Genomic DNA, 72,089 nt, shown 5'->3' with positions numbered 1-72,089 from the left:
CAGCTGTGGACGGAGTCACCTTTCATCCACACTTCCTGGAATGAAACCGGAGCTGAAGCTGAAGAAGTCTCCAGCTCTGTTTTTGAGAATGAAACTTGCTCATAATTTATGACTTAAAGCCGATACGAGACCCTCGATGCCACCGCAAGCACCCGAACACACCGCCTGCTGCTCTCTGTAGCATACAGTATCCATAAAGTATTCACAGCTGGGTGTCAGAGTGCACTAAGCCTGTTACCCTTATGGATATTTAATCATTAATGGTCTAAAACGAGTTGAGACCAGACAGCAGCAGTAATGTATGAACTTTTAGAGACTTAAATAACAATTTAACTGACTTTTTTATTATTTTTTCCTCACTAATTAACTGTTTTTACTTGCTGAACCATTATTTAGAGCAGGGGTCTTAAACTCAGAAATACTTAATTGATCCCTGAGGGGGAAATTAGGATGTTACAGTTGCTCTTATATAAAAGCACAGAGAAATATAAGAAAATAGATATAAGTGAGTATGTAACATGTAAATTATGTACATAATGCTACAATATATAATACAATATATGTAGAGACATATCAATAAATAATACATGTTAAGAATTTATTGTTAAATTCAGCCCACAAATATATTCTTTAGATTTTTTTTTATCCAGTCTATTATTTTGAAGGAATCTATTTGTCCAGGATGTATGGAGCCTAATCAACATAAGAAACAAATTTTTGGTCATAAAAAACATAATTCTTGGTCTTAAGTTAATACCTGTAACAAGAATTAATTGTTAAATCCAGCCCACAAATATATTCTTTAAGTTATTCCCAGTTTAGATTTTTATCCAGTCTTTTATTTTGAAGGGATCCATTCATTTTTCAGGGAGCCTAATCAGTGTCAAAAACACAAATTTAGCCTTTTAAACAACTTAATTCTTGCTCTTAAATTATTACTTTGTGTGCACGAATCAACAGAATACGATGTTAAACCATATTGTTAACATTTTAACAGATGTTTAAGGGCAAAATCTCTCCTTCAAAGTAAAAAACACAGGTGTCTGACAGCAAACACCGAGCCAAAGTAGGGAAAAATGTTCTTAAATGACTGAATAAAGTTAGAAATTTACCACTAATTTAGAGGTTTTATAGTAAATGTTTACACTGTCTTTTTTAAAGGAGTAGGAGACTGAAATAAAGTGAAAGCCACGTTCTGTTTTACTGCTCAACCTGTCAAATATCTCATCTTTGCAGTGTCATATTTTCACCACATGAGGGCAGCAACATGCATGTTTTGATGAGCACGACATCACCTGAGCTACAGGAAATAATCTGATACCATGAAGTTTGGAAGAAAAATAAATAGGTCACGGCTCTGCGGCTGAATCGGCACCGCACCTGAGTCCCCCTCATCTCTTGTTAGTTATGTTTTAAATGTTGTTTCTGATGTTCTGTGTCTTAAAGCTGCAGTGTTATATGCTGCTGGTGTAGTCAAAGACACATTTCCACCGCAGTGAATAATAAAGTTGCATGTATTGTAATGGCACATAGCAGGAGATGAGAGAGGAATGAAAGAGAACTCACTGTGAGAGTCGTAGTTTCACATCAGCAACGCTGTACTGGCCCTGGAACGGGTGTCTACAACAGAGAAGAAAAGTACAAGTTTCTATTTCATTGTATTTATTTTTCTATATTCATGATCATCTTTGACAAATCCATACTGGATCAGACCAGTTTAGTTAATGGTTGGGGAAACATGCCTGTCAACAAGGCCACTGCACTCCAAACTTTAAAGATCATTCTTAACAGTGACGAATGTTTTTGATTTGAACACCAGTACTTTCCCCACTTTTCAGCACATTTATATAGTTTTTAAAGGAATACTTTCCCCCCAAAATGACCATTTGTATATCAATTACTCATTCTTATCACTCATTATATCAATTTCTTCACTCTTCCCAAACACATGCATCTTCCCTAAAGCCTGACTGTTTAAAACCCTTCTGCATAAACAGTCTCACGCTTGTGCAGACGGGCTACTCGTCTGGACGTCTAGTTTTGATATAGTTTTGCTGTTCTTAAACGCGGCCCCCATTTACTTCCATTCATCGAACCCGTTTTTTCAAGAATTCAAGGTAACACGGGGCGAGTAATTGATATACAAATGATCATTTTGGGGGTTGAGTATTACTTTAAAGACCTGAAATAAATGACATTTGTTTCCTCGACTCTTTGTTGTTGCCGAGTAGTGAACGTAAATACTTTTTAGATGCCAGCTAAAATTACGTCATTTAAGAGATTCTACTCATGATTTGTCCCCCCTGTCCACCTACCCCGGGGTGATGGCGGCCATGGCGGGGTGCTTGTTGCTGTACCACACCCGGTAGTTGTGGGTGATCTTCCAGGTTGCGACGAAAGGCGCGCCGTAATCAGCCAGCAGCCTCTCGTTGTCTGAAAAAACAGAGATTGTTTGGAGTCAGTGAACACGATTAATCAGCGTAACTGGATTTACTGACATTTTCTCTACAAAGCTGATTACGTGCGACGATCACTGTGTGTGTGTGTGTGTATGTGTGTGTGTGTGTGTGTGTGTGTGTGTGTGTGCACGACGCAATGATTACAGCGCCCATCATGATTAGTAATGTCTCTGGAGATGAGTATTAATATACAATCAACTCATCATAACTTGAAGGAGGACGTGAGTGAGCGGAATATTTAGTGTATGTACTATATACTATGTATGGTGTTTTAAATTACATGAAGCCAAGCCATTAGGATTTATTAATAATGAACATCATTATAAGGTAAAAACAAATGAGACTGCACTTAAAACTATTTAATACTTCAATTTAGATCAAATGTATTTAAAGACTTTTTCTATAGCCTGCAGATACTCAGGATTAAACTAACCCATTAATGAGCAATTAAGTAAAACAGCGTCGTAATGAAGAAGTGAGAGGGAACGGAAAGAAGCTGAACCTTCAAATTTATCAAGAATGGCTTAATACTCCAGCGGAAACAGCGTCCCACGAATAACTCATTTATAAGATAAACAACAAATAAACTGCTTAGAAATCTGGGAACCGTTTCTGTCAAATTCCAGGGAAACTGAAACTAACTTGTATTTTATTTAATTATATTCATATCATTTCATTATTTTTATAGTCCGTTTTATTCTCTCCTTTGTAAACATGCTTTAAACACACACTATGTATCTGTATCCATCCTGTGCAGGTGGCGGGATGACAGGGATATAAGTAGGTGCTGGGAATCTGGTGTGTGAATTAATTTTATTCATTTATTTCTTTTTATTTATTTATTTATATTTCTTTTTTATTACTATTATCTGTTTTTTTATTTATTTATCTTTATTTTTTTATTTCATTATTTTCATTTATTTATTTCATAATTTTTATTTTATATTTATTTCATTATTTTTATTTATTTTTATTTTTCTATTTTTTATAATATTATTCTTATTATTCTTATCATTATTATCACTACCATTTTCTGACCTTTGTTTTTGAATACTTTATTTTTTAATTTACAGTTACTATCTGTTATTATATGTATATATTATTTTATTTGTTGTGGTTTAGGTAGTTGTAGTGTTTTTTTCTTAAGGAAACAATAAAAAGCATGATCTAAAAAACAAAATGAAGAAAGGGGGAAGGGAAGAGTGACAATGAAAGAACGAACGAATGAATGAATGAATGAATGAATGGAGAGGGAAAGAGCAGTTCCCACCTTCCTGTAATGCGGAGGACAGTAATGAGTGGAGGTAGAGGGTGAACTGGGCTCTGATCCACTCGTCTCCTCCCTCCCAGCCCGTCCCGTCCAGGAAGACATCGTCGCGGTTCTCCGTCACGTGTTTGACCAGGTAGTCGGCGAAACGCAGGTCGGCCGTCGTCAAGCTCAGGATCTTACGCAGCTCGGGGTCCTGGATGTGGACCAAAGCGTCTTCCACCTACAACAACAGCAACAACAACATACAGTATTTACTGTCAATATTTAACTTTTTCTCTTAAAATAAAATGCTTTATATACGTGCAGGACTTACCTCGACGACGGCATCACTGAGGTGCCTCTGCTGGCGGAAGAGGATGTTGGTTGCCCCAGCAACGAAGCCGCGCACCGTCACGTCTGACAGGAGGTGATGCTGCTGCAGAGCCATGTAGGGCATACACAGGTAACCCTGGCAACAAAAAAGGCAAAGGTCACTGTGTATACGAGTGTCGGGCAGACACACACACACCGAGAGGACAAAAGAGAAGCTGTTAAATCTGAGCTAATATCCTGCTGGAACTCAAAACACACACACACACAGGTGAGTATTTGATGAGAGGGTGGCTGAGCTGTGAGCATTTATAGGTTATGTATAAACTAATATTGATCTGTGTGAGGAAACACGATGATGAACAGAGAAAGTTCACACATTAAGAGTTGATGTCCAAAACGAGCTCTCTACCGTTTGAAATATGAGTTAAAGTTATAGACTAATATAAAATTAAACCAAAGTCTGGTACCTTTCTGGTGACAGCATGTTGTTCTTTAACTGAATATCCCAAAATAAGACATCCCAAAAAGACAGAACTTGATGGTTTCAGGTGTAATGAGTGTGAGTGTTACCTTAGTGAAGATGGGTAGCGGCAGGCCGAACTGATCCTCCTCCAGACCAGACACGAGTCCCTGGGTGACCCCTCCCTGACCGCTGGCGGACTGCGGCTGCACAGTGATGGGCGTCCCCGGCTTGGAGTCGAAGGCGTCCAGGAGCTCCGTCGTCTCCTTCCCCTCGGCTGCCTCTTTGGGACTTTCCTCCAACACGCTGGGGTCCAGAGTCTCCCAGTCGCTCTCCGAGGACTCCGGGGAGGTGCGTGACGGCGGTTTGAGGAGGTGGTTGTTGTCCCCCTCCGTGCTGTTCCCGAAGGACAGAGACTCCGCGGCGGGCTGGCCGGTCTCCTCCAGCTCGGTGCTGGCGATGTCGGTGACGGACACAGAGACGAACTCCTCGGCTCCGGAGACGCTCTCCACCAGAGTCAGGTCCTCCGACACGCTGCTCTTTGGCCTGTAGTGGGACGAGTCCACCAGGCCGTGCTCGATCATACCTGCACAAATCAGATCAAATGTCACAGCCATTTCATTTCATTTCAATCCACTTAATCACGACTAATCCATTTAGTCTTTTAGCTGTCTACTGGCTTTCTGTTTGGCTCGTTGGAAGGTTTTTATAATCCTGCATTTCCTGATTTTTCCAGCAAGACTTGAAGATGTTTAAGAAGAAATAACACATTCTTCCTTTTATGAATGGAAAGTTTAATTCATAAGCAATAAAAGACATTAGTGATATTAGTGTCCATTTTCTTTTATGAGTTTTGTGCTTGTTTTTCCTAAATGTTATGTCAAGACTTTGGTTTGTGTTTACACTGATACACATCTTAAACACCTGCTGATGAAGCCACACTACTCAATGGTTATATTTTCTAACAATATAGTTCCATACTTTTAAACTTGGACCTGGATTTAACCAGGTTTATTATCAACACATTCTGACCTGATAATGATTTGCCAATTTCTATGTTAACATATTTTTTGTTTGAAGTATGGCTGGGCGATATGGCCAAAAAGTTCTATCCCGATATAGATCATTTCTCACGATACAGCATGTTTTTTCTAATAATTCAATAAATAAATACTTGACGAATGAAAAGCACTCAGTATTTTCTCATTTAATTATGAACTTTAGTGCCAAATGGTCAGATTTTTTCTGAGGAATTCGAGTCAGTATGTGCTTGTTATTATCAATTAAGATGACATAATTGTGTGCTGGAAGAGTCGATAGCAATACCATTCAGTGTTGATTTTCTCATCCATCCAAAAATGTACTTTATATGTTTTTCCTCTATAGATCAGCATTGAATAAATATCTTGTAAACAAGCTTAGAAATAGTGTGTGATTTCAATTCAAACCTGATTTCTTTTTAGTTTTAGAGGGTATGATTTAAATGTAGTTTTATATTTATTCTCATTATTATCTACACTAGATCGTCCTCGTTGTCAGTGTTTTGGTTATTTTTTTAAAAATGAAAAAAAAAAAAAAAGTAATGAAATCTTAAGTAAGGAGATAAAAATGAAACACCAAAGTATGGTTTACATTTTCAACTACCTTGTCATCATTTCAAGTGTTAATTGTAAAAAAATAAATGTTATTTGTTGGCTGTTTTTATGTGTTTAAGTATTCAGTTTATCTTTGTAAGGTGTCCTGAAAAGTGCCGCCAAATAAAATGTTCTATTATTATTATTTTATTATCACAATATTTTGATATATGATTTCATCATCAGAATTATCGCCCAGCCTGTACAGATGCATAAAATAAGACTTGTGCATCATCTTTACAAAGGCTGAATTTAATGTGCAAGAGGAGAGAAGATCGTTTGAAGTTTGCTGACCTGGAAACAGTGATAAAACTGTCATCAGAGCTCCTACTAGTCTGTTGACAGGAGACACATAGAACAGGACCTGCACACACAAACAACAACAAAGACATTCAGTGTCAGTTTTCACAAGTTCTTCATTGCTAGAAACTGGAGAAAAAGAGTTGTTTCTAAACGTACCTTCTTCTCCAGCAGAATAAGCTTGAAGAGGATGAGAACCTACGAAGGTAAAAATTAAAATAGTTATTGGTATTTCAAAACAACTATCACACTACCAGTGTACACGTTGTTGTGTAATTCTCTACCTTGTGTCGAAAGTGCAGTATTAAATCTCTTGGTGATAAGCCTGAGGGGAAGAAAAACAAACAGAGCATCAACAAATGAGGACTGTAGCCTCAGAGAACAACAATCACACGGCCAATAACCACAAACATGCTCTTTTTATAGAATATCTGCATCGCTGGAACAACAAAACCATTCTGAATCACTGTTTTACTCCTTTAGTGAGTATGTATGTGATAGAAGAAGTTATACTCATAAAGGCAAAAGATATACTAATATTTCATTTTTATAAAACTACATATGTTTGCAACCCTTTGTCTTTTTCCTATTAATACTTTAATACTTTATTGAGTTAACCCTTTGAACTCTACAACGGAAACGGTTCGCCAGTGCCTACATTGGTATTTTTGCTTATTGTGATGTCATTTCTTGGAGTATCTTCAAATGCTTCATATCCCTAAAATCTGTACAACCTAAGCTAAAAGGTTATATAAGTCAATAAACTATAATAATTGACAAAAGTATTGAAATTGTGTCATAAATTTAAAAAGAAAATACAAAAATAGGACGTTTTCTTTCAAAAAAATTTACTAAATATACAAACAAAACATGGACTATTGATCCAAAATATTTCTTAACACTCTAAAACTCAACAATATGCATATTTTTTAGTTTTTGAAATATGCTCATTTTTATGAACAGATCGAGTGCAAAGGCGTTTTGATAGTTTTGTCAGGTCACGTCAGGTCACGTCACGTACTACGTGAGGACGAGAAAGACAAAAGCTTTAGTTTCTGCTATTATGGTTTTATTTTAGATGGATTTAAACAGGATCATGCAAACAACAATCTTCCTCGGCGCCCATGGGAGGTACGTTTTTAGAGGGTTAAAATACATGAAAATCAAATAAATAAAAACCACACAACTTGTCCTTCCAGCTGCGACATGCAAAATGTCTGAAAAGTGTTAACCGACGCATGAAACGAGAGTTGGACCCACCTAGATAAACCTGTGATCCCTCCAGAGCCGAGCCCCTCAGAGAGCCGTTCATGTGGTCGTACAGCTCCTGCAGGGTGGGAGGAAGAGGAGGAGGAGGAAGAGGAGGAGGAAACAGGAAGTTGAGTGGAGGCGATTAAACAGAACGGTAAACAGATGGTTTTATTTCTCACCTTTAAGATAGAGATCTGTGAAAAGTCTTTCTCCTCGAAGTAGGCGTGCGTGATGAGCTGTAGTTTAGCTTGAAGCAGACCGAAGAGAGGCTGGAAATCAAAAGAAACATCTTGTGAGTCATTCACAGTAAAAAAAAACATTTGCAAGACAATTTCTGCTCACAGGGACGAGCAACACTCTATCAAATCTTTATCTTTATCCTCTTTTTGTTAGGAAATGGCCAGACATGCTGAGATCTATTGTTTCTAGTTTTGTCCTCATTTATCCTCTCCTAGGAGAAAAAAATCTCTGTGGGGACGCATGAAAAAAAGAAATTTACTTCTGGATTCTCCCATCTTTTCCTACGTGATCGTGGCGAGTGACTCTTGAATTCATTACTTCCAGCATGAAAAGCTGCTGAAGACTGAAATCTTATTGTTTTGTTATAAACAACAACATCATGTTCTGACTGACTCACCACTCGACTGAGGACGCAGACGCTCTTCTGAACCGTCTCCCTGGTGACGTCAGCCAGTCGGACCTTCAGGGCCTGAAGAGGGATTCAAAACATTAAAATATATATATAAAAATATAAATATATAAACATAAGACCACCGTGTGACTACTGGCTCTGCAGCCAACCTCATGAAAACTGATGTCATGAGAGACAAAAATAGAAACAGGGGATGTTGTCATTTTATTTCCTTCTGATTAAATCAAGAACACAGAGGAAGAAGAAGATGTGGTAAATACACTACATGGCCTAAAGTAGGTGGACCCCTGGACCCATTACACCCATCTGTGACTGTCATATAACAGCTCAGTATTAATCTAACCAGACATATATAATACAAAATATTTAATATAACTATACCCATATCTACTTTTGCATTTATGGATTTAAGAGGAGTGTTTCTATTGATCTATCTATTTAGTGATCTATTTGTTTGAATTTTCATATACACAACATAATAATGGTCAGTGACATATGATACAATATCAATACATATGCATCCTCACAAAATATAAGAATACAGTATCAGCAAGTCAAAAAACAAAAAAGTACAAAAATTAAAACAGGAATAAAAAAGTAAGAATAAGAATATTAAATAAATTATTAAGTACTTGCAAAAAAAATTAAGAAAACAAGGCCAAAAAATTATTAAATATATAAAAATATAACAAAAATAATACAACAAATATTTTTATTATAAAAAGAGACAAACAAAAAAATTGGGGTGCTTTATCTCACTGTTTCCCTAGTTGAATGTTACAGTTATTTATCACTTTAATGTGGTTATAATTACTTAACTGTATTTAAAAAAAAATCTGTACAGCAGTTTAGTGCTGCAACGATACCAAAATTCTAACTTTAATACGACAACCTGCCTAAATAACTTGATACCGATACCCCGGTAAAAACCTAAAACATCAGGAAAAGTCATGGAATAATAGAAATTTCTTATCAAATTAATATATAACCGACCTTTGCTTCTATTTGGCGATAACATGAAACTCCGTAGACACACTTCATGTCTTCATTCAAGGGCGGCAGATGAAAAAACACAGTGTCTGCAAAACAACAACATAAGCCACATTAATATACAATATCATGCATTCCTTCTTTCGTACGGAGAATCCATCAGGAGCATCTTGCAACCAAAAGACAGCACAGTTTAGCATTACTGTAGCACGTTACTGTTCATAAATTCAGTTATCTGATTACAGTTACATAAGTAACGCAAGTAACAGGATGCAATGCAATGCGTGCACCTGCAGTCAGATACAGGTTCAGAGAGGATGGTTGTGTAAGAGGAGAGGACAAGCTGAGAAAAGAGAGACATTGAAGTGAATATTTTCCAACATAGCAAGGCTTCAAACAGCCCGTTAGCTGCCAAACTGGATCAACTTGCCAACATTTACAAGCTATTCATTAGTGGATGGTGTTCATTTCTGTTGATCAGCAGATTATCTTTACCACCTTTAAACATCCCTGACTTCTTCAGTTAGAGAACCAAAACGAGTTGTTCTACAGTTGTTTAGCCCATCAAATACAACAAGTGATGGACTGTAACTAAGCACATCTACTAAAGTACAGTCATCTTTTCATGCTGCTTTTTACTTCTACTCCACAACATTTATCTGACAGCTTTAGTTACTTTACAAATTAGGATTTTTGCACACAAAACATAAGAAAAAAATTATTTTCAGTTCATTTTAGTTGCACTGTTTTTACAGTTACTATACAAGAAATCAAGGTACATTTCATTTGTGCACTGATGGAAGAAGTTGGACCGCACTGCCAATTTAAATTCACAAGAAGAAATGTAAATGTTTCTTTTGTGAGATCTTTTTTTCGAACAATCTGTTTTAATATTTTGCAGCTGTAAGAAGCTCCTCCATTTGATTGCATTTGATTGCATTGTGGGACAATAGTGCTCATCAACAGCACACTAAAAAAAACGTTATTTAGTGCAGGACTGTCACAATGAACTAAAACCGTGAATTAAAATGTGCTTTACGTAGATATCGCAGTGAGCTGCAACGATGAGGCGATCGACAGAAAATTAACCTGCAACTATTTTGATAATCGATTAATTGTTGAAGTCATTTTTCCAGCAAAAACACAACATTTTATGGTCCCAGACTGTTTTACATCAGTGTAAACCAGAAAATAATCGTTAGTTGCAGCCCTAGTCCACTTCATTTAGTTTGAGAGTGACGTCATGCTGTTTCGAAACAGGGTCTGTCTTCCAAACAGATCCATTTAAAGACACTCTGGACGTCTGAGACATCGACCTTTTTGCTGCAATAAATGACCAAATAGCACATCATCCTTTTAGCAAAATAAAAGTTTGTCTCCAGGGTTTTATTTCCCAAAAATATAGCTCTTGAATATAATGCTGTTCTGGCAGCTGACTCTCAAATTTAAAGTGCTCTGCAATTTAATTTATAGTTAAAGAAATAGAAACTGATACTTGAAATATAGGAAATCGACCTGAAACATTATGTGCTATGATTTTGAAAACAGTCGGTAACGTTGATTTTTATGTATTTACTGCTCAATAATACAAACTTTACCATCCCATCATAGATTGCCTAAAGCTCTTTTCAGCAGAAACAAACTGGGAGAAACAGCAAAGAGGCAGTGAAGTAAATGCCACAACTATCAGCCTTCGTTCCATCTGAGGAGAGGATGAAAAGGGTTTCATAATGTGGTTAGAAGAGACGACAGCAGAGCCACAAAGGTTAGACTTTGGACGTCAGAGATTAACCGGAGCCGGTTGGGGAGGGAGGCGGGGGTCCAGGCTGGGCAGCGACGGGGCATCTGGACCGAAGCCACGGCTGCGGGACGCCTCCAACTCTGCTCTACAGTTCACGTTCACGTTTCTACAACACGAGAAGTGATTCTGCTTTCTGAAAGCTGCTGAGGAAGAAGGGTCTGCTGAGGGGAAATTGTGGTTCTGTTAATATCTATTTTTGGTTGAGTGGTCTTTAAGATGTCGAGAGATAAATCTGAGAGGCTGCAAGATTATCAAAGGATAAGAAAAGGTGATAAACGGATATAATCAACTCATATATTAGATTTATTTGAATGTACTTTGGTTGAGACTTGCTCTTCTTTTCTTCTCTACTGAGGCATTCAACTTAATTATTTTAACTTTTTATGTTTAGCTTTATGATAACATTACTTATATGAGGAAAAGAGAATCTTTAAAACAATAATTGTTATAAAGAATAGAGATAATTATCCTCCGATTAGGGGAGGTAGAGGCGGGTTAAACATTTGTTTTTTTAGGAATTTAGCCGGCAGTCTTATCCAGAAAAATATTGTCCCAAATCCTTGCATACTAATTGGATACAGGATGTACTATATAATGTGTTTACAGTTAGAATACAATAAATCAAGGTACATTTCATTCATGCACTGATGGAAGAATTTGGACCGCACTGCTAATTCAACGTCAAAAGAAGAAAACTCTTTTGTGAGATCTTTTTCGAGCAATTTGTTTTAATATTTTGCAGCTATAAGAATTTCTTCCACTTAATTTTGAGCATTGCATTGTGGGACAATAGTGCACATCAATAGCACACTCAAAGAACATTATTTATTGCAGGACTGTCCAGCTTCAACTCGTCCAACGACAAGTAAAAAGAGCAGAAATGAAGCAAGCTGCGAGTCCAAAACGAATCCCAAATTGCTCAAAAACAGACACGCATATTCGATTTTATTTTACTGAAAGATGCAGGAAGTTGTGACAGAATAAAACAATGAAAAAGGATGAATATAGAACAGCTGCAACAAGCAAGACTGACAATATTTATTCTGTCTGTCATGTTCAAAGAAACGGTCACAAGGCATGAGTACTCATGTGATGATTCTGTTGATCTTCAGTAGATCTCCTTCCAGTGTAACCAACACCCAGTTATATCACTGTGACTGTTGATTTTATGAGCCGCAGTGCAGAGAGGGAGTCGCTCACATCACTGTTGTTTTTTTAATCAGCTAACAGTCTGCTGGAGCAGCAGAAACACAGCGCACAAAAAGATGAGGAAATGCACGGCAGCTGTCGAAGACTTTTTTTTCTACACTTTGATATTCAAGAGATAACTGAGCAACGGGGATCCTGAAGTGCTGATTTTGAGCTGAAGTTTGTTTAAAAGCAAATATTTTTCTCTCATGTATTCTCCTTCATTCAGGCTGATGGATGCAGCTTCTGCTGTGGGAACGTTTTGCTTATTCTTGCAACATGAAAACCAGCACAGAAACTTTCCCACCCTGTAACACCAGTAACAACAATAGTAGTGTTTGATGGGGAGCTGAACCTTGACTCAGTTCCTCCTGTTTGCCTTCGCAGGACAGTATGAATAACAGCAGGGGCGAACCACAGGACTGTCACATGACGGCAGCCACAACACACACACACGGGACACTCTCTGGGTTTCAGCTCACTATCACTGCAGAGTCCTGCTCTCTCTTTACAGTCTGCTAGATACTGTTTCTCTCCTTAAAAGGGACACCTGCTTTAACAAAATCAATCTCAATTTCATCCATTCATTGTCAGCTGCCATAATGAGAATATAAAAAATACATTTTGACCTTTTAAAATATCCAATAACAGACTCACAGTGGCATTTTTCCACCAAATAGATGCATAAAATGTTGATTGGTCTCCCTCACAGTGATATTATGATCCAGGAAATCCAGCTTTCAGATGTCAAAACACTGCACAACAACTGTGGAAAGTCATCACGGTGGCAACTGTTTTATGTTTCATCAGGACGATCACGAGGTAAACAGCAGAAATATGGAGTCGGAAAAAATGATGTTGTATTTTAGTCCCGGTCCGCTTCCTGTTCATACTGACTTTTTACAAACAAACCAGAAGAGGAAACATGAAATTCTACAGACTGACTCACTGACCGTCATCATGCAACATCAGGACCCACAAGGGGAATCTAATTCTGGTGACTGACAGAAGTTTACGCAGCACTTTAATACTTCTGATGTGTATATTTATGTTCTACTAAGTGTTATTAGTATTATTAGACTGCAAATTGACCACGTTATGATGAATAATGGTAGAGACAGGACTGTAATGACGCATAGTGTGAACAGCGGGGAGCGCAAGGACACGTGCATGAGACGAATTATGGTACGTGTCCACAGGGGCGTTTTTTTATCACGAGGGATCGCCAGTAAGACACAAGGCACCTGATTGGACGAACGCTTTCCCTCGTGGGCTGCTGCTCCCAGCTTTCAAACCGGAACCAACATGGCGGCTCGTTTGGAAACTTTCTTCTCTTCTATCACGAAAACAGTTCACCGAAATGTGTTTCTGAAAACATTTTATGGGAGAAATAATCAACGCAATTGCTGAGTCTTTTAAGTTTTAAGTTTCTCGGGAGTTTCCAGAGGCGGCGGGTTGCGCCGGACGCCCCTGAATTGCATAAAGTACCCTAGACCTCAACTTTATGCAATTGAGGAGCGGCCAACGTGATCTCTTGAATCGCGCCGCCACGCTGCCAGAATGCATTGCACGGCTGCTTACAAAGACAATGAATCGGAAGCGTGGAAAAGACGGAGGCTGTGTGGACATGTACCAATACTGCGGGATCGCTGTCACACACTTTTTAATGGAGCTAATGAACTGACAAAATACACAGAGTCAGATACAAGCACAGCAGTTTTAACAGCACGCTGACGTGTTTATATACATGGTATTAAATACAGATCAATTATAAGATCGCTTACTGGACAGATTTGAGGATCAGCAGATGGATTTATTAGTAGTTTAACTTTTGAAATCACATATCTGCTGTCATAAAATCCTGCAGTTGGTTCGTTTGCTTTCACACCACAAACAAACTGCACCAGAGTCCGCTTGGAAGCAGACCGAGACCTCCTTTACTAGCGGACCAGAGTTTGATTGTTTGGTCCGCACCAGGCTGACAGCTTTCACACCACCAGCCCAAACGAACCGGACTAACCGGGAAAACGGACAAACTGAACCGAACAGGTTAGGTGTGAAAGCACCCTTAGTCACATGTATGTGATTGGTCAAAGATAAGATGGAAAATAACAGAAGTATTTATAATAAAGACGCAAATAAAGCTGCAACTAACAGCTACTTTCATCATCGATGAATCGTGTGGTCCATAGAGGTAAGAAAAATGCCCATCAGAAGTCCCAAAAACAAAGTCGACACATTCACGTCGCTTGTTTTGTCCGACCAAGAGTCCAAAACACAAATATATTCAGTTTACTATCAAACAAGACAAAGAAAACCTAAAAAGAAAATAACTAATTCAACTGATTGATTCATTATTTCATGTGCATTATCGATCATAGTATTATGGTGTCTATCAATAAACATTTAATCAGGGTTAGTGCATTAATAATAAAGAGATTTACATTGTTTGTTTTGTTTTTATCCTAACTAGTTATTATCTAGATTGATTTAAATGTATAATTAATTCATTCATTCTGCCTATATATACCGGCTTTATTGTGCCGACCAAACCTTAAAAACGTATAAACAGTGCAGGCGTCATAGTGACGTACCTTCCTGGTAGTTGTGCGCCCCGTCAGGAAGCGCCAGGAAAGGGAGGTACTTCCACTCCTCTGGCAGCAGGTTACTGTCGTGACCCTCATCTGGCATCAGCGGCGGGTAGGCGAACTCAACCTGGTGGTCGGGGACAGAAAGTGAAGACGGTTTAACTTTAATGTTGCTTTAAAAAAATGTACTTTATTCCTACAGGTCTGCAAGAAAAGAAATCAAGATTTTATTCTGGTAAGAATATGCATTTTTGTCATAGTTACACCATTTACACACAGTATCTAAAACTTTTATCTACAGAGTATCTTGAGTGCATATTATATATACGCATTGCAACACTTTTAATACTTAAATAATCAATCTCGAATGGAAATCTGTCTCTTTTCTCTTTGCAAGATACAGAGCAGCTAAGGTTTTTAATCTCAGAGAATCACCAAAGTCAGCAGGTTTATCATCTGGGTACCATGAATATCTGTAGTAAATTTCACATCAATCCATCTAATAGTTGTTGAGATAAACAGTCGATCTCTGGAGCTACAGCGTTAGCATGGCTGATAACCTGCGTCTCATGGCAGACACCGATAACATAACTGATAATTTCCCATTTTTCGTTTTTTAAAAAGAAGTTCATAACCTGTAGTTTATGCACACCTGAGGGTAAGGAAGACTAAGACGTACAGAGCAAAGATGGATGATTTAATGTTCAATAGCTCTGACGTAAACTAATAAAAACAAAGAACAGTTCTGACTCTTCAAATGTTCTTTTATTTTTTCTAGTAAAGTGCATCAAAAAACTTTTATTACAAATTGCAATCGTGTTTTATTCCTCTGAAACTGTGAAAAACACCGGCGATGACATGTTTGGCTCTTTAGTCAGCGTGCTGCGCTTCTTCTTCTTCTCTGTGAAAAGTGACGCCGAGGGTCAGTATGTGACGAGTCGAGATGAGAGCGTGCTTGACATTTAATAGAGCAAACAACTAATCGATTAATCGAGAAAAATATCAACAGATGAATCGTTAGTTGCAGCCCTACATCTTTCATTGACCTCATTATGTTGCCACTGATCACAATAAAAAGAACATTCACACCACCGCCGTTGTAGGTCTCCCACAAAGCCCAGCTTCCTGCTGCTGCCAAGGGTGGTGACAGTTTAGATCCTCCTACAAGATTAACCTGAAACCTGCTGGTCCTGAACGCCATGCACACACACACACACACACACACACACACACAATAATTCACTGAGTGAACTCCCTTAAGGCGAGGCGCTACTCCTGATTCTCCTGAATAAAAACACGCCCATCTCCATGTGGAGTGTAACAACTTACTCAAGTATTGTTGTAAAATTTGAGGTACTTCACTTGAGTATTTCCATTGTATGCATCTTTCTACTTCTACTCCACTACATCTCAGAGGTAAATATTATACTTCTTACTACATTTATCTGACAGCTTTAGTTACTTTTCAGATCACAGTGTTTCATCCCCTTCCTGTCCAGTGAGAACCACATATCTCCAGATGTGTTAATGATAGGGCGTCAATCGCTTAAAATATTTGATCACATGATTGTTCATAATTAATGCGATTAATCGCAAATTTGTATCTGTTCAAAATGTACCTTAAAGGGAGATTTGTCAAGTATTTAATACTCTTATCAACATGGGAGTGGACAAATATGCTGCTTTATGCAAATGTCTGTATCATATTTATTATTGGAAATCAATTAACAACACAAAACAATGACAGATATTGATCCAGAAACCCTCACAGGTACTGCATTTAGCATAAAACAATATGCTCCAATCATAACATGGCAAACTGCAGCCCAACAGGCAACAACAGCTGTCAGTGTGTCAGTGTGCTGACTTGACTATGACTTGCCCCAAACTGCATGTGATTATCATAAAGTAGGCATGTCTGTAAAGGGGAGACTCGTGGGTACCCATAGAAACCATTTACATTCACACATCTGGAGGTCAGAGGTCAAGGGACCCCTATGAAAATAGCCATGACAGTTTTTCCTCGCCAAAATTTAGCGTAAGTTTGGAGCGTTATTTAGCCTCCTTCATGACCAGCTAGTATGACATGGTTGGTACCAATGGATTCATTAGGTTTTATAGTTTACTATGATATCAATATCTTCACTCTAGCTTTATAACTGAGCCGGCTACAGCCGAAAAATCACAAGTTGCGTTAATGCATCGTCACAAAGCTGAAAACATGGCTGATATATGGTTCTCACAGGACAGCAATGCTACAATCATATGATGATCTTATAGACCATGATGCACTGCTGTAGATTAAACTAGCCAACAGGATGTAAAGGAGTTAAAAAGCAACACACACATTAGTGCAGCAGTAATATTAATCCAGAAACATCAGATATAAGGATCTGATATAACAGGACTTGTACTTGTAGTGGAGTATTTCCACAGTGTGGTATTAGTACTTTTACTGCATTGAAGGATCTGAATACTTCTTCAATCGCTGTCCATATCTTTAATAAGCGTCCTGCCAGAGAAACAGGTGGGTGGCAGGTGAATAAAAGAAAGAGGCGGGTAAAAAGAGAAGGAGACAGACAGATTAAAGAGCCAAGAACCCAATCTGATACCCAGCAGGAGATCCGTGCTGACCCCTATCAGATAACCTCCTCCACCAGCAGAGGCAACAGGCCCCTGAAACAAAGACTCTGCACTGTGTGCTTTGTTGGCTCTCATTTTTACATAAAAAAAAATGTTTCGCCTCATGCAGCAGCTGCTTCCAAACCCACTGAGTTTATTAACAGGCCTCAGAAAGACTTGACAGATGGAGAGCAGCAGCGACAACAAGCAGAAGGAGGAGGCACAGTGTATGCCTTTTAATGGCTGCCAGCTCGGCCTGTACGTTTAACGAATTTCTGAAGAAGAAGAGGCGATAATTAGATGATGCATTACGCTTCGGGAGTCAAGAGGCCAATAATGCATTCATATCTTCCAGCAGATATAAAAGACTACTTGGCTGAGCATTTAAATGCATGCATTGCGTTCACTGTGATAATGTTGTGATAACTAAATATTTTGCTGATGTTAACACAGATATAAATAAAGTGATTTCATTAACTGTGATACTACCGTTGTCATATACATTTATATATAACATTTAAACATCTGTATCGGCCCAGAATTTCACAATCGGTGCATCCCTAATTGGGTCTTAAAAGCATCTACCAATTTCCTTATGATAACATCATAATGTGGTGTAAATATTGTCGTTTACTGCGCTGAGCTGCGTTTATTACTATGTCATTAAAATAATAATTTAAACTCTATCAACTCAGGAAGTTTCATTGAGATAAATATTTCTTTTGCAAAAGAAACATGAGAAAAAAAATTATAAATAATATTAAAATACAGTACCAATAAAAAATATCAATAAGTAATGCTTTTAAATTTATTTATTTATTTTTACAATTATTATTATTATTATTATTTAATACAATTATTATATATTTTTTCATTTATTTAAGATTTTATTACTATAATTATTATGAAAATTATTTCATCCCTTTTTTGGTTTTGTCATGTTTATTTTGTGTGTTTTGGTTTGTTTTGTTTTGTCTCATGTCTAGCTCTGTACATCACCTTATTTTTTTTAGTCTTTTCTTGTGTATTTCTCCTTTATTCTCATCATTTTTGTACCACCTGTAAAGTCCATTAGTAAAGCTTTTAAATACCTTAAAAGGAAGAAGTGTCTCAAACTATTTGTGTTGCCATTAGACAGAGAAATGAGCTGTCTACAATACAAAAGAAACCCAAAATGCAGTAAAGACAATGAAATAAAGACAGTTAATGACAGTTAATAACAGAGAAGGAAGATAAATACTGTACAGAGCAAGCTGCAGCCTGCAATAAAACCACAAAGAGCTGCTTGCAGTTGAATACAGTGAACTGGAAAGATGCCCAAACTGGCAGCAGAGCATGTTATATAACCCTGAGAGAGCCCAGAGCAAACAGCTGATGTTCACTACAGCAACCCCTATTTAAATGTGAATAATCATCATAACCACTGCTGCTGCAAGGCTTTAGCCCAGGAGTCTGCAACCTGCAGCTCTTCAGCCCCTCTCCAGTGGCTCCCTGTGGATTTATAAAAATGGAAATGAATAAATGTTTTTTGTTTACATTTTCATTTTTATTTTTCATTGTTGTAGGTCTATGGTACGACGGTACAACGGAGTATTAGGGCCACATTGAGGAAAAAAATAAATCTGAGATTTTGAGAATAAAGTCATAATATTATAAAGTAGTAATTTGACGTGCTCTCTCGTAATATTACGCCTTTTTTCGTAAAGTTATTACTTTATTGTCGTAATATTACGCCTTTTTTTCTCGTTAAGTTATGACTTTATTCTCATAATATTACAACTTTTTTTCTCATATTATGACTTTATTCTCGTAATATTACGTAATTTTTCTCGTAAAGTTATGACTTTATTCTCACAATATTATGCCTTTTTTTCTCATAATATTATGACTTTATTCTCACAATATTATGCCTTTTTTTGTAAAGTTATGACTTTTTTCTCACAATATTCCGACTTTTTTTCTCATAATATTATGACTTTATTCTCTTAATATTACGACTTTTTTTTCGTAAAGTTATGACATTATTCTCACAATATTACGCCTTTTTCGTAAAGTTATGACTTTATTCTCCTAATATTACAACTTTTTTCTCATAATATTATGACTTTATTCTCGTAATATTATGACTTTATTCTCTTAATATTACAACTTTTTTTCTCATAATATTACGACTTTTTATCTTGTAATATTTTTACTTTATTCTGTAAATCTCAGATGTTTTTCCCTCAATGTGGCCCTAATACTCCTTCATACATCTGCTCTTTGGCCCTCACTGCATTAGACTTATATACTATATACTTAGACTATAAACTGTGTTACCTTCATCACAGTCATCACATGTTTTGAGGCTCTCAACAGATTTTTTATTTAATTTTTTTTACCTAAAATGTTTCTTTTAATAATAAAGGTTGCTGACCCCTGATTTAGCCTCTGTGCACTGTCAGAGGAAAGAAAGTGAGCTGGATCACAAGTCAATGCATAGAGAAAACACAGTGGAAATGTGGCTCTATTATGAGGAAGCAGTTAGTAGCAGTTAGTAGCAGTTAGTAGCCGTTGGTAGCCGTTGGTAGCCGTTGGTAGCCGTTAGTAGCAGTTAGCAGCAGTTAGTAGCAGTTATCACTGAGAGAAAGAGAGAGCTTCTCCTACCTGACAGCCCTTCTTGTGGTGAAATCCCACCACCACAATGTGCAGCACAGGTCCCTTTGGTTCGTCTCTGCTGTGAGACTCCATTCCCCCGGGTGTTTCTGTCCGTCCTGGGTTGTTTTTAGCTCCGGGGATCGGATGTAAACACAGTCAACAGACCCTCTGAATCAGTAACAGACAACAACTGACCGAGGAGATGATTCTCTCTTCCGCTTCGTCCCAGTGTGGCAGAGGACAGGACGGAGCGAGAGGGTTCACTGCAGCGCACTTCCGTCTTCGTCTGTCTTCTTCTTCATTTCCGGGTTTATAGCAGGTGGTAACCAGCGTTTAGGTGCATCACCACCACCTACTGTGTTGGAGTGTGGACCAGAATTAGAACACATAATAATATGAATATTTCCATTTTATTCAACTTTCTTCTTCTACTCTACCGCACCTATTTGATAACTTAAGTTACTTGTTAATTTGCAGATTAATATTATTAATACAAAATATAAATCAACAAATAAATTACCAGATGCAACATTACAGACAGACTGTCAATAATTATAATACAATAATATAGCAAAATTAATACTTTTACTTCTTGTTCTTTGCGTATATTTTGATGCCAATACGTTTTAATTTTTATTCCAGGCAAATATTTTTAGGGATAGCATGTAATATTGTGTTGAACAAATAATATGCACATAATAAATTACGCTGATTTATTTTTTGTTTTATTTATTTATGTATTTATTTATTATAAAACAATTAATCTTATATAGTCTGCATTTATCTCTGGTGTAATCAGTTTTGTTTGTTTATAAATATATATATATATATATATTAATATCATGTATACTACTGTTATATATTGTAGTATACATATTTTTACAAATTTCTTATTTCTATTTTTCTATTTTATTGTTATTATTGTTGTATATATTGCAGTACACTGCACATGGTTTTTACAGACTTAATTCCATTTTCTTATAACTTCTCTGTTAAAAAAAATATAAAAATATATTTTTATTATAAAATGGAACAACAGCAACCTAATTTCCCCAGGGATCTATAAAGTATTTCTGATTCTGATATTTTATAATGTAAGCATGTTTTGGATGTAAAATATTGATATTCAAAGTAACTAGTAACGACAGTTGTCATACAAATTTAATAAATTAAGTGCAGTAAAAAAAAGTGCAATATTCCTTTAAATATAATATATACGTAGAAGTATAAAATAGCATAAAATGTAAATATTTAAGTACAGAACTACCTTCCACCACTGGACCTGGCAGACTACAGAAACTATGCAGGGGAACTATCTTGACCTTGACTCCATTATCTTTGTTAGAATCAAAGAATGACGTCATGCACAACCAGCGCCACCATGTGGAAATAGATTAAACATTTATAAACACTGCACTGTACTATAGAAATATTATATTTGGCTGCTATGATTACAGTGACAAATACAGTAATGCATTTTTTCTTATTAATTTAATTTTAATTCACTTGAAGTTCCACATTCACAAGTGTAAATTTACCCCAAAAAAAAGCCTAATTTATTTGTATTTATGAAAGAAATGGAATTATATCTATCAACAATTTCTTCCTCACATAACAAAAAAGCAATGAAAACAATGAATGTATGCAATATATTTAATGTTTTTTAAGTGAAACTATTGTCATACTCTCGCGTGGTCTTTTTTTATTATTATCTATTTATTTATTTATTTTTATTGTTTTTTTTATTTTATGTTTGTTTTGTTTCATTTCTGTTGTCCTTTTATGTTTGTCACAGCTCTTTGTTTATGTTTTCGCTATGCTTCGTCTGTATGTAAATGTTTTTAATGTTTTCTGCTGTTACTATGTATATTGTAATTTTTAAATAAATAAAACAAATAAAAAAAATAGATTAAACAACATAATTTATTATTTGGGTCCTTTCAATTTCTGTTATATCCATTCAATTGTTTGTTTTATAGATTTCTGACGCGATGCGGTGTAAATATTGTCTTTTACTGCGCTGAGCGTTATTACTATGTCATAAAAGTATTAGTAATTTAAACTGTATTAATTCAGAAAGTTTCATTGAGAGCAATATTTCTTTTGCAAGAGAAACTTGAGAAAGAAATTACAAATAATATTGAAATACAGTATCAACAAAAATATCAATAAGTAATGCTTTTAAATGTATTTATTTATTTATTCATTCATTCATTTATAATTTCTTCCTTATTATGACCACCTAGTTCTTTTATAATTAATGTTATTATAATTATTATTATTATTATTATTATTATTATTATTATTTAATACAATTATTATTATATATTTTTTTCATTTATTTAAGATTTTATTAGTATAATTATTTTGAAAATTATTTCATCCTTTTTTTGGTTTTGTTATGTTTATTTTGTGTGGTTTGGTTTGTTTGTTTTGTCTCCTGTCTAGCACTGTACATCACCTTATTTTTTTGTCTTTTCTTGTGTATTTCTCCTTTATTCTTATCATTGTTGTACCACCTGTAAAGTCCATAAGTAAAGCTTTTAAATACCTTAAAAGGAAGAAGTGTCTCAAACTATTTGTGTTGCCATTAGACAGAGAAATGAGCTGTCTACAATACAAAAGAAACCCAAAACACACAGTACTACTAACTCAGATTAAATACTGTATGAAAGCACCAACCCAAGTTATACCGAGACAATCTTTTAGCTGCTGCAGACAGTCGTTCCATGAGTGATCCTGGTTCGATTGCTTCAGCCTGGTTACTAACGTTCTTCTCTCGATTGCTTCCGGCTGCTCATTGACCCAAAATGGCGGCCACTCCAGCTACTAACCCCTCTCAGCTTCTTCCTCTGGGTCTGTAAAGGCTTATTAATGTCCAGTTTCTGTGTCAAATAGCTGCTTGTGAATCAGTATTGAAAGTGAAAGTGACGCAGTGTTAAATATCAGAGCGATGTGGTTGTAGTTTGAGGCGGTAGTTCAGATATTAAGGATGTTTTATGAGCTAGTTAGCTTTAGCATTAGCATCATGCTTCCAGATACAGATGCTAACATTAGCTCTCTATGCTAACACACACACACACACAGAGAATGATAGATGGTCTTATCTTGTTGTATAACTTACATACTATTTCATTTTCTTAATACAGAAGAGTCATTTTAGGAAGAGAATGCATTCATACTTGACATGTAACTAAGTACATTTACTAAAGTACTGTACTTAAGTACACATGTGAGGTACTTAAGTACACATGTGAGGTATCTGTTCATGCTACTTTCTTCTTCTACTCCACTACAGTAATCTGACAGCTTTAGTTACTTTACAAATTGCATGCAAAACATATGAAAAGCTTATAAAATATGATGTTTTGTTGTAACTCAACTTAAAGTTTATACAAGTACAGATGGAATTATTAGTGGATTAATCAATTAGTTGATTGATTGACAGGAAATTAATAGTTTAGATGGATGGATGGATAGATAGATAGTACAGGAGAGTCATTTTAGGAAGGGAATGCATTGATACTTGACATGTAACTAAGTACATTTACTCAAATACTGTACTTAAGTACACTACTTTCTACTTCTACTCCACTACATTTATCTGACAGCTTTAGTTACTTTACAAATTAAGCTTTTCATATGTTTTATTTTGCATATAAAACATATGAAAAGCTTATAGAATATGATGTTTTGTTGTAACTCAACTTAAAGTTTATACAAGTACAGATGAAATTATTAGTAGAATAATCAATTAGTTGATAGATAGATAGATGGATAGATGGATAGATAGATACAGCTCTCTATGCTAACACAGAGATTGATGGTCTTATTTTGTTGTATAATTTACATACTATTTAATTTTCTTAATACCGGAGACTCATGTTAGGAGGGGAATGCATTGATAATTGACATGTAACTAAGTACTTTTACTCAAGTACTGTACTGAACTAATGATTATTTTCATTATTGACTCATCTGTGATTAGTTTCTCAGTTGATCATTTTGTCTATGAAGCGTTAAAAAAAAATAGTGAAAATTGTCCATTATATTTTGTCAGAACCAAAATCTCCAAATATCTTCATTTGTCCAACCAACAGTCCAAAACCCAAAGATAGTAAGTCTATTAGCATAAATGATAAAGAGGCAACAAATTCTCACATTTATAAAGCTTTTTTGCTTGAAAATTACTGAATTGATTAATTAATTATGAAAAAAGTTTAGAGCTGCGATTTATCGATTAGTTGTCAACTAATTAAATTTAATCGGCAACTGTTTTGATAATTGATGAATCGGTTTGAGTCATTTTTTAGAAAGAAAAGGTCAAAATTCTCTGATTCCAGCTTCTTAAATGTGAATAGTTTCTGTTTTTTTTACTCCTCTATGACAGTAAACTAAATATCTTTGAGTTGTGGACAAAACCAGACATTTGAGGACATCATCTTTGGCTTTGGGAAACACTGATCAACATTTTTCACCATTTTCTGATATTTATAAACCGAACAACTAATCGATTAATCGAGAAAATAATCAACAGATTAATCAACAATGAAAATAATCGTTATTTGCAGCCCTAAAATAGTTACTGATAAATTTTCTGTTGATCAACTAATCATTTCTGCTCTAATACTAACAGGGTAGCCTGTGGAATTGTGCAAAATGAAAATGACAGGATCCCTAATTTTACTTTGTCTTTCTCCTTTTAGAGCTTGTGGACAAATGTATCGGCTCCCGAATTCACATCGTCATGAAAACCGACAAAGAAATCGTCGGCACCCTGCTGGGTTTCGACGACTTTGTCAGTATCCTTTCCACATTTATTACAGTATTACTTTAAAAAAAAAAAAAAAAACATTTTCTTGTGTTTAATGAACTGCATTATTTTACTGTTTTCTCTGAATATTGTTCCAGTTTTTGTTCTTAACTCAGTGTTTTAGATATGGTCCTGGAAGATGTGACAGAATTGTAAGTACACCTCTTGTTTTTGCATTAAGTGCAGTCATTTTTAAGCCAACTTGTAACTCAGTTAATATCTGTGTTTCAGTGAAATCACACCAGAGGGACGGAGGATAACCAAACTGGACCAGATCCTCCTCAATGGCAATAATATCACCATGGTATGTAAATATGCTTACATCAACTTTATAGGCTCACACGTGTATCTGTTGCCGTTGTTTTAGACATTCACAGTATGATTTATATCCATATATTTTCCTCTTTTCAGCTCATACCCGGAGGAGAAGGTCCTGAAGTATGAGACAAGAAGCATCATGCATCAGGCTGAGATGTTTGTGTTGTGGATTAATGTCTTTCCTATGTTGTGTTCCTTAGTTGATTTTGTTGTTTTTTGGATCATTCCTTCTTGATCTTGAGTGAGGAAAATATTTTTGTAAGATTCCTAATTGAGTATTTGTTATAAAAAAAAAGGTTAAATTAGAAGTGTATCATGAATCACACGTGACAAAAAAATGTTTTTTCTTTTTACAAATAAATGAGAATCTCTTTTTTTTGTTTGAAACAACAAGCTTTTCGTTATTCATTTGTTTAAGTTACAGTTGTGCAACTTAAATTTAGTGTTGGTATGAAACCAAAGTGTCATCATATAACAACAGCAGAGATTAATAACTTTGATCCAGTTATTTTTGAGAAGAATAAGCATAATTGAGTAATGCGGAGAACGGCAGTCACGTGACCCGGAAGTGAAGGTAAACATGTCAAAATAAAAAGCCAAGATGATAGTTTTGGTCATTCTATAAAAGTGTAAGATTATTTGAGCACAGGATCGAGGTAACAGTAGAAGATAAATAGGCTAAATAAATACATACATAGATATTTCTTTGTTTTGTTCTTTTCATTAACACATGAATGTCTTTTATTTATGATAAATTACAGGGAGGGTCTCTACAGATGTTATTCAGATCTCTCATGTAATTGACAATGTTCTCTCTCACACCCTCACTATGGGCTGTTTCTCTATGTCAGCAGGTGAGAAGCACTATGTGGCTACTCCTTTCAACACACCTGACACTTCCACCTGATCCCTTCACTCCGTTAGGACGGCTGTAGCCGAGTAGTTCTACATCATGATAATGCTGATTTTTCAACAAGCGATTATGACATTAATGCCAGCTAGACAGAATAAAGCTCTGTCTGTCATGACAATAGTACTGTACTGAAGGCCACTTCATCACTCCAGATATTGTAGATTTAACAGATACCTGCTGTCTTCAGACGGCTGTAAAGAGTCACCCGAGTGAAGGAAAGGCCTTCAGTACAGTTCTACTGTCATGACAGACAGCTTTATTCTGTCTAGCTAGCATTAATGTCATAACCACTGGTTGAAAAATCTGCATTATCATGATGTTGAACAAATTAACTAAATACATATTATACCAAACAGACTAGAAATGATTGAAAAGCATCATAAACCACCAAACAGAATACAGAAAGTTAGTGATTTCAGTTTTTTAGTGAACTCAGGCTGATTAATCATCATATTAGACTATGATGTCTGAAGGTTGGCAAACATGCTGATCAACCATACTTATCTATCATTGATCATGTTTATTGACTTGACTTTTCATCTATAAATGCGTCAAAATTGAAAATTTGACTGAAAAGAAAATCCTTGTGGATTGAGGAGTGGTGACCTCTGACCCCTACGGTGGGTAACGTCACAGAAGGCCTACTCATAAAATGCACTGACTTCACTGATACCGAATCTCCCTCCAAACTAAATTGTAAAGCTGACGGCCCCTCAATATGATCTGATCAATACAATACTATCAAACTTTATTGTCCACCAGGGTGGAAATTTGTCTTCGGCTCACAAAACACAGAAAACAACAGACATTAAAAACCAGACAGCAGTTAGTAAAAAACAGAGACAGGTTATGTTACACATTAAAACAGTTCATATCAGTGTCTGTGGCTCAGATCTGCTCAGTCACTGTGTTGAGGTAAGAATAATGATGGCATTTGGGATGAAGGACTTTTTAAACATGTTTTTAGTTGCCAGAGGGGCTCTATAGCGCCTCCCGACTGGCTGTAAAAAGTTGAGTCAAGGGCTTTTGGGGTTTACCAACTATTTTGCCTGCTATTGACACAATCCTAGACAGTTTATTCTTCTATCTACAGTGTAGGTGACCGTACCAGGCAGGAAGGTTAAAGGTTAAAACGCTCTCAACAATAGTTTTATACACTAATTCTAAAATCTGCTGGCTGACACCGAGGCCACTGAGTTTCCTTAGAAGATAAAGGTCTCTGTGAGCATCTCTTGAAGATATACTCTGTATTTTCAGAGAAGCTCACCTGGGTGTCCAGGACTGTACCGAGGTATTTAAAGTGTTCCACAGTTTCAACATGTTGGCCATCAAGTGAAACTGGCTCTGTGATCAAATGTTGTTTTGTGCAGCACATGATTAATTCTTTCGTCTCGGCCACATTGATTTCTAGCTGGCTAGTGTGACACCGTGTCTGAAGGGCTGTAGTGTGGGCCAGATAGGCAGCTTCACCTAGTGGGCCTGTTTCCTGTAAAAGGACAACTAAGGCCATGTCATCCACATACTTAAACAGTCTAAAATGTTTCTCATTGATCATAAATTCATTAGTAAAAAGAGAGAATAGCACAGGGGAAAGAACACAGCCTTGTGGGCAGCCTGTCTGACATGTTCTCCCTGACACAGACCCTCTGATCCACACAACTAACCCTGTGTTGATGTTGAGATCAAGGAGCCTTTTCAGGAGAATTTTCAATGCTTAAATAATGTTACACTTTTATAGAATGACCAAACTATCTTCTTGACTTTTATTTTGACATGTTTGCCTTCACTTCCTGGTCACGTGACTGCCGTTCTTCGCACTTCGATTCAAAAAGAGAAAATGACAGAAAGAAACTTGAAGAAACTAAAATCGGATCGTTTTTTTAATTTGTTTTTTTCGTTTTTCGTTTGGAAACAAAAAACAAACAGAGCACCACGTGATTCCATTTTTCGTTTTTGGTTTAAAACGAAAAAACAAAAAACACACGTGACTCCTGTTCTTCAATTAAAAATGAATAATGAGAAAAGGAATTGGCAAAAACAAAAAACGGCCCGGGGAACAAACCAGGGAAAAACCAGGGGAAAAAACACACCGGAGACAAAAGGGCAGGGAAACGGGAAACACTGGGAAAACTGGAATGCCAGGTGATGCCATGACACGAAGGTAATACAGTTGTCTGGGCTGAACATTTTAAATTTGCATTCCCACATCTGCAGGTAGGGTGTGTCTGTTTTTTTTTTTTGCAGTTAAAGTTTTCTGTTGAAAGACACAACATCAACTGCCATCCCACTGCACACTTATGGGGAATATATTTTAATGTGTTGGTACCATTGTTGTACAAGAAACCAGTTCACTTCTCTATGAACGGACAGAAAACAACAGAATCCTTTGTTTCGTCCACCTGCACAGATGACATTGGGCAGTGTGTGTTTGTTTTCTCACACGTTTCTAGGTTAATGAGAGGAATATCAGCTTCTTGCAGATGATCAACAACTTCACCAGTTCTGGTTGAACCTCATTTCTGCCACAACAGCAGCTCTCCGGTAAGTCTGAGACAAAACTGATGTGTTAATATCTTAATTAACATCTCAAACTTAACCTAAAATTAGAGGTGTGTTTGTGAGTTTGTGAGAAATGAAGATTATAGGAGGTGCATTTATCTGGTTTATTCTAAGTTAGGGGTGTGATGATTCACTCAGCTCACAATAGATACACGATATTGGGTTCACCATCTCGATACGATTCAATATTACAACAATAACTTTAACAAAACTTGAATGATGAAAATATATGACTGAGACACATAATGCAAAACAATGCTGTTGTTTGGGTCGTTTAGCCCTAAATAACACATTACAATTTCAAACTATAGGGCAAACAACAGCATTATGTGCCTCAGTCATATATTTTCATCATTCAAGTTTATGTAAAGTTCTTGTTATAATATTGAATCAGACCTTAAACATCTGTACAGAATTGTATTTTATGTATTGTTATGTACCATTGTCCCTTTACCTTTATTTACCTTTATAAAATGCACATACTGTATATATATTTTTAGTACTTCTCATTATTACATACTACATCCTGTTTACATTCAGTTTTCCCATCTGAAATACTATCTTCAACGAAATTTACATTGCCATTTTTATATTTACTTACTTATGTTTATATTTGCTGGAACTGACAAATGACAAATTATGAACCTTGAACCTTAAATGAACTTTTTGTGTGATTTTCATTTTTTTGTAATTTTATTTCAGGGTACAGTTCAGTAGAAACACAACTGGAGGAAACATATAAAAAAAAAACTCCCAGATATAAAAAAAAAAGGAAGTAAAGTTCATCTTTCCCAGGGCTGAAGAAGGGCGTCAAAAAACGAGGTAGAAAACACGGGGAGGAAAGAGCCTCAGACGTGCACCAGAAAGAAACCAACAAGAGCACGTTGATCTCCTGGCTTCTGCAGCTCCGACTGACTCTGATTGTGAACGCGGCAAAATGACGTTGGCTGTGAAACAAAGAAGAACAGAAAGAAAAGAATTGTTTTTCAACAGAGCAGGCAGAGCGATCCGGAGAGCTCCGCCCAGGATCTGCAGGGATAGTTCTCCCTCTTCACCCGTCAACGCATTCTTCCCCCATTATCCTACCACTAAGGGGTATCGCAGGCGACCTCAGTCTGACACAGACTATGAGCGTCGTCATGGCTGTCTTCTTCCCCGTCTTCCCTCCCTAAACTCTTCTACTATTCGTAAACCCCAGAAGAGAAAGACCAGAAGCCCCAGCTTCGGAAGGAAGAAAACACATATGAAATATTCCTCTGCTTTTACCACTGATTCATCTCACTACCAGTTATCTCGACCTCCACCTGGTACACTCACAGAAGCAGGAATGACAAAAAGCCGCTCCTCTGCAGCAGGTTCTACTCCAGGAGTCAATCAGGATGATACCAGAGTAATAGAGCTGCATACAACAGCTGGTTCTTCCACCAACGATGATTCAGATGCAAGTTATCACAGAGAAAAAGACAGGGATGAGTCGTCTGGTGTCCTCTGGTTGGGCCGCGCTGACCGGGATACCCGTAAACCTATAGGAATAAATCGTTCTCGACCTCCTCCTTTATCAGACCCTTACTTACATCTTCCAAGCAGAAAAGACACAGATGATGGTGGCCCCAGCTTTAACTCCAGTTCTTCTGTCAGTATACCCCCCTGCACCCAGTCTATAGTCCCAACTGTTGCTGCACCTCCATGTCTACGAGGCAGACCCACAGTCATCCAGGAGTCACCTGGAGGAAGCAGAGCACAAGATGCATTTGAGCCTATGCAGTCTGAAAGTGAGCCAGGAGGTGACGGCGATGCCCAGGTAGAAATGGACGTTACAGCTGTGAACTGCTCCGTCATAAACACCCAGCCAGCCCATTCACACCTCCAAATCTTCTCCTCTCACAGCATCCCTTCATTGAGTCAATCAACCTCTGCAAACACCGGTACAGGAGAAACCAGCATTGAGGAGTTCACGCCTGATGATGATGAACACGATGAAACCTACAGGTTCCAGTGCTCCGGCCCAGGCCTGTACCGGTGCAGTGTGACAGGCCTGGTGTTTCACATGGAGGGAGAAGGGGTCCTGGTTTACAGGACTGTCCCTTGGAGCAGGAGGCTCCTGGTCCAGCATCACAAGAGGCCTGCAGGGCCCCTGTTTGACATCAAATGTGTGCAGCAGTCGGTGTGTCGGCTTCATCTGCCGCACTGTGAGATCCGCTCCACAGGTGGAGGTGACTTCTTGTCCGTTGCTCATGTGACCGATGAGGACGTTGAGTTCATCAGCCCTCATGAGATAACAGAAACTCACGTTATTATAAACATCACAGGGTTTTCTGCTTTCGGTATAGTCATGGATGAAGACTCGCCAGCTGACCCGGTCCGAGCGCTGGTGCTGCTGTTCTACAAGCCTCCAGCTGATCCTGATCCTGAATCCCTCCTCAATGTGTTGTTGCTACCGAGGAACGTGGTGCTCCAGGATGTGCTGCGCTTCAGGAAGAAGTTAGACGGAGATGAGCGCTACATAGAGACATCCCCACACTGTAAACTGCAACCAAAGCAGGAATACTCTCTGTCCACTCGTCCTGAAGACGACTCGGTTCTGGTCCAACCAACAGAAGCAGAGTTTGACTGTGACAACTATGACAACTACTACCCATCATTCCAGGTGGACTGGGAAACAGTAATGAAACACATCAAGCTGCTTCTAAGAGACACCAACAGCTCCCACGTCGTCTGGGAAAGACGAGTTTGTCTTTCATCCACCGGAGGACGAAGGAGCGCTCTGAATCTGCCTCCTCCTGAGAGGCTGATGGACATCCGGAGCAGCTTCATCGATGGGATATCAGGACCTGTTCTCAAAAGTCTGCTGGACAAACTGTTAGAGAAAAAGGTGATTGGGGATTCTGAGAGGGAGTCGGCGGACGTGATGCAAAACAATAGAGACAAAGTTCGTTTTGTGTTCGACACAGTGAGGAAGAAAGGCGAAGCTGCTTGCTCAGAGATGATCGAGTTCCTCTGTGAGGCCGACCCCTTCCTCTGTGAACATCTGGGGTTGATCTGAAGCCAAATGGACAGCTGGTGCACGAAGTTTTCTGCAACACAATTGCCCAGTTTATTCATAAAAGTGTATCTGTTTAAGTACACCGGATATAAGAGCTAAAGAGAGCTGGTTAGCTAGACTGGGTTTCCTGTTGATGATGATGATGATGATGATGATGATGATGCTTTGGGGAATCTCCCTGATCTGTTTGTCCAGGCTGAACATGAGAGGAAACTGTGAGGATGTGTAGAGCCATCTGCTGGCTGACACGAGTTCCTGTTTACTATTGACGCCTCTCTTAATGTGACATTTACAGGAGGTAGTAGATTAAGGACCTCCATTTAGTGGCTGTTTTGGTGCTTTTGTCATTTCAATTTCTGTTTTTCCAAGTGCTTTACAGACATCTTGTCCAGGTTGAGATCATGATGTTTCGATCCCCTTGCACTTCCTGTCCAAATGTCGACGTGGTCTTGAACGGCCTCCTAACAGTTTAATCTGAAATTTAATTTTTAAGAATTTTTTTTTATTGATGTATGGTTTTGTCTGTCATCCTGCTAATTGATATGACTCTGTGGTATTACCCCTTTTATGCTGTTTGTTTTTGCTGTCTTCCTCCTTTATAAAGTGCTTTTATTGTCATACTTCTCATTACATGCATGTAAAGAAAAGAACGAAATACAATGCTTCTGGCGCTGTAATGCAACAGACAGCGTTGGAGGAAATATTCAGACCCTTTACTTAATTAAAAGTACTAATACCACACTGTAAAATAATTAATTTATTTAAAAAGAAAAACAATATATATATATATATATATACAATTATTTATATATATATATACAATTATCAGTACTGATTATATTCTTTAGAGGTATCAATAATATGTTAATAATAGTATAGTATACTTTGTTATTAAACAATATAAAGGCGTTAATATGTTAACATGGCTGCATTGATGCTAACTTGACGAATTTGATATTGTGCAGTTCTTCACAGTGACCACTAGAGGGCAGTGAACATGTTTTATTTTGCAACATTTACCGGAAGTGTGAGTATGCTACAATGTTGCATTGACGTCATTTTGCCTAATTTAATGTGGCAGTTCCTTGTTGTCACCACTAGAGGGCAGTGAACACTTGTGATTTTAAATACACATATTGTGTTTTTAGGACTTTATTCCCCAGTTTAAAACAGTTGTTATAAAATTAAGGTAATCAAATGTAATAAGTTACATTACTTTTATGAAGTTATTAAAGTAGTTGTTTTACTGATAACATTTTTAAAAGGGAAACCTATATTTCTAGTAATTTTCCAACCACTGCTGTTGGGGTAGTTGCAGTTAAAGTTTCTGTTAAAAGACCAAACACCAACTGTTGTCTCTTCTCACACATGTGGTGAAGACAAGGAACAAGAAACCTTGTGGTGAAGACAAGGAACGAGAAACCTTGTGATGAAGACAAGAAACCAGTTCACTTCTCTGTGAACGGACAGAAAACAGAAAACCACAGATGACATTGGGCAGTGTGTATTTGTTTTCTCACACGTTTCTAGGTTAATGAGAGGAACATCAGCTTCTTGCAGATGATCAACAACTTCACCAGTTCTGGTTGAAGCTCATTTCTGCCACAACAGCAGCTCTCTGGTGAGTCTGAGACAAAACTGATGTGTTAATATCTTAATTAACATCTCAAACTTATAATTAGACCTGAAGATTATAGGAAGGTCATTTATCTGGTTTATTCTAAGTACGTTTAGTACTTTAGAACAATTTTTGAGGTACTTTACTTGAGTATTTCCATTTTCTGCTTCTTCACAGGCTACTTCTACTCCACTACGTTTATTTTGTATCATTGTGGGAATACTGATTCAGCATTCCCAGTATTGTTCTTCTAAGGTTTATTCAACTTCTTCCACTATTTCTTCCGTACGTTTTTGCAGTTTAACTTCTCCAGCATACTTTCAGCTACAGAAACCGTTCGGCTATCAAAATATTCAGCTCTTTAAGGATACAAGTGCTATGACTTTTCTTGTTTCAATTATTTATACTTTTTAAAATGTTAAGCTTTTTCCACATTTTTTTACAATGTAACTCAATGGAGAAAATCTTCAAATCGTCTTAAACCTACTCCACTTTGAAATGCTACTGCTTCCGCATACTTTCAGCTACAGACTTCATTGAAACTTTAAACGGGTTACAAGTCTTTGAACTATTAAGCTATGATTCAGCTTTTTGATAACATTTACAGTGTTTGATTTATCGCAGTTTCCGTTTTATGAAATTTTCAGACAGTTTCAGATTTTATAATGGGTGTGTATTGCGTGGGTCATTAAACGCTACAGTGCAGGACATCATCGCTAGCGTGTGGGAAAATTTTCCGAACAAATTGCTCCCTAACCCACAATTTTCACTCTTCATAGATAATCTTTTCATCAAATCACTTTCTGTGTAACAACTTATAGATTTTAAAGGTTCATTCAATGAAAATACTATTTCTTTCCATCCAAGCACTTATAGTTTTAAAGGTTTATTTCACGCAAATGCTACTCTCTCTCTCTCTCTCTCTCTCTCTCTCTCTCTCTCTCTCTTCCTCTCTCTCTCTCTCTCTCTCTCTCTCTCTCTCTTCCTCTCTCTCTCTCTCTCTCTCTCTCTCTCTCTCTGTCTCTGTTTGTGTTTAGCTATGCAGTTCATCTGTCTGATATACATACAAAGCATTTCTTCTTTCCGCCTATTCAGGAAAATTCAAATTGACCACTTTTGACAGTATGACAGTTTAGCTTCCTGCTTTTCTGGCAATGCATTTCAGCTCTTAGCTTCTTTAGCTAATGCAGTTCAGCTTCCAACTCTACCAGTTGTACATTTCATCTTCTAGGGTTTTCAGCAGTGCAGTGCAATGCATTTGAGCTTTAACATTTTTAGGCAAGTCATTTCACATTTTTGCATTTTCAGCAATGCTTTGCAATAAATTTCAGCTGTCAGCATTCCCACGCATTTTCAGCAGGAAATGCATTTTCTAGTTTGTAGATTCAGATTTATCAGGCCAGCCATTAGGAATTATGGGCAGGGGGACAGACTTTCCAAACTGGGCGCCTCAACCATCCTGACTCCAGGTCGCCCAGTTTCATATGATATTATTATATTATATATTAGACAATATTCATATTCACTCCAACTGTAAAAATGAGCCCGCTAGAGGGTTTTATTTGCTAGACTGCCTAGTTCCTCATCTTTGTACATTCAGCTTCGCCTGTCATAACTGCTGCTTCTCCAGAAATTTGTTCATTGCCTCTCGGATCCTTTCATTTTCTTGTTCTCTCTCTGTACCCTGACTTTTATTTTGTTGAGGCCCTGATCAGGTCTTTCCACAAGGATATGGAGTATCAAGCCAGTGGGAAACAGTAGCCAGCTAGGTTCCTTTTTTTTATAAAAGCCCAAATTTGGTGACCTGTGGTACATTCTAATGCTAGTATTCCATCATATACACTGATCTTAATTAGTGTGTATTTAAATGACTGACTAGACTATCATTTGCGTTGTTGTTGTTATCATTATTATTATTAGTAGTAGTATTATTATTATTATTATTATTATTATTATTATATCATCAGTGGTGGAAGACGTATTTAAATATTTTACTTCAGTAAAATAAGTAATACTACGCTGTAGAAATACCCTGTTACAAAGTCAAGTACAAGTACAGAAGTATTATCATCAACATATACTGAAAGAACAAAAAGTAAAAGTACTCATTATGCAGAATAATATTGATGTATTACTGTGTTCATCACTTTAATGTTGCAGCTAGTAAAGATGGAGCTCATTTTAAAATTAAAATTATAAATATAATTTATTAGTTGATTTATATTTTGTATTAATTAGGGCTGTCAATCTATTAAAATATTTAATCACGATTAATTGCATGATTGTCCATAGTTAATTGCAATTAATCGCATTTTTATCTGTTCAAAATGTACCTTAAAGGGAGATTTGTCAAGTATTTAATACTCTTATCAACATGGGAGTGGGCAAATAGGCTTGCTTTATGGAAATGTATGTATATATTTATTATTGGAAATCAATTAACAACACAAAACAATGACAGATATTGTCTAGAAACCCGCTGAGCCCGCTACAACCCGGTATAACATGTTATTATTGCGTTAATTTTGACAACCATAATATTAATAATCTAAATCTGCAAAGTAACAAGTAACTTAAGTTATCAAATAGATGTAGTAGTAAAAGTTTTAGTACGTCAAAATTGTACATAACTTGAGTAAAAGTACTTAGTTACAATCCACCACTGTGTATCATAGAGGAAGAGAATGTAATATCCTTATTATGAAGTCATAATTTAAGATCCAGTAGATTTTATAAACCTTTCCCTTTCTATCTATCTTATACTCATTTACCAGCAACATGGTATTCTAGTAAACTACGTTATCAGTTGTGGTATTTGGGGTTAAACTTCTGCACAGAATTGTATTTTGTTGAATAAATGAACTGAATTATTTGTAGGAGAATTTAATTTGTGTCATTATATTTCAGGGTACACAGCAGGAGAAACACAACTGGAGGAAACATAATCAAAAACTCAAAAGTTCATCTTTCCCAGGGCTGAAGAAGGGCGTCAAAACACGAGGTAGAAAACACGGGGAGGAATGAGGCTCAGACGTGCACCAGAAAGAGACCAACAAGAGCACGTTGATCTCCTGGCTTCTGCAGCTCCCACTGACTCTGATTGTGATCGCGGCAAAATGACGTCGGCTGTGAACCAAACAAGAACAGAAAGAGAAGAATCGTGTTTCAGCAGAGCAGCCAGAGCGATCCGGAGAGCTCTGTCCAGGATCTGCAGAGATAGTTCTCCCCCTTCACCCGTCAACGCTATCATCCCCCATCATCCTACCACTAAGGGGTTTCACAGGCGACCTCAGTCTGACACAGACAATGATGTGTATGGTTGTTTATCTAGGTCTGGCACAGACTATGAGTCTCACCATCTTCATGCCTTTAGACTGAAAAAGGGGGGGTATACTGACAGAGGAACTGGGCCTCGCAGTCTTCCAATCTATGAGCCGCTTAGCCGCCATTCTCGGTCTGATACACACTATTTGCCGCTTAACAGTCGTTCTCAGTCTGATACGTACACTGCCCTGCTTCCTCTCTCCCGATACTCTTCTATTATTCGTGAACCCCGGAAGAGAAATGCCAGAAGCCCCAGCTTCAGGAAAAAGAAAAAACATATGAAAGATTCCTCTGCTTCTCCCACTGTTTCCCCTTACTACATGTCATATCGACCTCCACCTCGTACACTCACAGAAGCAGGAATGACAAAAAGCCGCTCCTCTGCAGCAGGTTCTACTCCAGGAGTCAATCAGGATGATACCAGAGTAATAGAGCTGCATGCAGCAGCTGGTTCTTCCACCGACGATGATTCAGACGCAAGTTACCACAGAGAAAAAGACAGGGATGAGTCCTCTGGTGGCGTCTGTTTTGGCCGCGCTGACCGGGAAACCCGTAAATATAGACGAATAAATCGCTCTCGACATCCTCCTTTATCAGACCCTTGCTTACATCTTCCAAGCAGAAAAGACACAGATGATGGTGGCCCCAGCTTTAACTCCAGTTCTTCTGTCAGTATACCCCCCTGCACCCAGTCTATAGTCCCAACTGTTGCTGCCCCTCCATGTCTACGAGGCAGACCCACAGTCATCCAGGAGTCACCTGAAGGAAGAACAACACAAGAGTCTGAAAGTGAGCCAGGAGGTGACGGCGATGCCCAGGTAGAAATGGACGTTACAGCTGTGAACTGCTCCGTCATAAACACCCAGCCAGCCCATTCACACCTCCAAATCTTCTCCTCTCAAAGCATCCCTTCATTGAGTCAATCAACCTCTGCAAACACCGGTACAGGAGAAACCAGCTTTGAGGAGTTCACGCCTGATGATGATGAACACGATGAAACCTACAGGTTCCAGTGCTCCGGCCCAGGCCTGTACCAGTGCAGTGTGACGCGCCTGGTGTTTGACATGGAGGGAGAAGGGGTCCTGGTTTACAGGACTGTCCCTTGGAGCAGGAGGTTCCTGGTCCAGCATCACAAGAGGCCTGCAGGACCCCTGTTTGACATCAAATGTGTGCAGCAGTCGGTGTGTCGGCTTCATCTGCCGCACTGTGAGATCCGCTCCAAAGGTGGAGGTGACTTCTTGTCCGTTGCTCATGTGATCGATGAGGGCATTGAGTTCATCAGCCCTCATGAGATAACAGAAACTCACGTTATTATAAACATCACAGGGTTTTCTACTTTCGGTAACGTCAAGGATGAATACTCGCCAGCTGACCCGGTCCGAGCGCTGGTGCTGCTGTTCTACAAGCCTCCAGCTGATCTTGATCCTAAATCCCTCCTCAATGTGCTGTTGCTACCGAGGAACGTGGTGCTCCGGGATGTGCTGCGCTTCAGGAAGCAGTTAGACGGAGATGAGCGCTACATAGAGACACCCTCACACTGTAAACTGCACCCGAAGCAGGAATACTCTCTGTCCACTCGTCCTGAAGACGACTCGGTTCTGGTCCAACCAACAGAAGCAGAGTTTGACTGTGACAACTATGACAACTACATCCCGTCATTCCAGGTGAGATTAAAAACCATCCTGACAGATATTAATCTGTTTTTGAGAGACACCAACAGCTCCCACGTCGTCTGGGAAGGGGAGGTTTGTCTTTCATCCACCGGAGGACGAAGGAGCGCTCTGAATCTGCCTCCTTCTGAGAGGCTGATGGACATCCGGAGCAGCTTCATCGATGGGATATCAGGACCTGTTCTCAATAGTCTGCTGGACAAACTGTTAGAGAAAAAGGTGATTGGTGATTCTGAGAGGGAGTCGGCGGACGTGATGCAAAACAATAGAGACAAAGCTCGTTGTGTGATCGACACAGTGAGGAAGAAAGGCGAAGCTGCTTGCTCAGAGATGATCGAGTTCCTCCGTGAGGCCGACCCCTTCCTTCGTGAACATCTGGGGTTGATCTGAAGCCAAATGGACAGCTGGTGCACGCAGTTTTCTGCAACACACTTGCCCAGTTTATTCATAAAAAGACTGAACATGAGAGGAAACTGTGAGGAGGTGTAGAGCCATCTGCTGGCTGATACGAGTTCCTGTTTACTGTTGACGCCTCTCTCAATGTGACATTTACAGGAGGTAGTAGATTAAGGACCTCCATTTAGTGGCTGTTCTGGTGCTTTTGTCATTTCAATTTCTGTTTTTCCAATTGCTTTACAGACATCTTGTCCAGGTTGAGATCATGGTGTTTCGATCCCCTTGCACTTCCTGTCCAAATGTCGATGTGGTCTTGAACGACCCTAACAGTTTCATCTGACCGTGAACGTATGTCGTTCTGCTAATTGATATGACTCTGTGGTATTCCCCCTTTTATGCTGTTTGTTTTTGCTGTCTTCCTCCTTTATAAAGAGCTTTTATTGTCATACTTCTCATTACATGCATGTAAAGAAAAGAACGCCTCTGGTGCTGTAATGCAACAGACAGCGTTGGAGGAAGTATTCAGATCCTTTACTGAAGTAAAAGTACTAATACCACACTGTAAAATAATTTATTTATTAAAAAAAATATATATATATATATATGTACAGAATTATCAGTACTGATTATATTCTTTAGAGGTATCAATAATATGTTAATAATAGTATAGTATACTTTGTTATTAAACAATATAAAGGCGTTAATATGTTAACATGGCTGCATTGATGCTAACTTGACGAATTTGATATTGTGCAGTTCTTCACAGTGACCACTAGAGGGCAGTGAACATGTTTTATTTTGCAACATTTACCGGAAGTGTGAGTATGCTACAATGTTGCATTGACGTCATTTTGCCTAATTTAATGTGGCAGTTCCTTGTTGTCACCACTAGAGGGCAGTGAACACTTGTGATTTTAAATACACATATTGTGTTTTTAGGACTTTATTCCCCAGTTTAAAACAGTTGTTATAAAATTAAGGTAATCAAATGTAATAAGTTACATTACTTTTATGAAGTTATTAAAGTAGTTGTTTTACTGATAACATTTTTAAAAGGGAAACCTACATTTCTAGTAATTTTCCAACCACTGCTGTTGGGGTAGTTGCAGTTAAAGTTTCTGTTAAAAGACCAAACACCAACTGTTGTCTCTTCTCACACATTTGGTGAAGACAAGGAACAAGAAACCTTGTGATGAAGACAAGGAACCAGAAACCTTGTGATGAAGACAAGAAATCAGTTCACTTCTCTGTGAACGGACAGAAAACAGAAAACCACAGATGACATTGGGCAGTGCATGTTTGTTTTCTCACACGTTTCTAGGTTAATAAGGGGAACATCAGCTTCTTGCAGATGATCAACTTCACCAGTTCTGGTTGAAGCTCATTTCTGCCACAACAGGATCTCTCTGGTGAGTCTGAGACAAAACTGATGTGTTAATATCTTAATTAACATCTCAAACTTATAATTAGACGTGAAGATTATAGGAAGTGCATTTATCTGGTTTATTCTAAGTACTTAAGAACACATTTTGAGGTACTTTACTTGAGTATTTCCATTTTCTGCTACTTCACAGGCTACTTCTACTCCACTATGTTTATTTAATATCATTTGTAGATTATTGTTGTATTAACCTATACTACACCTATATTATTATTATTATTATTGATCTGAAGCCAAATGGACAGCTGGTACACGCCGTTTTCTGCAACACACTTGTCCAGTTTATTCATAAAAGTGTATCTGTTTAAGTACACCGGATATAAGAGTTAAAGAGAGCTGGTTAGCTAAACTGGGTTTCCTGATGATGAAGATGATGATGATGATGATGATGTGAACTAGTTGATGTGCTTCGGGGAATCTCCCTGATCTGTTTGTCCAGACTGAACATGAGAGGAAACTTTGAGGAGGTGTAGAGCCATCTGCTAACCTTAACTATTAGAGGTCAATGCCTAACCTTAACTATTCAAGTTCAATGCCTAACCTTAACTATTAGAGGTCAATGCCTAACCTTAACTATTCAAGTTCAATGCCTAACCTTAACTATTCAAGATCAATGCCTAACCTTAACTGTTAGAGGTCAATGCCTAACCTTAACTATCTCGTGAGTTTCTTCTAGTTTGCGGGCTCCCTTCTAGCCACCACCGACATTAGTGTAATGTAAGTGCGTGTCATTATATTTATTTTGTCTTGTTCATAATGTTTTGATTGGTCTCGGATTATAATGGCAGCTTTTAAATGTTAATAATCTAATTGTGAATGCCTTGACAGTAAAAAAAAATGATGAGGAAAAAAATATAATAACATGTAATGTACTTGTTATACAAAATAAAGGAACATGACTCAGAAATGTATGGCTTTAGTGTTTTCTATTGGTAATTTACCACGCCATGGATTGTTGCTATAGCTAACGTTTGTTAGCTGTTGCTTTTACTGGCTGGGATGAGTACGTTGAATGTTTTATTTTGAAATTATTTACCAGAAGTGTGAGTATGCAACAATGTTGCATTGACGTTATTGTGACTAATTTAGCAGTTCCTTGTTGTCACCACTACAGGGCAGCAAATGCACATATTGTGTTTTTAGGACTTTATTCCCCAGTTTAAAACAGCTGTTAGAACGTTTATATGGCAGGTGACACAGACAGGGAAAGGGAGGGGCGACGGAGTGGAGTGAGGCAGGTGCACACCTTATTCCATATGGCAGGCAGGAAACAAGAGAGAGCAGGAACAACTGGTAGGTCTTACACTGGTGTCTGTGTGTATTGTTTTATGCTGTCGGCTTTGAATGTGGGTGACATTTTTGGTGTGGGTATCATCGGATAATCCGTAATTCTATGAATTCAAAAACGAAAAAAATATTTTTTTTGTTTTTCGTTTTAAACCAAAAATGAAATCATGTTGTGGTATGGTCGTTTTTTGTTTCCAAACAAAAAAACGAAAAAAACAAATTAAAAAAACGATCCGATTTTAGTTTCTTCAAGTTTCTTTCTGTTCTGACACTTCCACCTGACCTCTTGCCCTCCTCTAGGAAGGCTGTAGTCTGGTAGTTGTAGTTCTGTTTTCACCCAGTAGAGGGTATCATAGGACCAGTAGCCTATTTCATGCTCCCATGCTGCAGACTGGAGTCCAGTTCGAGCCGGATACATAGAAAGGATGATAGAAGGCTACTGTAGCTTATCTGAATAAGATTATTTCACAGTTAATAAGCAGTGAATATGTTCATAATGTTCTATGATCTAGCTCTCAAAAGACACAAAGGTACATAATCCTTTTTGTTATTTCTCCAGGCATGGGCAATGCAGAGCCTGGCAAAACATTTTTTGTGATGTACTATTTAGTTTTGCAGCATGAATTAAAAGCCTAATTAATTATGTGGAAATCACCTTTGTGGTCCTTTCCAAGAGAGTTTCTCACCCACCTCAGGCTACCAAATTCCTGTTAACTGTTTCAGAGTAGGCTACTAATAACTTCACATTCTACAACATTATCAAGCTAATGTTCAGTTTCATAGTTGTTGTTCATTGACTACATTATGGAGCTACACAACCTATGGAATTTATCAGTCCTGTGATATTACATAGTCAACAAATCAATCTGCCAACGTGGTATTGATTTTAAAAATAAAATGGAGGGGAAATTCATAACTGGTAACATAAAGCCGGCATGGGAGTGACTAAACACACTAATGGGCAGATCCAGTAAAATAGGTCATAGTCTTATATGTAACAGTCAAAACTTTGCTAATGACATGAACAATTTCTACTGTAGATTTGACACTATAGATGGCAAGACAGAGTGTGATAAACATGCAAAGATCTCCCTGTAGAGACACCAATAGTTATCAGTGAGGATGATGTTGCTGCAAGTCTTTATAAACTGGCCTAAAAGCCTGTCTCCTTAAAGACTGTGCTCCTCAACTAAAAGGGCTTTTTGCTAGGTTATTTCAGTCCCTCCTAGACACATGCACTGTGCCAAAATCGTGGAAAATCTCAATAATTAGGCCTGTGCCAAAAAAGCCAGGCGCAAGTAAGCCAAATGATCTTCGGCCTTTCGCAATAACCTCCATATTGTGTAAAACCATGGAACGAGTTCTTGCCAGCCACCTGACCAGCACAGTGGCGACTCAGCTAGATCTGCTCCAGTTCGCTTAAATAAGAGCGACAGAGGCCCAGACGACGCTGTGCTGACTCTGCTTAACACAGTCACAAAACACCTTATGCATCCTAAAGGTTTTGCCAGAGCTTTATTTGTGGATTTTAGCTCAGCTTTTAACTCAATGAAGACGCATATTCTCCTGAAAAGGCTCCTTGATCTCAACATCAACACAGGGTTAGTTGTGTGGATCAGAGGGTCTGTGTCAGGGAGAACATGTCAGACAGGCTGCCCACAAGGCTGTGTTCTTTCCCCTGTGCTATTCTCTCTTTTTACTAATGAATTTATGATCAATGAGAAACATTTTAGACTGTTTAAGTATGTGGATGACATGGCCTTAGTTGGCCTTTTACAGGAAACAGGCCCACTAGGTGAAGTTGCCTATCTGGCCCACACTACAGCCCTTCAAACATGGTGTCACACTAACCAGCTAGAAATCAACGTGGCCGAGACGAAAGAATTAATCATGGTCTGCAAAAAACAACATCTGATCACAGAGCCCGTTTCACTTGATGGCCAACATGTTGAAACTGTGGAAAACTTTAAATACCTCGGTACAGTCCTGGACATCTGTGCATTTTAAGGACTTCAAAATTGTCAACATATGGTCACATCGAAACACAAGTGAGTGACATCTATGGATGAATGAGTGAATGCTGTCCACCGATAGCAAGCGGAGCAACAAGGGTATAAACGAGCATCCAGCAGGCCAGTGAAGTTTGCTGGTGAGGTGAACGACAGACAGCCATTGTCCCCTGGACTCCATAGGTGTTTTAAGTACCCCAAAGTGATAAAGGAACAATGTAGTTTGCCTGTGTGTTGGTCGGCTAATATGGTCATTTTGAAATAAAATCACATCAGATGTATTAAGTGATACAGAAGTCATCACTCTATCTTCCCTGAAATGTCCAGATCTTTGTTATATACATACGTGTGTCCGTCTCCAACACGCCTGTTGATGTGCAGAACAAACTGTGTCGAATAACTAATCATAACGACATGTTTGATGTGCACATAAGCACGGAGGGTTCTGTGGTTATCTTACAACAGTCTGACGCTGGTTGAACAAAATGTAATTGCAGCTTAGCAGTGACATCATCACTCCAGATACTTCAGATTTAACAGATACCTGCTGTCTTCAGATGGCTGTAAAGAGAGTCACCAGAGTAAAGGAAAGGCCTTCAGTACAGTACTATTGTCAGGACAGACAGAGTTGTATTCTGTCTAGCTGGCATTAATGTCATAACCACTGGTTGAAAAATCAGCCTTATCATGATGTAGAACAAAGTTATTGTTGTTGTCACAACAATTAACTAAGTTACATATTCTACCAAATAGGCTAGAAATGATTGAAAAGCATCATAAACCACCAAACAGAATACAGTAAGTTACTGATGTCAGTTTTTTAGTGAACTCAGGCTGATTAATCATAATTTTAGACTATGATGCCTGAAGGTTGGCAAACATACTGATCAACCATACTTATCTATCATTGACCATGATTATGGACTTGACTTTTCATCTATAAATGCGTAAAAATTGAGAATTTAACTGATGAACTTTTTGAGAAAAAAAAAAAATCCTTGGGGGTTGAGGGGTGGTGACCTCTGACCCCTGTGGTGGGTAATGTCACAGAAGGCCTACTCATAAAATGCACTGACTTCACTGATACCGAATCTCCCTCCAAACTAAATTGAAAAGCTGACGGTCCCTGAATACGATCTGATCAATATCACGTTGGCAGATTGATTTGTTGACTATGTAATGTCACAGGACTGATAAATTCTATAGGTTGTGTAGCTACGTAATGTAGTCAACAATGAACAACAGCTGTGAAACTGAACATTAGCTTGATAATGTTGTAGAATGTGAAGTTATTTGGTAGCCTACTGTGTGAGAGAATGTGTATTTTTATGGATCAATAATAATTTCATGGAAGCACAGATGAACAGAAATGCCCATTAGGCATCAATCATAGCAGATGAAGTCCAGCCATCTTCTCCTTATCTGTATTTCTCCCTCAGTGCTGTATTTTGGGGGCCTACTCAGTGCAGGCACACTGATGGCACATGCACAGCGCATGATCAAGCACAGGTGATAGGGGGAGGAGACAAGCACAGAGGCCTTTTTTACACTACTCTGAGACGGTGAACAATAATTTGGTAGCGTGAGGTGGGGACCTCTGCTGGAAAGGACCACAAAGGCGATTTCCACATATAATTAATTAGGCTTTTAATTCACACTGCACAACTAAATAGTACATCACAAAATATAATTTAAAAAAATACAATACATTATCTTGATCGGAATTTGCCAGGCCCTGCATTGCCCATGCCTGGAGAAATAAAAAAAAGGATTATGTACCTTTGTGTCTTTTGAGAGCTAGATCATAGAGCTGTAGGGATTTGGCAGGAACATATTTGGTTATTAGCAAATTAATTAATAAATAATAATAGAATTATTAATATTAATAAAGATTATCAATAAACATTAATAATAAACAGGGCACCACCCTGGAATCAGGGACCAATGACCAAAACGTTAATATAGTCTCATTATATATGCTAAACTATCAATTTGGAACGTTGATTAATAATTAAATTAATAACTATAACCAAAATAGATAGTAAAGGTTGAAGGATATCGCAGTTCTTGACATAGCAGAGTTTGGCATTATTCACTCTTGTGCAACATTAAACAGACCAGCATGTATATTCCACAAACATTTATTTATAAGATAATAAAGGTTCAAAACACAATATTCATCTAACTAAATAACTAAACTAAACAAACCAAACACAGTGTGTAAGCATGTGTGTGTGTGTGTGTATGTGTGTGTGTGAGAGAGAGAGAGACAAGATGGCTTCTTGTCTCAAGATGTCTGCCTACAGACAACAGGGCGAGCACTGTAAAACTACAAAGATGGCGGGATCAAAGATGGCCGCCAACATGTCACCACATGGCCTCTTTGTTCTTCAGAGCACATGTGCTCAGGAAGGACAGAGGGGGGGGGGGGGTGATGTGGGGTTAAGATTATCTGGAGCTGTATGTTTATGTTTAACTAATTCACAGTTTCTGTATGTGATCTTTATGTGTGTTAGATATGCAGTGGGTTAGAAAAGATGGTTAGTTGCATGCAAGACCTTGTCTATGTGAAGCATAAACTAAACACATCAGATGTGGCGAAGCCAGCCACCCAAATACAAATAACTACAAATAATATCACAACAGTGAAACTCAATGAATAACATTAAACCAAATCAATACAAGTACATCCTAGGAATCAAAGTTGAACAGTCTTGCTCAGCCATGTGCGATTGCTACTGCTAAAGTAAGCCCAGTACGTTACCGATCCATGGAAGAAAAGGGTTTGTAATTCCATGTGTTGAAGTTGTGGTTCCAAGTCAAAGATGTCGTGTTTGCTGTGCTCAAATCCAGTGCAGATTGGAGGAAGCTGATCGCTCCAATACTTCTTCCCAGCAGCTTGGTAGCTTGGTGCTAACTTCCTTGCGGTTGTTGCTTGAAGTTAGTTGGTAAAAAGGCAGGCTCTCGCGTCTTCTGCCTTAGAGGTTCCTTGTGTTCCTATGGCTGTTTCCTAACAGGCCATAGATCAGAGAGCTTAGGTGGGGAGAGCAGCAGCTCACCTCCACAGGTAAGGGGAGGTGAGAAGAGCAGAAAGAGAAGGAACAAAGACATTCCTCTTGTTTTGTCCTGGTTGAAATTCACACTTATGTGTGAATGCTACAGTAGCCAATGGCTACTGAGCTTAGTCCACAGCCAATGGCTGCATGACTCAAGGATCCTGAGAAGCGTAGTTCATTGTCTTTGCCACCAGCAATGGTGGGTCCCTACAGAGCATTATGAACATATTCACTGCTTATATATATTGTATTCCTATGGTACCCTCTACTGGGTGAAAACAGAACTACAACTACCAGGCTACAGCCTTCCTAGAGGAGGGCAAGGGATTAGGTGGAAATGTCAGGTGTGTTGAAAGGAGTAGCCACATAGTGCTTCTCATCTGCCGACATAAAGAAATAGCCCATAGTGAGGGTGTGAGAGAGAAAAGTCTCAACTACGTGTGAGTTCTGTATAACATCTGTAGAGACCCTCCCTGTAATTTATCTCACACTTTTTGTTAATGAAAAGAACAAAAGAAAAAAATATCTATTTATGTAGCTATTTATTTATTTATTTGTGTATTTATTTAGCCTATTCATCTTCTACCGTTACCTCGATCCTGTGCTTAAATAATGTTACACTTTTATAGAATGACCAAAAACGTTTTTTCGTTTTTGAACTTCAAATGAATTACAGATTAGCCGATGATACCCACACCTGGAACATCTATACAGAATTGTATTTTATGTATTGTTATGTACCATTTACACTTTACCTTTATTTACCTTTATAAAATTTACATACTATATATATATTTTTAGTACTTCTCATTATTACATAGTACATTCCTGTCTACACCTCTGTGTACATATATTACTTCTCATCATGTATATACATACTACATCCTGTTTACATTCAGTTTTCCCATCTGAAATACTATCTTCAACGAAATTTACATTGACATTGCCATTTTTACATCTACTTACTTATGTTTATATTTGCTGGAACTGACAAATGACAAATTATGAACCTTTAACCTTAAATTAACTTTTTGTGGGATTTTCATTTTGTCATTTTATTTCAGGGTACAGTTCAGGAGAAACACAACTGGAGGAAACATATTAAAAAAGACTCCCAGAGATTAATAAAAAAAAAAAAAAAGTAAAATTCATCTTTCCAAGGACTGAAGAAGGGCGTCAAAGAAAGAGATACAAAAAACACGGGGAGGAAAGAGCCAAATGAACACAGAGGTGAGTCACAGGCGTGCACCAACAAGAGCACGTTGATCTCCTGGCTTCTGCAGCTCCCACTGACTCTGATTGTGAACGCGGCAAAATGACGTCGGCTGTGAAACAAACAAATACAGAAAGAGAAGAATCGTTTTTCAGCAGAGCAGCCAGAGCGATCCGGAGAGCTCTGTCCAGGATCTGCGGGGGTAGTTCTCCTCCTTCACCCGTCAATGGTGACATCCCCCTTCATCCTCAGCCAGACTACATTGGGTTTCACAGGCGACCTCAGTCTGACACAGACAATGAGCCTCGCCGTCCTCCTCTATTTGACACATACTATGAGCCTCGCCGTCCTCCTCAATCTGACACAGACAATGAGCCTCGCCGTCCTCCTCTATTTTACACAGACTATGAGCCTCGCCGTCCTCCTCTATCTGACACATACTATGAGCCTCGCCGTCCTCCTCTATTTTACACAGACTATGAGCCTCGCCGTCCTCCTCTATTTGACACATACTATGAGCCTCGCCATCCTCTATCTGACACATACTATGAGCCTCGCCGTCCTCCTCTATTTGACACATACTATGAGCCTCGCCGTCCTCCTCTATTTGACACATACTATGAGCCTCGCCATCCTCTATCTGACACATACTATGAGCCTCGCCATCCTCTATTTGACACATACTATGAGCCTCGCCGTCCTCCTCAATCTGACACAGACTATGAGCCTCGCCGTCCTCCTCAATCTGACACAGACAATGAGCCTCGCCGTCCTCCTCTATCTTACACATACTATGAGCCTCGCCGTCCTCATCTATCTTACACAGACTATGAGCCTCGCCGTCCTCATCTATCTTACACAGACTATGAGCCTCGCCATTCTCGTCAATCTGACACAGACTTTGAGCCTCGCCGTTCTCGTCAATCTGATTTAGACTATGAGCCTCGGAATTCTCGTCAATTTGATTTAGACTCTGAGCCTCGGTATTCTCGTCAATCTGACTTAGACTATGAGCCTATGCGTTCTCCTCAATCTAATACAGACTATGTGCCGTATCCATTTTTTTATAAATCTGACACATACTATGAGCCTCGCCATCCTCCTCGATCTGACACAGACTATAAGTCGCTTAACGGTTGTTCTTGGTCTGAGAATCATTCTTTGTCTGACGCATCCTCTGAGCAGCCTCCCCGTCCGTCCTCCCTACCCTCTTTTCTTATTCGTGAACCTCGGAATAGAAGCCCCAGCTTCAGAAAAGACAAAAAACATAACAAAGATTACTCTGCTTCTACCTCTGATTCCTACATGTCATATCGATATCCACCTCGTACACTCACAGAGACAGGAATGATAAAAAGCCCCTCCTCTGCAGCAGGTTCCAGAGAAATAGAGTGGTACAGGGACGAGACGTCTGGTGGCCTCTGGTTTGGCTGCTCTGACCAGGGAACCCGTCAACATAGAGGAATAAATCTTTCTCGACCTCCTCCTTTATCAGAGCCTTACTTGCATCTTCGAAGCAGAAAAGACACAGATGATGGTGGCCCCAGCTTTAACTCCAGTTCTTCTGTCAGTATACCCCCCTGCACCCAGTCTATAGCCCCAACTGTTGCTGCCCCTCTATGTCTACGAGGCAGACCCACATTCATCCAGGACTCAACTGGAGGAAGAACAACACAAGAGTCTGAAAGTGAGCCAGGTGACGGCGATGCCCAGGTAGAAATGGTCGTTACAGCTGTGAACTACTCCGTCCTCCGTCCTCGCTCTCACAGCATCCCTTCATTGAGTCAATCACCCTCTGCACACACCGGTACAGGAGCTGGAAGCTTACCTAACATGCCGTTAGAAACCAGCTTTGAGGAGTTCACACCTGATGATGATGAACACGATGAAACCTACAGGTTCCAGTGCTCCGGCCCAGGCCTGTACCAGTGCAGTGTGACAGGCCTGGTGTTTCACATGGAGGGAGAAGGGGTCCTGGTTTACAGGACTGTCCCTTGGAGCAGGAGGCTCCTGGTCCAGCATCACAAGAGGCCTGCAGGGCCCCTGTTTGACATCAAATGTGTGCAGCAGTCGGTGTGTCGGCTTCATCTGCCGCACTGTGAGATCCTCTCCACAGGTGGAGGTGACTTCTTGTCCGTTGCTCATGTGACCGATGAGGACGTTGAGTTCATCAGCCCTCATGAGATAACAGAAACTCACGTTATTATAAACATCACAGGGTTTTCTACTTTCGGTACAGTAAAGGATGAAGACTCGCCAGCTGACCCGGTCCGAGCGCTGGTGCTGCTGTTCTACAAGCCTCCAGCTGATCCTGATCCTGAATCCCTCCTCAATGTGCTGTTGCTACCGAGGAACGTGGTGCTCCGGGATGTGCTGCGCTTCAGGAAGAAGTTAGACGGAGATGAGCGCTACATAGAGACATCCCCACACTGTAAACTGCAACCGAAGCAGGAATACTCTCTGTCCACTCGTCCTGAAGACGACTCGGTTCTGGTCCAACCAACAGAAGCAGAGTTTGACTGTGACAACTATGACAACTACTTCCCATCATTCCAGGTGGACTGGGAAACAGTAATGAAACATATCAAGCTGCTTCTTAGAGACACCAACAGCTCCCACGTCGTCTGGGAAAGAAGAGTTGGTCTTTCATCCACCGGAGGACGAAAGAGCGCTCTGAATCTGCCTCCTCCTGAGAGGCTGATGGGCATCAAGAGCGGCTTCATCGCTAGGATATCAGGACCTGTTCTCAAAAGTCTGCTGGACAAACTGTTAGACAAAAAGGTGATTGGTGATTCTGAGAGGGAGTCGGCGGACGTGATGCAAAACAATAGAGACAAAGCTCGTTTTTTGATCAAGACAGTGACGAATAAAGGCGAAGCTGCTTGCTCAGAGATGATCGAGTGCCTCTGTGAGGCCGACCCCTTCCTCTGTAAAGATATGGGGTTGATCTGAAGCCAAATGGACAGCTGGTGCACGCCGTTTTCTCAATGGTTTATTCATAAAAGTGTATCTGTTTTAGTACACTGAATATAAGAGCTAAAGAGAGCTGGTTAGTTAAACTGGGTTTCCTGTTGATGATGATGATGAAGATGATGATGATGATGATGATGATGATGATTATGTGAAATGGTTCATGTGCTTCGGGGAATCTCCCTGATCTGTTTGTCCAGACTGAACATGAGAGGAAACTTTGAGGAGGTGTAGAGCCATCTGCTGGCTGACACGAGTTCCTGTTTACTGTTGACGCCTCTCTTAATGTGACATTTACAGGAGGTAGTAGATTAAGGACCTCCATTTAGTGGCTGTTTTGGTGCTTTTGTCATTTAAATTTCTGTTTTTCCAAGTGCTTTACAGACATCTTGTCCAGGTTGAGATCATGGTGTTTCGATCCCCTTGCACTTCCTGTCCAAATGTCGACGTGGTCTTGAACGACCTCCTAACAGTTTAATCTGAAATTTAATTTTTAAGAATTTTTTTTTATTGATGTATGGTTTTGTCTGTCATCCTGCTAATTGATATGACTCTGTGGTATTACCCCTTTTATGCTGTTTGTTTTTGCTGTCTTCCTCCTTTATAAAGTGCTTTTATTGTCATACTTCTCATTACATGCATGTAAAGAAAAGAACGAAATACAATGCTTCTGGCGCTGTAATGCAACAGACAGCGTTGGAGGAAATATTCAGACCCTTTACTTAATTAAAAGTACTAATACCACACTGTAAAATAATTAATTTATTTAAAAAGAAAAACAATATATATATATATATATATATACAATTATTTATATATATATATACAATTATCAGTACTGATTATATTCTTTAGAGGTATCAATAATATGTTAATAATAGTATAGTGTACTTTGTTATTAAACAATATAAAGGCGTTAATATGTTAACATGGCTGCATTGATGCTAACTTGACGAATTTGATATTGTGCAGTTCTTCACAGTGACCACTAGAGGGCAGTGAACATGTTTTATATTGCAACTATTTACCGGAAGTGTGAGTATGCTACAATGTTGCATTGACGTCATTTTGCCTAATTTAATGTGGCAGTTCCTTGTTGTCACCACTAGAGGGCAGTGAACACTCATGATTTTAAATACACATATTGTGTTTTTAGGACTTTATTCCCCAGTTTAAAACAGTTGTTATAAAATTAAGGTAATCAAATGTAATAAGTTACATTACTTTTATGAAGTTATTAAAGTAGTTGTTTTACTGATAACATTTTTAAAAGGGAAACCTATATTTCTAGTAATTTTCCAACCACTGCTGTTGGGGTAGTTGCAGTTAAAGTTTCTGTTAAAAGACCAAACACCAACTGTTGTCTCTTCTCACACATTTGGTGAAGACAAGGAACAAGAAACCTTGTGGTGAAGACAAGGAACCAGAAACCTTGTGATGAAGACAAGAAATCAGTTCACTTCTCTGTGAACGGACAGAAAACAGAAAACCACAGATGACATTGGGCAGTGTGTATTTGTTTTCTCACACGTTTCTAGGTTAATGAGAGGAACATCAGCTTCTTGCAGATGATCAACAACTTCACCAGTTCTGGTTGAAGCTCATTTCTGCCACAACAGCAGCTCTCTGGTGAGTCTGAGACAAAACTGATGTGTTAATATCTTAATTAACATCTCAAACTTATAATTAGACCTGAAGATTATAGGAAGGTCATTTATCTGGTTTATTCTAAGTACGTTTAGTACTTTAGAACAATTTTTGAGGTACTTTACTTGAGTATTTCCATTTTCTGCTTCTTCACAGGCTACTTCTACTCCACTACATTTATTTTGTATCATTGTGGGAATACTGATTCAGCATTCCCACAATGATTCAACTTCTTCCACTATTTCTTCCGTACGTTTTTGCAGTTTAACTTCTCCAGCATACTTTCAGCTACAGAAACCGTTCGGCTATCAAAATATTCAGCTCTTTAAGGATACAAGTGCTATGACTTTTCTTGTTTCAATTATTTATACTTTTTAAAATGTTAAGCTTTTTCCACATTTTTTTACAATGTAACTCAGTGGAGAAAATCTTCAAATCGTCTTAAACCTACTCCACTTTGAAATGCTACTGCTTCCGCATACTTTCAGCTACAGACTTCATTGAAACTTTAAACGGGTTACAAGTCTTTGAACTATTGAGCTATGATTCAGCTTTTTGATAACATTTACAGTGTTTGATTTATCGCAGTTTCCGTTTTATGAAATTTTCAGACAGTTTCAGATTTTATAATGGGTGTGTATTGCGTGGGTCATTAAACGCTACAGTGCGGGACATCATCGCTAGTGTGTGGGAAAATTTTCCGAACAAATTGCTCCCTAACCCACAATTTTCACTCTTCATAGATAATCTTTTCATCAAATCACTTTCTATATAACAACTTATAGATTTTAAAGGTTCATTCAATGAAAATACTATTTCTTTCCAAGCACTTATAGTTTTAAAGGTTTATTTCACGCAAATGCTACTCTCTCTCTCTCTCTCTCTCTCTCTCTCTCTCTCTCTCTCTCTCTCTCTCTCTCTCTCTTCCTCTCTCTCTCTCTCTCTCTCTCTCTCTCTGTCTCTGTTTGTGTTTAGCTATGCAGTTCATCTGTCTGATATACATACAAAGCATTTCTTCTTTCTGCCTATTCAGGAAAATTCAAATTCACCACTTTTGACAGTATTACAGTTTAGCTTCCTGCTTTTCTGGCAATGCATTTCAGCTCTTAGCTTCTTTAGCTAATGCAGTTCAGCTTCCAACTCTACCAGTTGTACATTTCATCTTCTAGGGTTTTCAGCAGTGCAGTGCAATGCATTTGAGCTTTAACATTTTTAGGCAAGTCATTTCACATTTTTGCATTTTCAGCAATGCTCTGCAATAAATTTCAGCTGTCAGCATTCCCACGCATTTTCAGCAGGAAATGCATTTTCTAGTTTGTAGATTCAGATTTATCAGGCCAGCCATTAGGAATTATGGGCAGGGGGACAGACTTTCCAAATTGGGCGCCTCAACCATCCTGACTCCAGGTCGCCCAGTTTCATATGATATTATTATATTATATATTAGACAATATTCATATTCACTCCAACTTTAAAAATGAGCCCGCTAGAGGGTTTTATTTGCTAGACTGCCTAGCTCCTCATCTTTGTACATTCAGCTTCGCCTGTCATAACTGCTGCTTCTCCAGAAATTTGTTCATTGCCTCTCTGATCCTTTCATTTTCTTGTTCTCTCTCTGTACCCTGACTTTTATTTTGTTGAGGCCCTGATCAGGTCTTTCCACAAGGATATGGAGTATCAAGCCAGTGGGAAACAGTAGCCAGCTAGGTTTCTTTTTTTTATAAAAGCCCAAATTTGGTGACCTGTGGTACATTCTAATGCTACTATTCCATCATATACACTGATCTTAATTAGTGTGTATTTAAATGACTGACTAGACTATCATTTGCGTTGTTGTTGTTATCATTATTATTATTATTAGTAGTAGTATTATTATTAGTATTATTATTATTATTATTATTATATCATCAGTGGTGGAAGACGTATTTAAATATTTTACTTCAGTAAAATAAGTAATACTACGCTGTAGAAATACTCTGTTACAAAGTCAAGTACAAGTACAGAAGTATTATCATCAACATATACTGAAAGAACAAAAAGTAAAAGTACTCATTATGCAGAATGATATTGATGCATTACTGTGTTCATCATTTTAATGTTGCAGCTAGTAAAGATGGAGCTCATTTTAAAATTAAAATTATAAATATAATTTATTAGTTGATTTATATTTTGTATTAATTAGGGCTGTCAATCTATTAAAATATTTAATCACGATTAATTGCGTGACTGTCCGTAGTTAATTGCAATTAATCGCATTTTTATCTGTTCAAAATGTACCTTAAAGGGAGATTTGTCAAGTATTTAATACTCTTATCAACATGGGAGTGGGCAAATAGGCTTGCTTTATGGAAATGTATGTATATATTTATTATTGGAAATCAATTAACAACACAAAACAATGACAGATATTGTCCAGTAACCCGCTGAGCCCGCTACAACCCGGTATAACATGTTATTATTGGGTTAATTTTGACAACCATAATATTAATAATCTAAATCTGCAAAGTAACTTAAGTTATCAAATAGATGTAGTAGTAAAAGTTTTAGTACGTCAAAATTGTACATAACTTGAGTAAAAGTACTTAGTTACAATCCACCACTGTGTATCATAGAGGAAGAGAATGTAATATCCTTATTATGAAGTCATAATTTTGAGATCCAGTAGATTTTATAAACCTTTCCCTTTCTATCTATCTTATACTCATTTACCAGCAACATGGTATTCTAGTAAACTACGTTATCAGTTGTGGTATTTGGGGTTAAACTTCTGCACAGAATTGTATTTTGTTGAATAAATGAACTGAATTATTTGTAGGAGAATTTAATTTGTGTCATTATATTTCAGGGTACAGAGCAGGAGAAACACAACTGGAGGAAACATAATCAAAAACTCAAAAGTTCATCTTTCCCAGGGCTGAAGAAGGGCGTCAAAACACGAGGGAGAAAACACGGGGAGGAAAGAGGCTCAGACGTGCACCAGAAAGAGACCAACAAGAGCACGTTGATCTCCTGGCTTCTGCAGCTCCCACTGACTCTGATTGTGATCGCGGCAAAATGACGTCGGCTGTGAAACAAACAAGAACAGAAAGAGAAGAATCGTGTTTCAGCAGAGCAGCCAGAGCGATCCGGAGAGCTCTGTCCAGGATCTGCAGGGGTAGTTATCCTCCTTCACCCGTCAACTCTGAGATCCCCCCTCATCCCCAGCCCGACTACGAGGGGTTTCACAGGCCACCTCAGTCTGACACAGACTATGAGTCTCCCCCTCCTCCTCAGTCTGACACAGACGGGGAGGAGGGTGCATATTCTTCTGACACAGACTGTGAGCCTCGATGTCTTCTTCAATCTGTCACAAAGTATGAGCGTCGTCTCTGTCTTCCTCGCCCTCCTACTGGCTGTCTTCATCGCCTTACTCCTGTCTGTCTTCCTCCCCCTCCTCCTGGATGTCTTCCTCCCCTTCCTCCTGTCTGTCTTCCTTCCCTTCCTCCTGGATGTCTTCCTCCCCCTCCTCCCTGCCTACAATCTCTTAGTATTTGTGAACCCCAGAAGAGAAAGACCAGAAGCCCCAGCTTCAGGAAAAAGAAAAAACATATGAAAGATTCCTCTGCTTCTACCACTGATTCCCCTCACTACCAGTTATCTCGACCTCCACCTGGTACACTCACAGAAGCAGGAATGACAAAAAGCCGCTCCTCTGCAGCAGGTTCTACTCCAGGAGTCAATCAGGATGATACCAGAGTAATAGAGCTGCATGCAGCAGCTGGTTCTTCCACCGACGATGATTCAGACGCAAGTTATCACAGAGAAAAAGACAGGGATGAGTCGTCTGGTGGCGTCTGTTTTGGCCGCGCTGACCGGGAAACCCGTAAACGTAGACGAATAAATCGTTCTCGACATCCTCCTTTATCAGACCCTTACTTACATCTTCCAAGCAGAAAAGACACAGATGATGGTGGCCCCAGCTTTAACTCCAGTTCTTCTGTCAGTATACCCCCCTGCACCCAGTCTATAGTCCCAACTGTTGCTGCCCCTCCATGTCTACGAGGCAGACCCACAGTCATCCAGGAGTCACCTGGACGAAGAACAACACAAGAGTCTGAAAGTGAGCCAGGAGGTGACGGCGATGCCCAGGTAGAAATGGACGTTACAGCTGTGAACTGCTCCGTCATAAACACCCAGCCAGCCCATTCACACCTCCAAATCTTCTCCTCTCACAGCATCCCTTCATTGAGTCAATCAACCTCTGCACACACCGGTACAGGAGAAACCAGCATTGAGGAGTTCACACCTGATGATGATGAACACGATGAAACCTACAGGTTCCAGTGCTCCGGTCCAGGCCTGTACCAGTGCAGTGTGACAGGCCTGGTGTTTCACATGGAGGGAGAAGGGGTCCTGGTTTACAGGACTGTCCCTTGGAGCAGGAGGCTCCTGGTCCAGCATCACAAGAGGCCTGCAGGACCCCTGTTTGACATCAAATGTGTGCAGCAGTCGGTGTGTCGGCTTCATCTGCCGCACTGTGAGATCCGCTCCAAAGGTGGAGGTGACTTCTTGTCCGTTGCTCATGTGACCGATGAGGACGTTGAGTTCATCAGCCCTCATGAGATAACAGAAACTCACGTTATCATAAACATCACAGGGTTTTCTGGTTTCGGTAACGTCAAGGATGAAGACTCGCCAGCTGACCCGGTCCGAGCGCTGGTGCTGCTGTTCTACAAGCCTCCAGCTGATCCTGATCCTGAATCCCTCCTCAATGTGTTGTTGCTACCGAGGAACGTGGTGCTCCGGGATGTGCTGCACTTCAGGAAGCAGTTAGACAGAGATGAGCGCTACATAGAGACATCCCCACACTGTAAACTGCACCCGAAGCAGGAATACTCTCTGTCCACTCGTCCTGAAGACGACTCGGTTCTGGTCCAACCAACAGAAGCAGAGTTTGACTGTGACAACTATGACAACTACTTCCCATCATTCCAGGTGAGATTAAAAACCATCCTGACAGATATTAATCTGTTTTTGAGAGACACCAACTGCTCCCTCAGCATTTGGGAAAGGGAGGTTTTTCTTTCATCCACCGGAGGACAAAGGAGCGCTCTGAATCTGCCTCCTCCTGAGAGGTTGATGGGCATCAAGAGCGGCTTCATCGATAGGATATCAGGACCTGTTCTCAAAAGTCTGCTGGACAAACTGTTAGAGAAAAAGGTGATTGGTGATTCTGAGAGGGAGTCGGCGGACGTGATGCAAAACAATAGTGACAAAGCTCGTTTTTTGATCAAGACAGTGACGAATAAAGGCGAAGCTGCTTGCTCAGAGATGATCGAGTGCCTCTGTGAGGCCGACCCCTTCCTCTGTAAAGATATGGGGTTGATCTGAAGCCAAATGGACAGCTGGTGCACGCCGTTTTCTGCAACACAATTGCCCAGTTTATTCATAAAAGTGTATCTGTTTAAGTACAATGAATATAAGAGCTAAAGAGAGCTGGTTAGTTGAACTAGGTTTCCCTATGATGATGATGATGATGATGATGATGATGATGATGATGAAGAGTTATTCAGTTTATTCATGAAAAGACTGAACATGAGAGGAAACTGTGAGGAGGTCTAGAGCTATCTGCTGGCTGACACGAGTTCCTGTTTCCTGTTGACGCTTCTTTTAATGTGACATTTACAGGAGGTAGTAGATTAAGGACCTCCATTTAGTGGCTGTTTTAGTGCTTTTGTCATTTAAATTTCTGTTTTTCCAAGTGCTTTACAGACATCTTGTCCAGGTTGAGATCATGGTGTTTCGATCCCCTTGCACTTCCTGTCCAAATGTCGACGTGGTCTTGAACGACCCTAACAGTTTAATCTGAAATTTAATTTTAAAGAATTTTTTTTTATTGATGTATGGTTTTGTCTGTCATCCTGCTAATTGGTATGACTCTGTGGTATTCCCCCTTTTATGCTGTTTGATTTTGCTGTCTTCTTCCTTTATAAAGAGCTTTTATTGTCATACTTCTCATTACATGCATGTAAAGAAAAGAACGCCTCTGGTGCTGTAATGCAACAGACACAGTGGAGGAAGTATTCAGACCCTTTACTTAAGTAAAAGTACTAATACCACACTGTAAAAAATACTCTACTAGTCCTGCATTGAGAATGTTACTTAAGACAAATTCATTGTCAGACAAATGTAGTGCAGTAAAAAGTACAATATTTCCCTCTGAGATGTAGTGAAGTAGAAGTAGAAGTTAGTAAAGTACAAGTACCTAAAGGTTGTACTTCAGCTTCAGTAGGCAGTATATTTTTAGCATCATTGGGCAAAAATTCCATAATAACCTTTCAGCATATTGTAATTCAAGTGTTCTGAGAGAAAACTAGACCTCTGCTCCTCCTCATGGCTCTGTTTTCAGACTTTAGACTTTACATCTGTGTCGGGAGACTTTGACCAATCACAGGTACTCTTGAACTCCGACCAAACGATTAAACTAGGCAGTACTGATCAAATATGAATCAATATTCTGTTACGTTAATGCCTATTTCTCTCCTCAGATGTTCTCAGAAACATCTTGTAGTGCACTGTTTAGCTGTAAAATGAGAAAGTTTGTGACCCTGCAGCCATGTTGGAAATCTCTTGAAGGAACGCCAAGTTCTGGTCACATGATCGTAGCACAGCCAATAGGAACGCTCTCTCAATGAAATTACCTGTGATTGATCAAAGTCTCCCGTCACTAAAGCCTGAAAACAGAGCCATGAGGCGGAGCAGAAGTCTCGTTATCTCTCAGAACACTTGAATTACAATATGCTGAAAGGTTATTATGGATTTTTTGGCCAATGATGCTAAAAATATACTACCTACTGCAGCTTTAAAAGACCAAACACCAACTGCTGTCCCATTGCACACTTGTGGGGAAGTCAAGAAACTAGTTCACTTCTCTGTGAACGGACAGAAAACAACAGAAAACCACAGATGACATTGGGCAGTGTGTATTTGTCTTCTCACACTTTTCCAGGTTAATGAGAGGAACATCAGCTTCTTGCAGATGATCAACAACTTCACAAGTTCTGGTTGAAGCTCATTTCTGCCACAACAGCAGCTCTCTGGTAAGTCTGAGACAAAACTGATGTGTTAATATCTTAATTAACATCTCAAACTTATAATTAGACGTGAAGATTGTAGGAAGTGCATTTATCTGGTTTATTCTAAGGACTTAAGAACAAATTTTGAGGTACTTTACTTGAGGATTTCCATTTTCTGCTACTTCACAGGCTACTTCTACTCCACTACGTTTATTTAGTATCATTTGTAGATTCAGATTTATAATACAGAATGTAATCAACAAATAAATGATGATGTAATAATATAGATAAAGATCAAACTGTAATGAAGACTCCGGCCCTGCGGACCAAAGCTACGGTCTCCCCCGCGTCCTCCAACCGCGGCCAACACTGTTTAACAGACGGGCTTCACTAGATACAACCAAGAGGTTTTGGTGCTTCCGTGTAGTTTGTGTTGGAGCCTGAGTCGGAACAGCGTAGCCACATGGGAGCGCGCATGGGACACCGACCCGGGTGATTTATACGTGTAAGAAGTTACAAACAGTCCCTTTAACTTACGCATTCACACATCAGGAGTTTTTTCTTTTTCCAGCTGTTCTTCCTGCATTTGGCAGCTTCAGCTGTGTTACTTTTAGTCTGCACTAAGTGTTTAACTTCTTCGTATTTGTCTAATATAGTTTGTTGTAAAATGTGCCGCTCTGCCAGTCTGTCTGCAAGTCTGTGGACTCGTCCATGTCTGTGATTGGTCAGATGCTGCAAACACCTTCCCGTTCATGCGAACGCATTCACAGCCAGACTGAGAAACCCTGGGTTGATTTACCGAGTTAATAACAACCTTCGTAGGACCGCTTAGCGTGATCTCTGTTGTTAGAGTTAGTTAAACCAGATAATGAGAAGGTATGTTGAACTCGTTTCGTAGTACAGGTCTCTGGTTGATGTCTTTTCTGATCCAGATTAATTCCCTCATGTTTTGTTCTGTATTAGTTATGAAGTTTCCTCTCGTCTTTTTGCATTTATCTGAACTGACTGACTAGACTATCATTTGTGTTGTTGTTGTTATTATTATTATTATTATTATTATTAATATTATTATTATTATTATTATATCATCATTGGTGGAAGACGTATTCAAATCTTTTACTCCAGTAAAATAAGTAATACTACACTGTAGAAATACCCTGTTACAAAGTCAAGTACAGAAGTATTATCATCAAGATATACTTAAAACACAAAAAGTAAAAATTTTTAATCACGATTAATCTCATGATTGTCCGTAGTTAATTGTGATTAATCGCTCATTTTTAATCTGTTCAAAATGTACCTTAAAGGGAGATTTGTCAAGTATTTAGTACTCTTATCAACATGGGAGTGGACAAATAGGCTTGCATTATGCAAATATGTGTATATATTTATTATTGGAAATCAATTAACAACACAAAACAATGACAGATATTGTCCAGAAACTGTTAAATGTTAACATGAAATTTTTGTCATTTTATTTCAGGGTACAGAGCAGGAGAAACACAACTGGAGGAAACATAATCAAAAACTCAAAAGTTCATCTTTCCCAGGGCTGAAGAAGGGCGTCAAAAAATGAGGGAGAAAACACGGGGAGGAAAGAGGCTCAGACGTGCACCAGAAAGAGACCAACAAGAGCAGGTTGATCTCCTGGCTTCTGCAGCGCCCACTGACTCTGATTGTGATCGCGGCAAAATGACGTCGGCTGTGAAACAAACAAGAACAGAAAGAGAAGAATCGTGTTTCAGCAGAGCAGCCAGAGCGATCCGGAGAGCTCTGTCCAGGATCTGCAGAGATAGTTCTCCCTCTTCACCCGTCAACTCTGAGATCCCCCCTCATCATCCGCCAGAGTACGAGAGGTTTCACAGGCGACCTCAGTCTGACACAGACAATGACATCTATGAGAATCTCTCTTGTCCATCTGAGAAACACTATAAGAGGTATATTGATGTTTCACCTGTATTTATCAGAGACGATGAGCCTCGCCATTTTTCTCTATCTAACTCAGAGGAAGGTGCGTATATTAATATTTATCAGTCTCCTACAGAGTCTGGACCTCGCCGTCCTCCTCTACCTGACAGAGACGATGAGCCTCGCCATTCTCTACCTGTCTATGAGCCTCTTTGCCATAGTCTTATATGTCTTACTCCCCTTACTCTCTGCCTACAATCTCTTAGTATTTGTGAACCCCAGAAGAGAAAGACCAGAAGCCTCAGCTTCAGGAAAAAGAAAAAACATATGAAAGATTCCTCTGCTTTTACCACTGATTCCCCTCACTACATGTTATCTCGACCTCCACCTGGTACACTCACAGAAGCAGGAATGACAAAAAGCCGCTCCTCTGCAGCAGGTTCTACTCCAGGAGTCAATCAGGATGATACCAGAGTAATAGAGCTGCATGCAGCAGCTGGTTCTTCCACCGACGATGATTCAGACGCAAGTTATCACAGAGAAAAAGACAGGGATGAGTCTTCTAGTGGCGTCTGGTTGGGCCGCGCTGACCGGTTCCAGTGCTCCGGCCCAGGCCTGTACCAGTGCAGTGTGACAGGCCTGGTGTTTGACATGGAGGGAGAAGGGGTCCTGGTTTACAGTACTGTCCCTTGGAGCAGGAGGCTCCTGGTCCAGCATCACAAGAGGCCTGCAGGACCCCTGTTTGACATCAAATGTGTGCAGCAGTCGGTGTGTCGGCTTCATCTGCCGCACTGTGAGATCCGCTCCACAGGTGGAGGTGACTTCTTGTCCGTTGCTCATGTGACCGATGAGGACGTTGAGTTCATCAGCCCTCATGAGATAACAGAAACTCACGTTATTATAAACATCACAGGGTTTTCTGCTTTCGGTATAGTCATGGACGAAGACTCGCCAGCTGACCCGGTCCGAGCGCTGGTGCTGCTGTTCTACAAGCCTCCAGCTGATCCTGATCCTGAATCCCTCCTCAATGTGCTGTTGCTACCGAGGAACGTGGTGCTCCGGGATGTGCTGCGCTTCAGGAAGCAGTTAGACGGAGATGAGCGCTACATAGAGACATCCCCACACTGTAAACTGCAACCAAAGCAGGAATACTCTCTGTCCACTCGTCCTGAAGACGACTCGGTTCTGGTCCAACCAACAGAAGCAGAGTTTGACTGTGACAACTATGATAACTACTTCCCATCATTCCAGGTGAGATTAAAAACCATCCTGACAGATATTAATCTGCTTCTTAAAGACACCAACAGCCCCCACGTCGTCTGGGAAAGGGAGGTTTTTCTTTCATCCACCGGAGGACGAAGGAGCGCTCTGAATCTGCCTCCTCCTGAGAGGCTGATGGACATCCGGAGAAGCTTCATCGATAGGATATCAGGACCTGTTCTCAAAAGTCTGCTGGACAAACTGTTAGAGAAAAGGGTGATTGGTGATTCTGAGAGGGAGTCGGCGGACGTGATGCAAAACAATAGAGACAAAGCTCGTTTTGTGATCGACACAGTGAGGAACAAAGGCGAAGCTGCTTGCTCAGAGATGATCGAGTTCCTCTGTGAGGCCGACCCCTTCCTCTGTGAACATCTGGGGTTGATCTGAAGCCAAATGGACAGCTGGTGCACGCTGTTAAAGATCTTGAACACGATTTATTCATAAAAGTGTATCTGTTTAAGTACACCGGATATAAGAGTTAAAGAGAGCTGGTTAGTTGAACTGGGTTTCCTGTTGATGATGATGATGATGATGATGTGAACTAGTTGATGTGCTTCGGGGAATCTCCCTGATCTGTTTGTCCAGACTGAACATGAGAGGAAACTGTGAGGAGGTGTAGAGCCATCTGCTGGCTGACACGAGTTCCTGTTTACTGTTGACGCCTCTCTTAATGTGACATTTACAGGAGGTAGTAGATTAAGGACCTCCATTTAGTGGCTGTTTTGGTGCTTTTGTCATTTAAATTTCTGTTTTTCCAAGTACTTTACAGACATCTTGTCCAGGTTGAGATCATGGTGTTTCGATCCCCTTTCACTTCCTATCCAAATGTCGACGTGGTCTTGAACGACCCTTACAGTTTAATCTGAAATTTAATTTTTAAGAATTTTTTTTTTATTGATGTATGGTTTTGTCTGTCATCCTGCTAATTGATATGACTCTGTGGTATTACCCCTTTTATGCTGTTTGTTTTTACTGTCTTCCTCCTTTATAAAGTGCTTTTATTGTCATACTTCTCATTACATGCATGTAAAGAAAAGAACACCTCTGGTGCTGTAATGCAACAGACACAGTGGAGGAAGTATTCAGACCCTTTACTTAAGTAAAAGTACTAATATCACACTGTAAAATAATTTATTTATTAAAAAAAAAAAAAAAAAAAAATATATATATATATATATATCAGTACTGATTATATTCTTTAGAGGTATCAATAATATGTTAATAATAGTATAGTATACTTTGTTATTAAACAATATAAATGCTTTATGTTAACATGGCTGCATTGATGCTAACTTGACGAATTTGATATTGCAGTTCTTCGCACTGACCACTAGAGGGCAGTGAACGTTTTATTTTGCAACATTTACCGGAAGCGTGAGTATGCTACAATGTTGCATTGACGTCATTTTGCCTAATTTATTGTGGCAGTTATTATCCCCCAGTTTAAAACAGCTGTTAGAATGTTTATGTGGCAGGTGACACAGACAGGGAAAGGGGAGAGGCAACCATGAGGGAGTGTTGCTGATATGCTGATAAAGGGCTGAACACCTGCAGGAGGAACTCTGATTGAGGCATTGATAAAGGGCTGAACACCTGCAGGAGGAACTCTGATTGAGGCATTGATAAAGGGCTGAACACCTGCAGGAGGAACTCTGATTGAGGCATTGATAGAGGGCATTTCTGGTCTGGCTATCATCAGATAATCCGTAATTCTATGAATTCAAAAATGAAAAAACATTTTTTTTTTTTTTTTTTTCGTTTTAAACCAAAAATGAAATCACGTGGTGCTCTGTTTGTTTTTTGTTTCCAAACAAAAAAAACAAATTAAAAAAACGATCCGATTTTAGTTTCTTCAAGTTTCTTTCTGTTACTTTCTCTTTTGAATCGAAGAGCGGAAAACGGCAGTCACGTGACCCGGAAGTGAAGGCAAACATGTCAAAATAAAAGCCAAGATGATAGTTTTGGTCATTCTATAAAAGTGTAAGATTATTTAAGCACAGGATCGAGGTAACAGTAGAAGATAAATAGGCTAAATAAATACATACATAGATATTTCTTTGTTTTGTTCTTTTCATTAACACATGAATGTCTTTTATTTATGATAAATTACAGGGAGGGTCTCTACAGATGTTATTCAGATCTCTCATGTAATTGACAATGTTCTCTCTCACACCCTCACTATGGGCTGTTTCTCTATGTCAGCAGGTGAGAAGCACTATGTGGCTACTCCTTTCAACACACCTGACACTTCCACCTGATCCCTTCACTCCGTTAGGACGGTTGTAGCCGAGTAGTTCTACACCATGATAATGCTGATTTTTCAACAAGCGATTATGACATTAATGCCAGCTAGACAGAATAAAGCTCTGTCTGTCATGACAATAGTACTGGACTGAAGGCCACTTCATCACTCCAGATATTGTAGATTTAACAGATACCTGCTGTCTTCAGATGGCTGTAAAGAGTCACCCGAGTAAAGGAAAGGCCTTCAGCTCATAATAACAAACTATATGCTTATCTTGCATATTATTTTCATACACTAATTGGGATTCATGTTTAATATGAGTGGACAGTGACAACCATTTAGTTTCACTTTATTTTTAAATAATTATTTATTTCGAATATGTAACAAATACCTCCAGTAAAAAAACTAAACAAGAATAACAAATAAAATGAACAGTAAACAATCAATTAACAAATAATCAACATAAATAAATATTACATGTCCCAAATGAAGTTGGAAGAAGTATCTGGTCCTACACCTTCTCCATAACTCCAACAATTAACTCAATATTTATCGTATATTCCTGTTTATTTCAGTTCCAACCTTGATAATGAAGTGATGTTTTCCACCGGTTGTCTACATTAGGTCAGATGATCCTTTTTTATATGTTGATATGATATGATGTTGAGTGTTCCAGCAGCAGAAGGAGCTGTGGTATCTCTCTTTCACATACCGCAGGTGAAGGAGCCTGTCATAGAAAGACCTGTTTAACAACGCTTGGTGAGAAGCAGCACCTTTAGTCCATCTTCAGAACATTGTAGTTTCACCACAGCAGACTGACGTCACTAACATCCACCACCGTCGTATCATGACAGAGCCTAAAGTGAAAGAGCAGTCGGATTCTCTTAACACCACGGTTGTGTCTTTTCCTGAGTTCTTCTGAATTCTCCTTCTCATCTTTCCTTGACCTCATGACGTTCTCCATCGAGGTCAAGGTCAAAAGTGGTCAGGAGAAGACGTCAGGATGTAATTTTTTGACTTTTCTAACGCAACCAGGGGGAAAAACACACAGGAGACAAAAGGGCAGGCAAACAGGAAACGCTGGGAAAACCGGAATGCCAGGTGATGCCATGACACGAAGGTAATACAGTTGCCTTGCCTTGTCTTGCCTACTTATACATTCTTTAAAAGGGAAAACCTACAATTTTAAAATAGCAATAGTGTCTGGGGTTTTTTTGCAGTTAAAGTTTTCTGTTGAAAAACACAACATCAACTGCCATCCCACTGCACACTTGTGAGGAAGACATTTTAATGTGTTGGTACCATTTTTATACAAGAAACCAGTTCACTTCTCTATGAACGGACAGAAAACAACAGAATCCTTTGTTTCGTCCACCTGCACAGATGACATTAGGCAGTGTATATTTGTTTTCTCACACGTTTCTAGGTTAATGAGAGGAATATCAGCTTCTTGCAGATGATCAACAACTTCACCAGTTCTGGTTGAAGCTCATTTCTGCCACAACAGCAGCTCTCTGGTAAGTCTGAGACAAAACTGATGTGTTAATATCTTAATTAACATCTCAAACTTAACCTAAAATTAGAGGTGTGTTTGTGAGTTTGTGAGAAATGAAGATTATAGGAGGTGCATTTATCTGGTTTATTCTAAGTTAGGGGTGTGATGATTCACTCAGCTCACAATAGATACACGATATTGGGTTCACCATCTCGATACGATTCAATATTATAACAATAACTTTAACAAAACTTGAATGATGAAAATATATGACTGAGACACATAATGCAAAACAATGCTGTTGTTTGGGTCGTTTAACCCTAAATAGCACATTACAATTTCATAAAAAATGGAACTATAGGGCAAACAACAGCATTATGTGCCTCAGTCATATATTTTCATCATTCAAGTTTATGTAAAGTTCTTGTTATAATATTGAATCAGACCTTAAACATCTGTACAGAATTGTATTTTATGTATTGTTATGTACCATTGCCACTTTACCTTTATTTACCTTTATAAAATGTACATACCGTATATATATTTTAGTACTTCTCATTATTACATAGTACATTCCTGTCTACACCTCTGTGTACATATATTACCTCTCATCATGTATATACATACTACATCCTGTTTACATTCAGTTTTCCCATCTGAAATACTATCTTCAACGAAATTTACATTGACATTGCCATTTTTATATTTACTTACTTATGTTTATATTTGCTGGAACTGACAAATGACAAATTATGAACCTTGAACCTTTAATGAACTTTTTGTGGGATTTTCATTTTTTTGTAATTTTATTTCAGGGTACAGTTCAGTAGAAACACAACTGGAGGAAACATATAAAAAAAAACTCCCAGATATAAAAAAAAAAGAAGTAAAGTTCATCTTTCCCAGGGCTGAAGAAGGGCGTCAAAAAACGAAGTAGAAAACACGGGGAGGAAAGAGCCAAATGAACACAGAGGTGAGTCACAGGCGTGCACCAACAAGAGCACGTTGATCTCCTGGCTTCTGCAGCTCCCACTGACTCTGATTGTGAGTGCGGCAAAATGACGTCGGCTGTGAACCAAACAAGAACAGAAAGAGAAGAATCGTGTTTTAGCAGAGCAGGCAGAGCAATCCGAAGAGCTCTGTCCAGGATCTGCGGGGGTAGTTCTCCTCCTTCACCCGTCAATGGTGACATCCCCCTTCATCCTCAGCCAGACTACATTGGGTTTCACAGGCGACCTCAGTCTGATATAGGCTATGAGCCTCGCCGTCCTCGTCAATCTGTCACAGACTATGAGCCTCGCCGTCCTCCTCAATCTGTCACAGACTATGAGCCTCGCCGTCCTCCTCAATCTGTCACAGACTATGAGCCTCGCCGTCCTCCTCAATCTGTCACAGACTATGAGCCTCGCCGTCCTCGTCAATCTGACAGAGATTTTGAGCCTCGCCGTCCTCGTCAATCTGTCACAGACTATGAGCCTCGCCGTCCTCGTCAATCTGACAGAGATTTTGAGCCTCGCCGTCCTCGTCAATCTGTCACAGACTATGAGCCTCGCCATCCTCCTCAATCTGTCACATACTATGAGCCTTGCCGTCCTCGTCAATCTGTCACAGACTATGAGCCTCGCCGTCCTCGTCAATCTGTCACAGACTATGAGCCTCGCCGTCCTCCTCAATCTGTCACATACTATGAGCCTCGCCGTCCTCCTCAATCTGTCACAGACTATGAGCCTCGCCGTCCTCGTCAATCTGACACAGACTATGAACCCAATCAAGTTTTTTATAAATCTGACACTGACTATGAGCCTCGCCGTTCTCCTCAATCTAACACATACTATGTGCCCAATCAAGGTTTTTATAAATCTGACACATACTATGAGCCTCGCCGTTCTCCTCAATCTAACCCAGACTATATGCCCTATCAAGGTTTTTATAAATCTGACACATATTATGAGCCTCTCCGTTCTCGTCAATCTGACACAGACTATCAGTCACTTAACGGTTGTTCTTGGTCTGAGAATCATTCTTTGTCTGACGCATCCTCTGAGCAGCCTCCCCGTCCGTCCTCCCTACCCTCTTTTCTTATTCGTGAACCTCGGAATAGAAGCCCCAGCTTCAGAAAAGAGAAAAAACATAACAAAGATTACTCTGCTTCTACCTCTGATTCCTACATGTCATATCGATATCCACCTCGTACACTCACAGAGACAGGAATGATAAAAAGCCCCTCCTCTGCAGCAGGTTCCAGAGAAATAGAGTGGTACAGGGACGAGACGTCTGGTGGCCTCTGGTTTGGCTGCTCTGACCAGGGAACCCGTCAACATAGAGGAATAAATCTTTCTCGACCTCCTCCTTTATCAGAGCCTTACTTGCATCTTCGAAGCAGAAAAGACACAGATGATGGTGGCCCCAGCTTTAACTCCAGTTCTTCTGTCAGTATACCCCCCTGCACCCAGTCTATAGCCCCAACTGTTGCTGCCCCTCTATGTCTACGAGGCAGACCCACATTCATCCAGGACTCAACTGGAGGAAGAACAACACAAGAGTCTGAAAGTGAGCCAAGTGACGGCGATGCCCAGGTAGAAATGGTCGTTACAGCTGTGAACTACTCCGTCCTCCGTCCTCGCTCTCACAGCATCCCTTCATTGAGTCAAGCAACCTCTGTAAACACCGGTAGAGGAGCTGGAAGCTTACCTGACATGCCGTTAGAAACCAGCTTTGAGGAGTTCACACCTGATGATGATGAACACAATGAAACTTACAGGTTCCAGTGCTCCGGCCCAGGCCTGTACCGGTGCAGTGTGACAGGCCTGGTGTTTCACATGGAGGGAGAAGGGGTCCTGGTTTACAGGACTGTCCCTTGGAGCAGGAGGTTCCTGGTCCAGCATCACAAGAGGCCTGCAGGGCCCCTGTTTGACATCAAATGTGTGCAGCAGTCGGTGTGTCGGCTTCATCTGCCGCACTGTGAGATCCGCTCCACAGGTGGAGGTGACTTCTTGTCCGTTGCTCATGTGACCGATGAGGACGTTGAGTTCATCAGCCCTCATGAGATAACAGAAACTCACGTTATTATAAACATCACAGGGTTTTCTACTTTCGGTAACGTCAAGGATGAAGACTCGCCAGCTGACCCGGTCCGAGCGCTGGTGCTGCTGTTCTACAAGCCTCCAGCTGATCCTGATCCTGAATCCCTCCTCAATGTGTTGTTGCTACCGAGGAACGTGATGCTCCAGGATGTGCTGCGCTTCAGGAAGAAGTTAGATGCAGATGAGCGCTACATAGAGACATCCCCACACTGTAAACTGCACCCGAAGCAGGAATACTCTCTGTCCACTCGTCCTGAAGACGACTCAGTTCTGGTCCAACCAACAGAAGCAGAGTTTGACTGTGACAACTATGGCAACTACTACCCGTCATTCCAGGTGGACTGGGAAACAATAATGAAACACATCAAGCTGCTTCTTAGAGACACCAACAGCTCCCACGTCGTCTGGGAAAGACGAGTTTGTCTTTCATCCACCGGAGGACGAAGGAGCGCTCTGAATCTGCCTCCTCCTGAGAGGCTGATGGACATCCGGAGCAACTTCATCGATGGGATATCAGGACCTGTTCTCAAAAGTCTGCTGGACAAACTGTTAGAGAAAAAGGTGATTAGGGATTCTGAGAGGGAGTCGGCGGACGGGATGCAAAACAATAGAGACAAAGCTCGTTGTGTGATCGACACAGTGAGGAAGAAAGGCGAAGCTGCTTGCTCAGAGATGATCGAGTTCCTCTGTGAGGCCGACCCCTTCCTCTGTAAAGATCTGGGGTTGATCTGAAGCCAAATGGACAGCTGGTGCACGCCGTTTTCTCAATGGTTTATTCATAAAAGTGTATCTGTTTTAGTATACTGAATATAAGAGCTAAAGAGAGCTGGTTAGTTGAACTGGGTTTCCTGTTGATGATGATGATGAAGATGATGATGATGATGATGATGATGATGATGATGATTATATGAAATGGTTCATGTGCTTCGGGGAATCTCCCTGATCTGTTTGTCCAGACTGAACATGAGAGGAAACTTTGAGGAGGTGTAGAGCCATCTGCTGGCTGACACGAGTTCCTGTTTACTGTTGACGCCTCTCTTAATGTGACATTTACAGGAGGTAGTAGATTAAGGACCTCCATTTAGTGGCTGTTTTAGTGCTTTTGTCATTTAAATTTCTGTATTTCCAAGTATTTTACAGACATCTTGTCCAGGTTGAGATCATGGTGTTTTGATCCCCTTGCACTTCCTGTCCAAATGTTGACGTGGTCTTGAACGACCTCCTAACAGTTTCATCTGACCGTGAACGTATGTCGTTCTGCTAATTGATATGAGTTTGTTGGAGGAAGTATTCAGAGCCTTTAATTAAATAAAAGTACTAATACCACACTGTAAAAAATACTCTAATAGTCCTGCATTGAGAATGTTACTTAAGAAAAATTCATTGTCAGACAAATGTAGTGCAGTAACAAGTACAATATTTCCCTCTGAGATGTAGTGGAGTAGACGTATAGTTAGTAAAGTACAAGTACCTAAAATTTGTACTTAAGTACAGTAGTTGAGTAAATGTACTTAATTTCATTCCACTACTGGGAATAGACATACAATACATGTTAAGAGAAATACCAGCAATTTTATATTTTAAAAAAGCAGTGGTAAAAAAAAACAATAGTGGTCGTGTCTAGAAGATCTGCTCTGGATGAACTCTTGCAAGACTCGCTGCACAACGACCTATCATAACCTTTCACTATTCAAGGTCAGTGCCTAACCTTAACCATTCGAGGTCAATGCCTAACCTTAACTATTCAAGGTCAATGCCTAACCTTAACTATTAGAGGTCAATGCCTAACCTTAACTATTAGAGATCAATGCCTAACCTTAACTATTCAAGGTCAGTGCCTAACTCTAACTATTCAAGGTCAATGCCTAACCTTAACCATTCGAGGTCAATGCCTAACCCCAATCATTAGAGGTCAATGCCTAACCTTAACCATTTGAGGTCAATGCCTAACCTTAACTATTCCAGGTCAATGCCTAACCTTAACTATTCAAGGTCAATGCCTAACCTTAACCATTTGAGGTCAATGCCTAACCTTAACCATTCAAGATCAATGCCTAACCTTAACCATTCGAGGTCAATGCCTAACGTTAACTATTCAAGATCAGTGCCTAACCTTAACCATTCCAGGTCAATGCCTAACTTGTCTTGTCTTTATGTGTCTTGTTCATAATGTTTTGTTTGGTCTCAGATTATAATGTCAGATTTTAAATGTAAAAAATGTAAATGTAAATATTTGACAGCAAAAAAAAAATGATGAGGAAAAAAATTGAATGTACTTGTTATACAAAATAAAAGAACATAACACTGAAATGTATGGCTTAACTTGTATTTCCAAGGTTTTACTTGTATTTCCAATTTTATTGAACGCAGCATTGCGTCACAGAGCTCTCAGCCAATGGCTGTTGAGAAGAGGCGTGGCTCAATAAACCTGGTGACCCCTGCCCTTGCTGGCTGTGGCCTCACAATCTCATTCATTTAGCAGACTGGATGGTTTCACAGGCTTTTGTGCATGTTTTTCTTGGCAAAGTGACGCTGTTTATCGTTCACTAACTAAAATCAGAGGTGTCCTGCTGCGAGGTGAACAGCTGACACCTCTGCCAAT

The 72,089-nt window shown here is 39.3% G+C and overlaps 3 protein-coding genes across 3 annotated transcripts in view; 2 read left to right on the top strand and 1 right to left on the bottom strand.

The window, feature by feature from the left end:
* Window positions 1-20,424, bottom strand: part of avl9 (AVL9 homolog (S. cerevisiase)) — a 30,895-nt gene extending 10,471 nt beyond the window's left edge. The window contains exons 1-14 of the mRNA XM_037756963.1: window positions 20,174-20,424; window positions 14,912-15,032; window positions 9,332-9,417; window positions 8,324-8,395; window positions 7,866-7,955; window positions 7,696-7,762; window positions 6,720-6,760; window positions 6,595-6,633; window positions 6,430-6,499; window positions 4,612-5,087; window positions 4,043-4,177; window positions 3,730-3,949; window positions 2,316-2,433; window positions 1,567-1,620 (exon numbers count right to left, since the gene is read on the bottom strand). Coding sequence (XP_037612891.1) covers window positions 1,567-1,620; window positions 2,316-2,433; window positions 3,730-3,949; window positions 4,043-4,177; window positions 4,612-5,087; window positions 6,430-6,499; window positions 6,595-6,633; window positions 6,720-6,760; window positions 7,696-7,762; window positions 7,866-7,955; window positions 8,324-8,395; window positions 9,332-9,417; window positions 14,912-15,032; window positions 20,174-20,257 — 1,673 coding nt within the window. The 5' untranslated portion in view covers window positions 20,258-20,424. The remainder of the gene's footprint in view (window positions 1-1,566; window positions 1,621-2,315; window positions 2,434-3,729; window positions 3,950-4,042; window positions 4,178-4,611; window positions 5,088-6,429; window positions 6,500-6,594; window positions 6,634-6,719; window positions 6,761-7,695; window positions 7,763-7,865; window positions 7,956-8,323; window positions 8,396-9,331; window positions 9,418-14,911; window positions 15,033-20,173) is intronic.
* A 2,448-nt stretch (window positions 20,425-22,872) lies between these two features.
* Window positions 22,873-25,685, top strand: lsm5 (LSM5 homolog, U6 small nuclear RNA and mRNA degradation associated). The gene is made up of 5 exons (XM_037756255.1): window positions 22,873-23,020; window positions 24,871-24,966; window positions 25,102-25,129; window positions 25,209-25,281; window positions 25,389-25,685. The coding sequence occupies exons 1-5, from the start codon at window positions 22,975-22,977 to the stop codon at window positions 25,419-25,421; spliced, it is 276 nt and encodes a 91-aa protein (XP_037612183.1). The 5' UTR covers window positions 22,873-22,974; the 3' UTR covers window positions 25,422-25,685.
* A 30,243-nt stretch (window positions 25,686-55,928) lies between these two features.
* LOC119480193 (NACHT, LRR and PYD domains-containing protein 1a-like) lies at window positions 55,929-71,303 on the top strand. The gene is made up of 2 exons (XM_037756233.1): window positions 55,929-57,415; window positions 69,824-71,303. The coding sequence occupies exons 1-2, from the start codon at window positions 56,030-56,032 to the stop codon at window positions 70,217-70,219; spliced, it is 1,782 nt and encodes a 593-aa protein (XP_037612161.1). The 5' UTR covers window positions 55,929-56,029; the 3' UTR covers window positions 70,220-71,303.
* The last annotated feature ends 786 nt before the right edge of the window (window positions 71,304-72,089 follow it).

The sequence above is a fragment of the Sebastes umbrosus genome, chromosome 21 (assembly GCF_015220745.1).
Source record: "Sebastes umbrosus isolate fSebUmb1 chromosome 21, fSebUmb1.pri, whole genome shotgun sequence".
Lineage (NCBI taxonomy): Eukaryota > Metazoa > Chordata > Actinopteri > Perciformes > Sebastidae > Sebastes > Sebastes umbrosus.
Note: the sequence above shows the minus strand (reverse complement) of the source record. Positions and strands in the feature narration are given on the sequence as shown.

Coding starts and splice junctions, on each gene's coding strand:
- lsm5 (XM_037756255.1), top strand. CDS start 22,975: ATGGCGGCCACTCCAGCTACTAACCCCTCTCAGCTTCTTCCTCTGG. Junction 23,021..24,870: donor CTCTCAGCTTCTTCCTCTGG/GTCTGTAAAGGC, acceptor TTCTCCTTTTAG/AGCTTGTGGACAAATGTATC. Junction 24,967..25,101: donor GGGTTTCGACGACTTTGTCA/GTATCCTTTCCA, acceptor TCAGTGTTTTAG/ATATGGTCCTGGAAGATGTG.
- LOC119480193 (XM_037756233.1), top strand. CDS start 56,030: ATGAAAGATTCCTCTGCTTCTACCACTGATTCCCCTCACTACCAGTTA. Junction 57,416..69,823: donor ACTACTTCCCATCATTCCAG/GTGAGATTAAAA, acceptor CCGTCATTCCAG/GTGGACTGGGAAACAATAAT.